Source organism: Astatotilapia calliptera, chromosome 11 (genome assembly GCF_900246225.1).
Source record: "Astatotilapia calliptera chromosome 11, fAstCal1.2, whole genome shotgun sequence".
NCBI classification, from domain to species: domain Eukaryota; kingdom Metazoa; phylum Chordata; class Actinopteri; order Cichliformes; family Cichlidae; genus Astatotilapia; species Astatotilapia calliptera.
In genome coordinates this window covers 3,525,653-3,597,741 of record NC_039312.1, presented here as the reverse complement: position 1 = coordinate 3,597,741, position 72,089 = coordinate 3,525,653, and the positions used below count along the sequence as shown (strand labels likewise).

At 44.2% G+C, this 72,089-nt stretch overlaps 2 long non-coding RNA genes across 2 annotated transcripts; both read left to right on the top strand.

Moving 5' to 3' along the window:
* Positions 1-28,102: 28,102 nt before the first annotated feature.
* On the top strand, positions 28,103-28,518 carry LOC113032580 (uncharacterized). Its single transcript, XR_003273902.1, has 2 exons — positions 28,103-28,228; positions 28,305-28,518. It is a non-coding gene; the product is annotated as an uncharacterized LOC113032580 (long non-coding RNA).
* Positions 28,519-33,016: 4,498 nt separating this feature from the next.
* Positions 33,017-33,390, top strand: LOC113032633 (uncharacterized). The gene is made up of 2 exons (XR_003273911.1): positions 33,017-33,100; positions 33,177-33,390. It is a non-coding gene; the product is annotated as an uncharacterized LOC113032633 (long non-coding RNA).
* The last annotated feature ends 38,699 nt before the right edge of the window (positions 33,391-72,089 follow it).

Here is a 72,089-nt window from a genome sequence, read left to right as displayed (position 1 = left end):
CTCTCTTTCTTTTTTCTTTAATCAGAATTGAGCACATTTTAACATGAGGATAGAATTAGAACAGAATAGAGGGCATCATTTAAAAAGAGATTATTCCTCAGTCTCATATGGAAAAGTGGATTAAAAACATGTAGTATACAGTATTTGTATTTATAATTTTATAATTTATAATTATTTATAATTACATGTCATATGCTCAAAATGCACAACTTTAAAGCACTAAAGAGCGTTATATAATTTTATATTACAACTTGGTGGTTTTGGCTTCTCTGGATAGTTTCCATGACAGGAATACAAGCATGCATGTTGACAACATTAAAGGAAACTGAGATCGTTGAGTGCTGGCAGCTGTGGCCAGTGCAGTGTCTCCTGGGGGAGCAGCATCAGCAGAGTGAGTAAACTAATCAGCTCTGATTGGCTGCAAACTGGACACATTTGACGCTGTGGTAAAGACGATGTTGTACAGCACAGACTGATTCAGCACTGCTGTTATATAATAACTCTGAACACATTTCAACCCTGCACCAACACAGCACTTAAAACAAAAAGGCAAATTATTAAGGTAGACGTCCTTTAATGTTTGTCAGTTTCCATAGATATTAGTCTGTGCCTGTGCTGTGGGGTACGAAACCTATGTAAACATGCATGTGCAAAACAAAAAACACACAAAACAAACGCAGCCAATCGTGCTTTAAATCATGCTTTTTATTTGTTCTTGTTTCTAATGTCTCTGTAAAGCACTTTGAATCACCTTGTTGTTGAATTGTGCTATACAAATAAACTTGCCTTGCCTTGCCTTGCCTTGTTGGCTTTGCAGCTGATGGCACAGTGCACCATGGAGAGATGTGCAGCCACACTCCTGCACTGTAGGGACAAAATTACTGCCACACTGCTTGATCTCTGAACTCAGATATTTTCGGTCTCATTGCCACGGTGTCGTGGTCTGGGCAGGTTCAGGGTTCTGTTTTCATTTTTTCTTTCCCAACTCTCTACCAGATCGTTTCACCTCTGTGGTAATTTGGTTCACCACATTTACCTGGATTTAAAGTTATTAACTTGTTTCTCTAACGGTTTTCTGCAAAATCTCCTCTTGGGCCACCATCCAGTTTCCTACAACCTTTTTAAACTGGTCTCAGTGTGACGTGTGTGACCTTTGTTGAATAAGACACACAGGTGTATAAAGCCTGGTCATGTAATCTGCATTTGCAAACACCTGTGGAAGGATGGCTCAGTGAGCTCAGTGAACGAGAATGTGGTAATGTAACGGGATGTCACTGTTGCAACAAGCCAGTCTGTGAAATGTCTTCCTTCCTAGATACACTGTGAGAGGAAGCGTTTAGGAACCACAGCAAGTCGGCCATGAAGTGTGCTGATGTAAAGCTACGAAGCTCATGTGCACAGTGCATAAGTCACCAGACTCTGCTGACTCAATAACTACAGAGCTCCTTGGTGTTAACATCAGCACAGCTTCAACTCAATTCAATTTTATTTATAAAGCACCAAATCACAACAGTCGCCTTGAGGTGCTTTGTATTGTAAGGTAGACCCTACAATATTGCATACAGGGAATTCCACGGGCAGATCCTGTAGGTGAGATGAGATAAACCTTTATTAGTCCACACATGGGAAATTTGTTGGGTCACAGTAAAACGTGGACAGTACAAAGTTACAAGCAGCTAAATTGTAGAAAAACAATGGAATAGAATAGAGTAAGATAAAAAAAGAATAACATACTATATAAAGTAGAATAAAATACTATGTTTTGTCAGCAAAATTACACTTAGTGTTATTGCACATGTTTGGGTTTGATCAGTTGGAGTCTTTGTTGTGGAGTCTGACAGCAGTGGGGAGGAAAGACCTGCGAAATCTCTCCGTCCCACACCGTGGGTGCCGCAGCCACTGAAGGAGCTGCTCAGTGCTGTCAGAGTCTCCTGCATGGGGTGGGAGATGTTGTCCAACAGGGATGACAGCTGAGCCGCCGTTCTCCTGTCACTCACCACCTCCACTGGGTCCAGACGGCATCCTAGAACAGAGCTGGCCCTGCGGATCAGCCTGTTCAGTCTCTTCCTGTCCCCAGCAGAGATGCTGCCACCCCAGCAGACCACACCGTAAAAAATGGCTGAGGCCACCACAGAGTCATAGAAGGTCTTCAGGAGTGGGCCTGAGTCTCCACAGCAGGTACAGCCTGCTCTGCCTTTATAATAATGTAGAGTATTATACGTTAACTTGAATCCTGACCTATATAAGGTTCATCATGTTCACTCATTTGTTGATTTTGTTGTCATTTTGTAACCAAAGTTGCTCTGAAAATTTTTTAACAGAGATGTGAGAGGGCTGACAAGCTGTCATGTAAAAACACGAGTAAAGATAAAATTATATCGAGATTAAATCCTGTTTATTTGTGAAATTGGCTGCCTGTGAATTAAGACAACTGTTCCTGTAACTTTTACAGAACTTTCCTTTGTTTCCACACAAAGCCTATGAAAACATTTACAGGCTTTAATCAGCTGTCAAAATACATTTGTAATAAACGAAAACAGAACACGTTAATTTTACTACATTTGTTTTTCAGGTATGATTATACAAATACTCAGGACGAGATTTTATTAACTGGTGTCCCTCAAAAACAATGACATTGTCAGTTTGTAGCACACAGTGTGAGCCACTGTATGACGTGTGCACAGGCAGGAACCAGAATGCTTTACAGCTGCCGTGAATTATTCAGTATCAGTGATTACTGGTATTTGATTTATCCAATAGCCCGTGGTGGGTCAACATGAGTTAGTTAAAGACAGAGAGCATGCCTGCTTTAGTCTCCAAAAACATTTAATGTAAATATATGAGGGATTATGAATATTTCATCCTGGTCTGGTAACTGTGTGGCAGAGCGCCAGCGTGCAGAACCAGCCATCTGGCATGTTTCAGACTTTGTCGTCGTCGGGCAGCGTCTCCCCGGCTCCATCATTTTCACTTTTACTCCATTACGTTCAGTGCTGTTAAATGTCACCATGAAGGAGGTTAACAGATGATGTCAGTGACACCGCTACACCGTCACATCAACAGCAAACTCAAGCTTTACTAATCATCTCAGCGCTCTCTCCCTCTGTCTCTCACCCCACTTGTAGTGTAGGATTGATATCTGATTATGTCGGGTCACTCATCCAGATGGACCCACATTCAGATGCCCAACCACCCCACCCTACACCACACCTGACCTCTGACCTCCTGTAGAGTTGCCGTGGAAACCTGTTCCATAGAGATGAGAAGGGAGGGTAAAAAGAACTCGGTAAGAGGAGGAGGAGGGGAGATATCCATGTTTCGTATTCTAGGCCCATCTCATGGGTGGTTGATCTCCATGAATACAGAGAGAGTTGGCCATGAACGTCATCCAGCACCCCCCCCCCCGCCTATATCTTTTCTGTCTCCTTGCTTAGGTTCTCCACCTCTCTTCTCCTCTTTTACTACTCTCTGTTCTCCCCTGTCTCTGTCTTTTCTCTGCTCTGGTGCCAGACAGATGGTTCAGACAACAAACATGTGATGTTCGCAGAGCCACCCTGACTACCCGAATAAATAAACAGGAGGAAACAGGAGATTTCTGTCAATAAGACATACTCTTTGTGAGCACACGTGCACTCATTCTGCTTTCATGACATTTGTACTCAGATATACATTTAAGCATTAATGAATTACAGTGTAACTGGAAAATATTCACGGTGCTCTATTTGTTCTACATCGTGTCATGTTACAGCCTTATTTATAAAAGCGATTCATTTTATTTTTCATCTCAAACACAGTACTTTTACATTCTGGGGTGGCTGTAGCTCAGGTGGTGGAGCTGGTCACTAACTGGAAGATTGCTGGTTTGAGTCTGCTCCAGTGTCCTTGGGCAAGATACAAACCCCGTGTTGCTCTCCGATGCATCTGTCAGAGTGTGAATGTGTGTGAATGTTAGATATTACTGCTGTGACTGCGCTATATAAGAACCAGTCCATTTACCAATAATGAAGAAGTAACACAAAACACAGTTTTCTTGGAAATGTATTAAAAGTAAAAAAAAACATAACATTTTGACTCTTTCCAGAGATCTGATGATGGTTGTGCATTAACACGGCATCGACCTTGAGGAACTACCAGACCCCCGTCATCAACGAGTGCCCAGTGGAGAGAGTGGACAGCTTCAAATACCTCGGAGTTCACATCACGCAGGACCTGTCATGGTCCTGTCACATCAACACCGTGGTGAAAAAGGCCCGACAGCGTCTCTACCACCTCAGACGCTTGAGAGACTTCCAACTGCCCTCCAAGGTGCTCAGGAACTTTTACTCGTGCACCATAGAGAGCATCCTGACGGGAAACATCTTAACCTGGTTCGGAAACAGCACCATGCAGGACAGACGAGCTCTACAGAGGGTTGTGCGGTCAGCTGAGCGCACCATCCGCTCCGAGCTCCCTGACCTGCACTCAATCTACAGCAGGCGGTGCTGGACCAAGGCCAGGAAGATGGTGAAGGACCTCAGCCATCCCAACAACAGACTGTTCTCTCTGCTGAGGTCAGGAAAGCGATTCCGCTCCCTGAAGAGCAACACAGAGAGACTGAGGAGGAGCTTCTTCCCGCAGGCGATACGGTCTCTCAATCACACCACCACACAGTACTGACCCACACATATGGTTCTTACACACACACTGGACTTTCTGGACTTTGGTTTTGCACAACACTGGTCACTATATTCTTCATTTCCGGTTAATACTTGTACAGCTGCTGTTATTGTGTATATATTTATTTATATTTAGATTTCTTCATACATTCTTTTTTTTCTTTTTTTTATTTAACCTTTATTTAACCAGGAATGTCCCGTTGAGATCAAAGACCTCTTTTTCAAGGGAGTCCTGGCCAAGAGGCAGCACATTTCAAGACAAATACATACGAACAAACAAAGTTAAAATTACACAAAACAATTACACATTATTGAGGCAGCCTGTAGGCCTTTGAGTTTAGTTTTAAAAACATTCTTATATAGTTCTATATTGTGTATTGTGTATTTTGTTGTACAGTTATTTTATTTTCAACTTTAATTTATATATTTATCTTTATCTTATTCTTCCCAGTTAAATTTACCCTTCATTCTAATTTGTGTTGTACAGTTATTTCATTTTTAACCTTAATTTATATTTTATTCCTTCCTAGTTAAATTTACCCTTTTTAAATTTTCATATTTATTTCCTATCTTATTCATAGCCTTTTCCTTTTTTGTTCTCTTTAGGTCATGAGCAGTTGTCCAAGCATTTCACTACATATCGTACTGTGTATGACTGTGTACGTGACAAATAAAAATTGAATTTGAAATTTTGATTTGATGGAGCTTGTGAGGGTCGAGGTGTGCCGAGCTCTAAGGGTCGTACTCAACAGGACTCGAGGCTGTAAGTGCTGGATGATCCGATATCCTCGTGTTGGTGTTGTTCCCAGACCATCATGAAAATGTTGTTCCAGGTTCAACATTGCAAGTGACCAATCACATTGTTGTGATGTTATTCTTTTGCGCGCCAAGCCATTCGTGCATTTATTAAATTCCAATGTTGCAAGGACAATATCAATTCTGCTTACTGTTTATTAAAGGGTTACGGTTAGGGTCAGGGTCAGGGTCCGTTGATCGGCAGACAGAGGCGGTTTCACGCAGCTTTAGTACAGTTTTTTGTTTTACGCCGGTTTTTCCCGAAGTCGCAAAAGTATGATGTCACAACATTCTGATTGGTCACTTGCAATGTTGATCCTGGAACAACATTTAGTATGATGATCTGGGAACAACACCAACACGAGGATATCAGATCAACCGTAAGTGCTGCAAAAAGTGCTTCAGTGAAGTTGAACAAGGCTGTGAATACAAAGCTCACAGTCATCAATTTGAATTTAAGCTGATGGTGGTCTTTAGTAAAAAAAAAAAGTCCAAGAAAAGATGGAGGCAAAAATGTCCTTGATATTTTGGGAACTTTATTCCACATCAACACGTGGCAAAACTTTTCCTCATGGGTGCCATTTTCGTTGTGGTATTACTTTTTTCTCAGGGGCGTGATGACGCAGCATACGTGCCCTTACAATGAAACAGTGCCTCCTTGTGGTGACAACTACAATACTGTATCTCTGTTAAACAACAGTAACCATAATGCAGTTAAACACACTGTACAACACGAGTACACACAATGAATATCTTAACAGGAACGTGTCTACAAGCATCATTTCAGAGAGACAGGGGTGGTCCTGTAGCAGTTTATAGGTGGCCCCTCTCTGCAAGCAAGTACTGATATTGTCATTGTTAGCTGTGTGGCAGGCACAATGTAGGAGCCAAGTGCAGGACTCGAACATAATATGGTGAACTCAAAGCAGCAGCTTTATTCTCTAGAAAAAAAACCTCTAACATCAATAAAAGTAATCTGGAAACAGAAATTCAAACTAGAAAACTGAGAACTAGGAATTACACAGAGTTTCTGTCTGATTTCTCAGACTTTTTATCTAATTTAGTTCTGAGCTCAGATAAAATAATTATTGTGGGTGATTTTAACATCCATGTAGATGCTAAAAATGACAGCCTCAACATGGCATTTAATCTGTTATTAGACTCAATTGGTTTCTCTCAAAATGTAAAAGAACCCACTCACCACTTTAATCACACTCTAGATCTTGTTTTAACATATGGCATAGAAACTGAACATTTAACAGTGTTTCCTGAAAACCCTCTCCTGTCTGATCATTTCCTGATAACATTTACATTTACAATAATTGATTACACAGCAGTGGAGAGTAGACTTTATCACAGTAGATGTCTTTCTGAAAGCGCTGTAACTCAGTTTAAGAATATAATCCACCCACTGTTATCATCTTCAATGCCCTGTACCAACATAGAGCAGAGCAGCTATCTGAACGCTGCTCCAACAGAGGTCGATTATCTTGTTAATAATTTCACCTCCTCACTACGTACGACTCTGGATACTGTAGCTCCTGTGAAAACTAAGGTCTCTAATCAGAAGTACCTGACTCCGTGGTATAATTCTCAAACACGTAGCCTAAAGCAGATGACTCGTAATCTGGAGAGGAAATGGCGTGTCACAAATTTAGAGGATCATCATTTAGCCTGGAGAAATAGTTTGCTGCTTTATAAGAAAGCCCTCCGCAAAGCCAGAACATCTTACTATTCATCACTGATTGAAGAAAATAAGAACAACCCCAGGTTTCTCTTCAGCTCTGTAGCCAGGCTGACAAACAGTCAGAGCTCTGTTGAGCCAACCATCCCTTTAACGTTAACTAGTAATGACTTCATGAACTTCTTCACAAATAAAATTCTTATCATTAGAGAAAGAATTACCAATAATCATCCCACAGATGTAATATTATCTACAGCTACTCTTAGTACCATTGATGTTAAGTTAGACTCTTTTTCTCCAATTGATCTTTCTGAGTTAACTTCAATAATTACTTCCTCCAAACCATCAACGTGTCTTTTAGACCCCATTCCTACAAAACTGCTCAAAGAAGTCCTGCCATTAATTAATTCTTCGATCTTAAATATGATCAACCTATCTCTAATGATCGGCTATGTACCACAGGCCTTCAAGATGGCTGTAGTTAAACCTTTACTCAAAAAGCATCTCTAGACCCAGCAGTCTTAGCTAATTATAGGCCAATCTCCAACCTTCCTTTATATCAAACATCCTTGAAAGAGTAGTTGTCAAACAGCTAACAGATCATCTGCAGAGGAATGGTTTATTTGAAGAGTTTCAGTCAGGTTTCAGAGCTCATCACAGCACAGAAACAGCTTTAGTGAAGGTTACAAATGATCTTACAAATGATCTTGGTCTTGCTTGCTCCTCCCCTTTGTGAGTGTGGACGCTTCATCTCTTTGCTCTTGAATGCTTTGCTTCTTATATTGATTTTTATTGATTTTTATGCTGATTTTTTCCCTTTTTTCCGTGTGAGCTTACCTGCGATAACTTCTGGACACTTGTAGATCATTAGGACTAGAGTGTTCTTAACAGAAACAGCAACATTTTATGGTTACCTTATCCTCAGCGCTCCATGTGTCTGTGGCCTAGACACAGCTGAAGCCTGATTACAGCGTCTGGGCACCGAGCAGCCTCAATAACCTGGAAAGGTGCTAACCGCTAGGCTAACTAGCAACAAGATGCCTTCCCTCTCTACAGATGACTACCACAGCCTCCTGCAGAAGATTGCAGTACTGGAGACAAAAATTCATCGCTTAGAAGTAAACGTGGAGGTAAATGGACTGTGTGGAAATGAAACAACCTTGCCTTTGATTCAAAACAATGGCGATGAGCAAGCTAGTACACAGCTAAGGAGCACAGATAACATGACCAAGAAAGTAGACTCTGTGCATTATTATAAATCCTCAAGTGATAATCCCCCCTTAGACTGTCTTGGTGCAAAACCAAGACATAAATCATGTCTCCTGGAAGGGGGAGGACGTATCACAGGCAGGGCACAGCGAGCTGAAATCTCTGAAACCGACTGGCCTTCACTTCCTACGAGACAGAGAAGCTCTTCTACCCCTGTATACGGGAGGAAACAGGACTGGACAACCGTGAATAGGAAGGTTAACAACAAACCTCCAAAACAACTGAATGTGAAACTGCAGAACAGATTTGCTCCACTATCAAAGGACCCTGGATCTATATCGGACAACCATCCATCTAAAAGCAGCGAAATAAGGTCTGAAAATCTGTTGAAAAGTGAAAGGCCACAGGGAAAGCTAAAGGCTAGGCCTGAAACTCTGATTGTGGGTGACTCTGCCATAAAGGATGTACAAAGGATGTGCGGTAAGAATACTAAAGTCCTCTGCTTTCCTAACGATATGGTCAACAACCTGAAGGAGAGAATTCTTCAAATTGCAGATGAATATCCAACTGTGACAAACATTGTTCTGCATACAGGGTCAAACGATGTGTCCAAACAACAGTCGGAGGTTCTGAAACGGGACTTTACTGGATTATTAAATACTGTAAACTCTCTGAATGCAGCTGTATTCATCAGTGGGCCTGTACCGCCGGTCAGAGGAGGAGACGAGAGATTCAGCAGGTTGTTTACACTGAATAAATGGCTTATATCAGCATGTGCTGACCACTCAGTGCACTTTATCGACAACTTTAATATTTTTTGGGAACGCAGGCATCTGTTCAAAGCAAATGGATTTAATTTTAACAAGTCAGGGGTGAAACTGTTCACCTCCAACTTGTTTTATTCCATACGTCATCCATCCGTGCTTGGTGCCAAGGCTGAGATAAACGAGGAGTTATCTCATAAAGAGGAACAAACAGTACTCCAAGAACAGACAAAGCCCAGCAGAAACCTTGAGGAGGAGCTCCATTTGCCCCCACCCGGGAAGAGCCTCAGAAAGGAGAGACATCCATGGCATCTGAGGAAGAGCCTCAGAAAGGAGAGACATCTGAGGCAAGAAGAGGGGTCCCTATTTGCCTCCAACTCTCTCAACAACACCAACGACCAGGACAAGGGACCACGACCTTCCCCAGTCCCCCAAACCCCTGACAGGCCATCACCCTCCTCCCCCTCCCTTTCTCCCTCCTCCCCACACCTGAAATTCACTGAGGAGATGATGGAGCGGGTCAATGCTGGGCTCAGATCTACCCCCCGTCCCAATCCCTTTTTGTCCCCCATAAACCCCCCACCAGAGCGGCCAAAGGTTCGCCATCGAGCCCCACCCTCAACAGAGCAATCGAAGTCACATTGCCCAGCCTCGCCCCCCTTAGTTCCTCTTCATGCCCTGTCTCCGCAGTCTGATGCGTGATGTGTGAAGGGTCCGGGCTGTGAGGATTATGGCAGTGATGACTTTTCCCAGGAGAAGCTGGGACCCTGTTTACTAGAAGGTTTTAAAATTTCTGTACTTTTAGGTGACAGGAGACATGTGGCCTGGTCAAAACACAGAGAGCTGCACTCTAAAAGATCTTTAAACATAGTAAACATACCTTGTGTGCCACAGACTGCTCCCAAACACGAGGGGACAAGTAATACCTCTAAAACACTTAAGTTGGCTTTATTAAACATTAGATCTCTAGCTGGGAAAACATTTTTAATTAATGATTTAATCACTGAGCACAGCCTTGATTTTATGTTTTTAACTGAAACTTGGTTGGACCAAAGTAACAGTGGAGCTGTTCTCATCGAGACGACCCCTTCTAACTACAGTTTTATCAGTGAGGTCAGGGTGAGCAGGAGAGGAGGAGGGGTTGCTGTCTTATTTAATGAATCATTTCAATGTAAGCAGCTATCTCCTGGAAGTTTTCAGTCTTTTGAATATGTGGCTTTACAGCTGAAGGCCCCATCCAAAGTTGTGTTTCTTAATGTTTACAGGCCTCCCAAATACTGCACAGACTTTTTTAATGACCTCAGTGAACTGCTGTCTGTGATCTGTGTTGATTTTGACTGTGTAATTATTGCTGGGGATTTTAACATTCATGTGGACAACCCTCAGGACAAAGGGACTAAAGACCTGAGTAACACTCTGGGCAACTTTGGGCTGACTCAGCATGTAACAGAGGCCACACATAATAGAGGACACACTCTTGACCTACTGATCTCCAAAGGCCTGAGCATTTCAAAGGTTACTGTGTCTGATGTGGGCCTGTCTGATCATTACTGTGTTTTCTTTGAAAGTAAAATCTCAGCCCACACAAATATATCAACAACAGTGATCACAAAACGGTGTATAACTGAACACAGTAGTGCAATTTTTAACCAGGTCTTCCCATTAACACCTGACCTGCCCAGAGGGTCAGTCAATGAGCTCGTCAATAGCTTCAATGCTAACATGTTAAATGTAATGGACACTATTGCTCCCATTAAGGTGAAGGTTATCTCTGGAAGGAAAAAGTCTCCATGGAGAAACTCCACACTGGTGAAAAATGAAAAAAGAGAGTGTAGGAAAGCTGAGCGCAGATGGAGAAAAACAAACCTCCAGGTTCATTATGACATTTATAAAGAGAAACTTCACAATTATAATTTACAACTGAGGAGTGCAAGGAGGTCCTACTTCTCTGACATCATCACTAAAAACAGCCATAATGCTCGGGTCTTATTTTCTACAGTTGACAGGCTAACAAACCCTCCTGTGCCAGTGGCAGCTGAACTTCATTCGACCATGGCCTGCAATGACTTTGCCAAATTCTTCACTGAAAAAATCCAAAAAATTAGACAAGCAATTGGTACATCAACAGCAGATCCAGGATATGTACTGTGTCCACCAAAAAACTGTTTAAACACCATGAAACAGTTTCAACCTATTAACAGCAAAGACCTGGAGGACATCTTAGGTAAACTGAACTCCTCCTCCTGCTGTTTAGATGTCCTGCCAACAAGTTTTTTCAAAAAGGTCTCAAAGACTTTAGAGTCAGACCTGTTACAGATCGTCAACTTTTCTTTATTATCAGGTGTGTTTCCAGAATCACTAAAAACTGCTGTAATCAAACCTATACTGAAAAAGGACAATCTTGACAAGACACAAATGAACAACTACAGGCCGATCTCAAATCTCCCGTTTTTAAGTAAGATCATTGAAAAAGCAGTTTCTCAACAGCTCAATTACTTCTTAAAACAGAATAATTGCTACGATGCCTTCCAGTCAGGTTTTAGACAGAACCACAGCACTGAAACCGCTCTGACCAAAGTGTTTAATGACATATGTCTGAATACAGACAGTGGAAAAATGTCAGTCCTAGTTTTACTGGATCTCAGTGCAGCATTTGATACAGTTGACCACAACATATTACTCAAACGACTGGAGAACTGGGCAGGTCTTTCAGGAACTGTACTAAACTGGTTCAAAACATACGTAGAAAACAGGAAATACTTTGTATCAATAGGTAACTTCACATCTGAGCAGACAAGTATCACATGTGGAGTTCCCCAAGGTTCCATCTTGGGACCCCTTCTGTTTAACATTTACATGCTCCCACTGGCACAGATTATAAACAACAACAAAATAAACTATCACAGCTATGCAGATGACACACAAATATATATCACAATGTCACCAGGAGACCGAGGCCCTGTACAGGCTCTTGGTAAATGCATTGAGGAAATTAATAACTGGCTGTGTCACAATTTTCTCCAGCTAAACAAAAACAAAACTGAAGTAATAGTCTTTGGCGCCAAAGAAAAACGATTACAGGTCACCAGAGAACTTCAATCTATACATCTAAAAACCACAAACCAGGCGAGAAATTTGGGTGTAGTGATGGATGCAGACCTAAACTTAGAAAAACACATTAAGACAATAACAAAGTCAGCTTACTATCACCTCAAGAATATATCAAGAATAAAAGATCTGATGTCTCAACAGGACCTGGAAAAACTAGTCCATGCATTCATCTTTAGTAGGCTTGATTACTGTAACAGCATCTTTACAGGTCTACCTAAAAAATCAGTCAGACAACTACAGCTCATTCAGAACTCTGCTGCTCGAGTCCTCACTAAGACCAAAAAAGTGGACCACATCAGTCCAGCTCTGAGGTCTTTACACTGGCTGCCTGTCCGTCAGAGGATAGACTTTAAAGTTCTGATGCTGGTCTATAAAGCTCTGAATGGTTTAGGACCAAAATACATCAGTGACCTCCTGACCCAGTATGAACCTTCCAGATCCCTCAGGTCATCTGGATCCGGTCTTTTATCAGTTCCCAGAGTCAGAACCAGACACGGAGAAGCTGCATTCAGCTTTTATGCTCCTTATATCTGGAACAAACTCCCAGAAAGCCTCAGATCAGCTGAAACACTCAGTTTATTTAAATCCAGGTTGAAGACTCACCTGTTCTCAGCTGCATTTGAATAAAGCACCAAATCCACACTTTAAGCTTAAATTTCAAAACTTACATTTAACTACTGATTTTATCTACTGTTCTGATTTTATCTGTTTTGATTTTATATACTGTTGTTTGTTTGTTTGTTTGTTTGTTAATTAGTTAGTTAGTTTATTTGCTTGTTTTATTCAATTTTAAATCATGCTTTTTATTTGTTCTTGTTTCTAATGTCTCTGTAAAGCACTTTGAATCACCTTGTTGTTGAATTGTGCTATACAAATAAACTTGCCTTGCCTTGCCTTGCCTTCTTATGGCCTCTGACAGTGGACTCATCTCTGTGCTTGTCCTGCTAGACCTCAGTGCAGCGTTCGATACTGTCGACCATAATATCCTATTAGAGCGATTAGAACATGCTGTAGGTATTACAGGTACTGCACTGCAGTGGTTTGTATCATATCTATCTAATAGACTCCAGTTTGTGCATGTAAATGGAGAGTCCTCTTCACACACTGAGGTTAATTATGGAGTTCCACAGGGTTCAGTGCTATGACCAATTCTGTTTACACTATACATGCTTCCCTTAGGCAGCATCATTAGAAGACATAGCATACATTTACACTGCTATGCAGATGACACCCAGCTCTATCTGTCCATGAAGCCAGATAACACACACCAATGAGTTAAACTGCAGGAATGTCTTAAAGACATAAAGACCTGGATGGCCGCTAACTTTCTGCTTCTTAATTCAGATCAAACTGAGGTTATTGTACTCGGCCCTGAAAAGCCTAGAAATATGGTATCTAAGCAGATTCTTACTCTGGATGGCATTACCTTAGCCTCCAGTAACACTGTGAGGAACCTTGGAGTCATTTTGACCAGGACATGTCCTTCAACGCACATATTAAACAAATATGTAAGACTGCGTTCTTCCATTTGTGCAACATCTCTAAAGTTAGAAATATCCTGTCTCAGAGTGACGCTGAAAAACTAGTTCATGCATTTATTACTTCCAGGCTGGACGACTGTAATTCATTATTATCAGGATGTCCAAAAAATTCGCTGAAAAGCCTTCAGCTAATCCAAAATGCTGCAGCAAGAGTCCTGACAAGGACTAGAAAGAGAGAGCAGATTTCTCCTGTTTTGGCTTCCCTTCATTGGCTTCCTGTTAAATCCAGAATTCAAAATCCTGCTCCTCACATACAAGCTCTTAAATAATCAGGCCCCATCTTATCTTAATGACCTTGTAGTACCATATCACCCTATTAGAGCACTTCGCTCTCGCTCTGCAGGCCTACTTGTTGTTCCTAGAGTATTTAAAAGTAGAATGGGAGGGAGAGCCTTCAGTTTTCAGGCCCCTCTTCTGTGGAACCAGCTTCCAGTTTGGATTCAGGAGACAGACACTATCTCTACTTTCAAGATTAGGCTTCAAACTTTCCTTTTTGCTAAAGCATATAGTTAGGGCTGGACCAGGTGACCCTGAATCCTCCCTTAGTTATGCTGCAATAGGTGCAGGCTGCCGGGGATTCCCATGATGCATTGAGTTTTTCCTTTCCAGTCACCTTTCTCACTCCCTATGTGTTAACAGACCTCTCTGCATTGAATCATATCTGTTATTAACCTCTGTCTCTCTTCCACAGCATGTCTTTATCCTGTCTTCCTTCTCTCACCCCAACCAATCACAGCAGATGGCCCGCCCCTCCCTGAGCCTGGTTCTGCTGGAGGTTTCTTCCTGTTAAAAGGGAGTTTTTCCTTCCCACTGTCGCCAAAGTGCTGCTCATAGGGGGTCATATGATTGTTTGGTTTTTCTCTGTATGTATTATTGTAGGGTCTACTGTACAGTATAAAGCGCCTTGAGGCGACTGTTGTTGTGATTTGGCGCTGTGTAAATAAAATTGAATTGAATTGAGTTGACATAATAAGACAGGGGAGCAAAACTCAAAACACTGAACACAGGACAAGAGACTCCCAAGGTAAGACAGGAAACACAAGACAGACACGGAGACACAGACTTGACCACAGCTAACAGGGAAGACACAGGAGCTGCACAAACACAGAGACCGAGGAAACTAGAAACTTATAACACAGGAGAGGCAAAGAAACAAAGAGGGGAGCGGAGAGAAACACTGATAATGCTGCTGGATTATCAATTCAATTAAATTTTATTTACACAGCGCCAAATCACAACAGTCACCTCAAGGCGCTTTATATTGTACAGTAGATCCTACAATAATACATACAGAGACAAACCCAACAATCATACCTCTATATAATGGAATATAAACAGGAATAACATAAGAGCATGTGGCTCTGCGTCCTCATACATTTTGTTACACAGGCAGCTGAAGGAACAGTTCCCTACAGGGAAACCACACAGGAAACAAGAAACTACTAATTTTGTGGTATCGGGCCCTAAAAACAGGTTTACTCCATCTTGTGGGTTAAAACAGGAACTGAGTAACTGACTGATTGTTGAGCAGATGAAAAGTGCAGCTCTGTGAGCAGTTTGGAATAACAGCTACAGAATAGAAAGTTCAAAAGGGAGACAGAAATCTAGAAAACAGCATATGAGGGAACAAACAGGTGGTGTGATAAGAGTACATATACACAGAGCTGAATGTAAAACAAGACACAGTTGGGAACAACCAGGGAGTCAGATGGCACACAAAGCAGTATGATGTTCTTTTACAGTACTATGCTGAGGATTACAGTGCTAGGGTGGGCTATAGAGTTCAGGGTTCATCAGGGTTAGCAGACATCAATTTAAGGTGATGATTCACTCACAGAATTCTTTATATTAGCTTTATAATGTCAGGGGGGTTGGAAATTAGCTGTATAGTCTATTAAAATCTGCATGTATCTCATTAAATGTAGCTGGCCGAATCTACAAAGGACAGTGTACGTTGGAGTAGCAGAACAGGTCAGCTGATATTAGGGAATCTTAAAGGTCCTCCACCTGCCTCATAATTAACTTTAATGTTCACAGATTTACTTGTTTTGTTTTTTGTTCTAGTAACTGAATGTTGTTTTGCACAGTTGCTAACTTTTAATCTGCCAGCACCTGAACTGTGCGAGGGTATGTGCAGACTGGCTTTGTGTTTGTTTTGTTTGTTCTTCTCTGCAGGCTGCTGTGCTCGGGGAGGCTCTGCTGCAGGTCAGATGCTTATCCACCTTTCTCACTCACTATGTGTTAACAGACCTCTCTGCACTGAATCATATCTGTTTTTAACCTCTGTCTCTCTTCCACAGCATGTCTTTATCCTGTCTTCCTTCTCTCACCCCAACCAATCACAGCAGATTAACCGATTAAGACCTGTTATAGTTAGAAAACCACAAAACCTTCTATTCTTAATCTCCGAGCTTTGTTTTATTGTATGTTCACATGTCATCGATCGACCATCAGGGCTCCACTGAGAGGCCTGCTCTTTATGCATGTGCTTTTTGCATGAAGGAGAAAGATGGCTCTCAGATGTGGGCGAGTTGCTCCAGTTTCTGTGGGATGCACAAACACAGTTGAATATAAGGCCAGAAACTGCTTATCATATGATATCAATTACTCCCTAACTCCCCACGCCTAAAAACACCCACCCATATTTAAAGTTGCATGGTTGGCTTTACCACAGCAGGATAAAGTCTCTGTAAAGATGAAGCTACATTACTAATATTTCAACACAAAAGAAATGAAGCTGTTTAAATATTTATTGTCTTTCTCCCACACACACACACACACACACACACACACACACACACACACACACACACACACACACACACACACACACACACACACACACACACACACACACAGGCTAACAGTAACAGAGAAGTGTTGACAGCAGCCTCCTCAGTAAATATTGGATTTAGCCAAGCAGGCTCAGTCTAATCTCCCAGCATGCACTCGGCTGACGCTCAGTTCTCCAGATGAACGGCTTTGCTGGGAGTTATTTGGTAAACAGCTCTCATATGTTCTGCTATGTTGCAATCCAGACAGATACATGTATAACTCAGCCAAAGACTGAAGCCAGCAACTTCCACTTTCTCCAGCCCAGAAAATATTATACAGCATGTTATGTTTAGTAACACTAGAGTTGACTAAACTGATATCTTATCAATGCGATGTAGCCAGAAATGTTCTGCACATGGCAGGATTACTGCCGACTAACATGACGGCAGCCTGAAAGTCTGAATACGCAGGACGTAAATCCCTCTGCAGCGTGAGGACAGCCTGAAGGGGCATCTTTATACCAACTTTCTCTAAAATACAAGCCACAGTCACTCATTTGTTCTGCTTAATTTTATGCTTGCAGATGCAATTTGATGTTCAGTATCTAAAGGAAGGACATTTTCTTACAACATATATTTCATTTCATTCATTCATTCATTTATTTCACACTTGGTTCAACAGTTTATCCTTTCATACACACAAGCCGTGATCTGATACAACACTGCACCGATGAGTACAGTGTTGTATACGACGAAAAGGAAACCTGACATTTTACATTTTAAATTGAACGATACTTGAAAATAATGTGAAAACATGCAAAGCTCTGTGAATTAGATGAGCACAGAAAAACTCATCTGCAAAACTGGTCACAGTCTCTTATGTCTGTTAGTGAAACCTGTCTTTGTCACATGACTTTATAACTACGTGTTATCATGGCCTGATAACTACACGCATCTCATGCAGCAGTGGCTGCAGCTTTCCTGACATGCTCACTTGGTATTTGATTAGTGCTAATTCCTTTAATAAGAAAAAACAGTTCAGTGCATGAGAAGAAGAGAAAGAAACAACAGTTTGAATGAAATAAAACGTAGTAATTGTTTGTTTTCTCACACCATCTTTCATAACTGTGCTTGCTCAGGATTGAGAGAAAAGCAGGTTTGTTCAGCAGCTGAAGCTCTGTGTAGTGCCTCATCCCTGCCAAGGTTGAAATCTCCATTGCTAATATGAACTTTGCATAAGTGCTTATAATGGTAGCGTTGATTCAGCCTGGTTATTGTTTTTCCACTAAAGTAAAGCAAAGCTGAGAAAATTCCTGAGTAAATATAGACTTTGCTTAAGTACTTATATGGCTGTTTTCTCTCTCCCATATGGCGGCCAAAGGAACAAAGCCTCAGGGGGAATACCAAGCAGCTCTGCTAAGCCTGCATCCCAATCCACGAGACAAAGAGACAACTCTTCAAAGAAACGCTGGGCCTTTAAACAGTTAACAGCAGCAAGCGCTTTAAACGTGACAGTGTTTGGGAATACTTTGCACAACTAACCCTTGAAGAACTCCCACACTCCAAATCACAGTCCTCAAACCAGAAAATTGACAAGATGAACTCTTTATCATGGTCGCCGACTATGTTGATGTTTCTGCCTTAAACCTGTGCACTTCTTCCTTCATGTCAGTGACACAGATTGTTGTACTTTTCATAAAATGTGAAGAAAATAAGCATTTTTAATGGAAACAAATGGAAACACCCTACAGTTTAATGCCAGGAGTGACAGAACCATAACACATTTCAAATACAAATTGAAGTTGTTACTCAAAAAATGTGGTTATCACACATTACTTGTTACTTTTCTCAAAAGTATTGCAGTGCGTTACTTAAAAGAGTAATTTGTTTCACTAATCATTACATTGATTTCTGGTTACTTCATAAAACGAGCTGAAAGCTGACTCATAATTACCAGTTAACAGTACAGATCTGACCCACACACTAACACATCCCAGTGACGACACGCTGTGTTTAGTTTTACATATGAACACAAAGAGACTTCAAATCCATCTGCACAGTGATTCTGTTGTACAACAACAAGCATAACTCTGCATCACTGTTATCTGTTCAAGTTCAGGCTCTGGCTGTGACGAGCGTTCAGCTTTTCACTAGCTTTGTGTTAGCGTGCTGTCTGTGCAGATGTTTGTGAGGAGCAGGAGTTGCAGTAGTTCACAGTATAATGCAGTTGTTAGTACCCTGGACTTTCATGCTCCCACACATGAACTAAATTCAGTTGATTGCTACACTCGGTGTGCAGATCACTGAAGACGTTCTGTAATGCAAACACCAACGTGATTTTGACTGTAATGTAAATAATGGATGCTGTCACACATGGATGTGACTGGCAGGTGACCAACCAGCTGCAGTGTGGGATCATGCTGTGAAAGAGGACATCATACGTCATGTTTGCTTTGAGAATGTTGATGGAAAAATGCAGCGAGGGTCAAAAGTGTCTTTGTTAGTGATGGGTGCTAAGAGAGGAACTGTGGTGTCGTGTTGAAGTCAGGAGCGGCAGAGAAGTATGTGAGGCCGGTGCAGGACATCTGTGAGGACATGTGTGAGGACAGGGACACAGGGGTGAGGTGTGCAGTAGGAGAGACAGATGGGTTTGAGGGATAACATCAGGGATCTGCTCTGATCCCTACTTGTTTGCAGCAGTAAAGGACAGGTTGACAGAGGAGGTCAGGCAGTAATCTCCATGCACTATGACGTTTGCAGAGGACATCGTGATGTGTAGTGAGAGTATGGAGCAGCTGGAAGAGAGAGATCTGCTCTGGGGAGAAGAGGCATGAAAGTCAGTAGAAGTAAGACAGAATACATGTGTGAGAGGGACACAGGTGTGACAGAGTGCAGTCAGGGTGGGGCAGGTGAGCATCAGGGTCATTTATGACAGCAGCAAGAGTGAAAGGTAAGAACTACTGTGACATACGGTGTGGAGACACTGCCACTAACAGAAAGACAGGAGGCCAAACTAAAGATGCTGGCATTTGGTATGCTTGTTATGTAGTGCTTTTACACTCCATACAACATGCCTTATTCACCCATTCATACAAGCACTTTATTCCTAAACATGAGTCTTTTCTATCTAACATTCATACTCTGATAAACACATCAGTTCAACTCAGTTTTATTTGTACAGCCAAATTACAACAAGTCCTGAAGGGAGGAGGAGGATAAAGACAATGACTATACTGAAAATGTGGTGATGTTATTTTAATCTTTTTTTTTGCACTAGTTTCATTTCAGATTAAAGTGACAGTAATTAGGCTGCCCTTGACTCTATTCACATAAACCTAAGAGGAGGTGAATCTGCTGATGTGGACGTGGGGTTTCAGTGGGAGGAGCCTTTTGTGACTTCTTCAGTCTCAGCTGACTGCAGGTTCCTCCAATCTTACAACAGTTCTTTTGCATAATGACTGAAACCAGCTCTGCTGATCAACAACGGGCTGTGAGGTCAGTTTCATGATCAAAGTGTCACGACCATGATCAATGGCCATGAGTCCCATTCACAGAGAGCTGAGGAATGGCTGCAGTCACAGCATTGTACAGTAAGATGGTGACAGATGGCCTCTTAGGCCCCTCCTCCTGTTGGGGATCTCCCAGCGTTTTAGTTTTTATATATTTTGATGGTTTGTGTTTAAGTTCATTTAGTTATCTTAAGCTCAGTTATAGTTCCATGTTTATTAGATTCCCCTTGTGTCTCCGCCCCCTGAGTTTAAGTCTCCCTCGCCCTTCATGTGATTCGGTGATGTCATTGTCTCCTCCTCTTGTTTACATGTTGCCCCATTGTGACCAGTTCCATCTGTCACGTGTCGCAGTCATCATGTCTCATCTCTGGCCACCTTTTCCCTCTGTGTAGCCGCAGAGTGTGTTCCTCGTCTGTCCGTCACGTCCACGTGTCTTAGTCTGTCATGTGTTTCATGTCTGCGTGTCCTATGTTGTCAAGCTCGCGCTGTCATGTCTGCGTCCCGTTATGTATCCTGTTTTATTGCGAAGAGTCCCGTGTTTCCATGTTCAGTGTGTTTAGTTTCACTTCCCATGTGACGTCATTATCAGCTGTTTCCCCAGGTGTTTCCACTTCCCCTGATCCCCCCTGTGTGTACTTAGCCTCGGAGTTTTCAGTCTTTCCTTGTCCAATCGTGCTCCTGCCATGTTTTCAAGATCGTCATGTCCTCAAGTCTTCACGTTTCCAGTTTTTCATGCCAGGTTTCCATGTTCATGGTCACGTTTAGGGTTTTTTATCTTCACCCAGTTTAGGTTATTGTTTCGTTTCGGCTTTGTGCTTTTGTTTTGTGCTATTAACCAGCTGTAAATAAACGGCTCGTTTTCTGTTCAGAGTTTAAGTGTTGTTTTCTGCCTGTCAGCACTTGGGTCTTGTGTTGTTTGCCATTCAACTAGGGACCGTCTTTGGCCCGAGGACAACACAGGGGAACTACAGAAGTAGTAGCCTTCAACTTAAGCAGTAGCATAAAATACTTCAACATGCATTCATCATGTGCAGCACACATTTACTGTCTTTAGGCGATCCTCTGCTATAACTCCAATTGGATTTCATGCTGAATCTGGTATTAATGGAAAGTCAAGAGGAAGACAAAGTCTAGTGTGTGTGTGTGTGGCTCATGGAGGCTACAGACGTTGCTGTTTGCAGAAACTCGTAATGAGCAGCAGTGACATTTAAGCCCCCCTGCTGTACGTCTTCAGTGGTACAGAGCGTATGCAGTACAGTGAAGTGTGAAGTGTTATCATTGGTAATGTGATTAACGCCTTCTCTACAAGGGCACAAAGGCCAGCACTTTGTGTGATTGTGTGTGTAAAACAGCAAAAGCTGTGTGGCGGGTTGGAAACGGGGATTACTCTCGCCCCAGCCTGTCATGTCCAATAATGGTGGTGTGTTGCACTTGTTGCAGTTGCTACCTCTTCCACAGCACTACAATTACCTTGTTAATATAATAGCAACCTCTGTGATCTAATCCCATCGCAGAGCCCACGATTGATCCTTGTGCAAGCAGCCCAGCATTAAGCACTTTGAACAAAGAGACGCTCAATAGCACATCCACAATTAGCTCTCTCACAGCTTAATTGGCTAAAATACGCCAAACATTTTGGTTTCCTTCTCAACAGTCGGATCAATGGCAGGAATGAGGCTTGAATTCAGATGACTTTCTTAACAAGTCCCCTCCCCCCGAGCTGCACCCTTCCTTTGTTATGCATTTATCAAATATTAGTCTGTGCACATTTACAGAGACAGGAATGACAGGGTGCAATTACGCGATCTTTTACACAGCTGTCTTTTACCTACATGTTTGCACTGCATTGAAGTTTAAATAGCAATTTGCTTTTTTAGCACAAATCAGTTTTGGCTTGATTTAGAGATGATTGTGTCCTGGACGTATGCAAAACCATTACAATAAAGTCTGAAAGCAGCTGCTGAGTATGGCAGTGAGAGATCTCCTGGTTTTATGATGGATGCAGAGTTTCTGAAACATTTTTGTTGCATGAAGTCTTTACCCCCGAGTTACCATGTTGGTTGTTCCTACAGTAAAATATATGCTGTTACTCCAGAACCATAATTGTGACTGACTAATCACGTTGTGTTTACATCATAGCTTTACAACATGGGGAAAAGAACGAAGAGGAAGAAGTAACACATGGTTACCATTATTAACTGTTTTCACCAAAACCATCATCTTTGACTTTTGTAGCCTGAAAACTGGAACAGAAAATAATAACAACACATGCTAAACAAATATACTTTCAGAAGCTACAAGGTGGAAGTTCTGCTCCTTTATATAGATTGGGCACTAGTTTACAATAACCAACATTAACAGTGCGGGCTGAGTCTTGATTTGAAGGGTAATATATGAAATTTCTGAAACTAGGCTTGTTTGGTTTGAATAAACCTAACAGTCTTCCTTAGTGGTTCACCAGGCAAACTGCGTTTGAGTCACCACATCAGGGACAAACACGTGAAGCTGTGACGAGCTGCATTAATATTTTCATAGGATGTCACAGGAGTTCACCTCAGGCTCCACACTGTGGAATCCGCTCACTTAACAAAGCCGACTGTCAGCTGAACTGTTTATGACTAAGGTGTAGGTAATGTAGGCATCAGGATATGAAGAGGGTTATCAAGTCAAATCACTTTTATTGTCACATCGAATTAATGCTACACTGGCACACGTGAGTGAAAGTCTTGTGTGCGAGCTTCACAAGCAACAGTGGTGCAAAATACAAGAACAGGAACATGAGAATTAGAAGAATAAATATATGTACAAATATAAGAATGTATGCACATACTAAATATGTATACATATAAATACATATATAAATAAATATACAGAGTCAGCAGCATGAATATTGTGCAAAAGAAAGGTCATATATGTACAGTATGGAGTGCATAAGTGTCGGAAAGTGAGGTGTCTATGGAGTGTTAGTTAGCAGTTCAGCCACTGTTAAACAAATTCTTAATAATATTAATGATTAATTCTTAATATCTTTTGATATTTTTATTTATCGACTTATTTCTGTCTATGATTTGACAATAAAAGTATATATAAATACGTCTCCTCTAGATCTGCTTGCACTCCTCCCAGTGTGTGAAGGTCCTGGTCTCGGTTCCTGTCTGTGTGCCTGGGTCCATCTGTTTGTCCACTTCCCTCTGAGCCTATCTAAAGGCCAGCTGGTGGCTGACAGCAGCTGAGGACCATAAATCAGATGTGTAGGCAGAATTCCTTACGCCACATTGGCATTCAATTTGTCAGCCATGAAATAAAGATGTAGCGGAACAGGAGGTCACAGCACACAGAGTACACTCCAGGCAGCAGCATCCTAGCAGCCACACTTTATCCTGCTTCTGTGACTTTCTCTCCACAGGTAGCTGCTCTCGTCACCTCTTCCTTTGTGTGGTCTGCTGTGCGCGGCCATAACTTCTGATTGATTATGACTGTTAATGGTTTTCTGACGCACACAATGTAGCAAAATTCCTGCCAGCATTATTTGACAATTGCACCCTTTTTCCAATAAATTTATAACACTGAGTGTAAATATTAGTTATTTCTTTGAACTTGATGTCTAACAGTTTTTCTTCTCCTCTGTCTGTTCAAACACAGAAGGTTGAATTCTGTTAGAAATCTCAATCTATGAATTTACTACATACAAAACAAATTTCTTTAGTGTGTTGAAGATGTTATGAGTTTTACCTTTGCTTACACTATTTATAGTGTAACAATAATTCATGTTCATGTTTTAGAAGAAACAAATAAATGAGCGTCTCTGCCGAGCACACTTTGTTTTTCTGCAAGGAGTGAAATGAAATCACGCTAACTTGTCTACAGCCCTTAAAGGCATGTACACATTATAAATGTAACTTCTATTACCTTACAGCATGTATGAGCATTTTTCAGCATGCTGCTGTTACTGGTTGAGGACTGTGCTCCCCCTGCTCAGTTCGCTGTGCTCATCGTGTACCAAACAGCAGACAGTGTAGAGACACGTCTTCTCTGTAATGATGGGAACACAACCTGTTTTTGTAAGGGGAGCTTGCAGGGCACTCAGACCCACATACTTACTGCTTTTTTCTATCATACAAATAGTAATTGATAAAATTCAGTGGTTTTCATATATACATATTATCAGAGTGTAGCCTGGCATCAGTCTGCCTGTTCGTAGCGATGAGTGTTTGATTGTAACAACAGTCAGTTATTTCTACACTTTGATAGTTGCAGCAGTGTTTCCTGGACACTTGGATTTAGAGCTAACTTCAGCCACTAACAGCATTATTTGGTTCCATTGAGGGCGCACATACATGCATTTGCTGCTCTCACTTCTACATGTGAAAGCGCTCATTGTTATAGCACACCTGTCCTGTCTCCATCACGACTGCAGCAACATAATGGAATCCCAGGCAGGATTGTTGCTAATCCGTGTCCTGCTTGTTCCTGCATTAGTCTGCGTGTCATGGTGACATGTAGCCCTGCTTCTGCCATGCCAGGAGGATTGTGTTCACCCAGCATGTAGGAATGAACAACTGAGCAAGGGAAAGGTGACACAATGATGCAGAGGTCAAAGGTCTCGTGTGTCCAGTTACACCTATTTTGTGTTTACAGCCTCCAGCGAGATATTTCTGAACTAGCTCACCAGTAATAACAATCACCCATATTAAGTATCGCTGTAAGAAAAACGCATAGAACAACCAGCTGGAAACATTAACGAAACAAAACGTTATAGGTAGAAATGAGAAAACTTTAAAGGTATTGACACGATTTTTTTCAGGTACTGAAATTTTCTCCAATGGGAAACCAGACGTTTAAAAATTATAAAGATATTAGTAGTAGTAGATCGAGTCTACATGATTAAATGCACGTTCTAACACACCGGCTTAGCTCAGCGCGTTGAGTGTACGACCACATGCTGTACGGCTGAGAGCGGCTGTCCCGGGTTCGAGTCCGACCCACAGCCCTTTGCCACGTGCCCCCCCTGTCCTTTCCTTCCTGTGTCTGTCAAAAAAATATATATATTTACATTCCAATAAAACTGTTTATTATTTCATGTGAAACTTGTTTTCATGTAACTGGTGCAAAAATGGATTTTCATGTTGGAAATAGTGATAATATATTTCATACCACACACAATGATGACAGGAGGAGCTTCACAACAGCACAGAAGCTGTTACAGCCGCTGCAGAGCATCATTTATTTATGCCACATTTATCTAAATTCCAAAACAATGACTTTATACTCTAACACAGCTATATATTGTAACATTTGGATACTATAAAAATATTTCTAAAGGTTTCATGCAAATAATATATGTGATATATTTTTATTTATCTTTGGGAGCTATTAAACATTAAATAAATCACTTTGTTGTTCCTGTAACTCTTGTCTGTATAACAAACTAATTACTCTCTAAATGGGCTCAAATACATTAACATGAAGTGGCTCATATTTGATTTCTGCCATTTTGAGAGTTATTGTCTTTTCCCACTGTTTGCTCTTTAAGCCCCACTGCACCTTTATAGAATAGAATAGAATAGAATAGAATAGAATAGCCGTTTGTTGTCATTGTGGGTGCTCCACACCAACTGGAATAAAATGTGAAGAGCAGACAGCAGGAAAAAAGTAAACAGGAGAAAAAAATATGAGTAAGGCACAAAATTAACATAAGCATAAACTTTATTGTTTTAGATTTGAAGAGTTCCCAAAGTATTCCTATTCCTAGGAATCCATCCTTTCTCAGTTTCAGTGGTCAGCGTGGTGGTTTAGGCTCTAGGGCCAGGGTCAAAGGTTAAAATGATAGGTCCATGTTTACTCACTTTTATTGTCGTGGCCTTGGTCTGTCCGACCTCCAGTGTGGTGTGTTCAGACAAGGAAACTGGGAGAAATTATGTGTGTGTGTGTGTGTGTGTGTGTGTGTGTGTGTGTGTGTGTGTGTGTGTGTGTGTGTGTGTGTGTGTGTGTGTGTGTGTGTGAGAGAGAGAGAGAGAGAGACTGTCTAAATCATGCATCAAAGGCACAACCCAAGAAAGCTGCAGAAACAGTGCAGTGAAATACAGACGCTGCTCAGGACTCTTCCTCTGGAAGGTTCACTCTGGTCATAAATCCTCGGATGGATATTTTCCTTTCGAGGATCCTTTGAAGAGAAACAAAGGGCTGAGCCTGTTGTGGAGATTATCCTGTTAAGCGATGTCCGCCTCGCCCACCCAGGATTGCTGCAGACTGTACAGAGCTGTCCCATTACAGCCAGTGGACAACTTGTGCTGGTTTGCCAACTAGGAGACACTGAAGAATCACTCAGCACATCAAGAGTGTGTACAAACGCTGCGTGGTTCTCACATGGCCACATGTGAAACTAATAGTCTGGTTCACTGCTAATTCAATTCAACATTTATTTGTATGACACATTTAAAAACAACAGAGTCGACCAAAGTGCTTCACAATCAGTTAAAAACAAGAGAACACAATAGAGAAACAAATAGAGATAAATGAGAAGATAGTGGATTAACAATAAAAACATAAAACGGGCCTGTTAACTGGCTGTTAATTCAAGTTGAATTAACAGCCAGTAAAAGTAAAAATGTGAGTTTTAAGACGCGATTTAAAAGACTGAAGTACGGATCTCCTCTGGCAGATTATTCCAAAGCCAAAGGCTCGATCTCCTCTATGCTTCGATCGAGACCTTGGTTGTGCTAAGAGCATCTGGTCAGACGATCTCAGTGCTCTTTGGGGTCATACATGTTGAGGAGTTCGTTTAAATAACCGGGCGCAATATTATTTATAACTTTAAAAGTAAGTAAAAGAATCTTAAAATCAATACGATATTATACAGGGAGCCAGTGTAAGTTTGGAGTGATGTGTTCATACACTCTAACACCTGTTAAAAGGCGTGCAGCTGCATTTTGGACTAACTGCAAACGATGGCGAGATGAGTGTTGGAGACCCAAATAGAGGGAATTGCAGTAGTCCAGTCTAAAGGTGATAAAGACATGAATAAGTGTTTCTAGGTCTCTTGGAGGAAGACAAGGCTGAGCTGTGGCAATTTCACATAACTGATAAAAACTTGTTTTCACAACTGTGGACACCTGCTTCTCTAATATAAAGGAGCTACTAACACTCAGAGATTGGCAGATTATTCCACGGTGGCAGACTGTCTGAAGCAGTTAGAACAAGACAAGGCTATTGACCAGGCCTCATACCGAAAATACATAAACAGGGTGCACCTTTAAGACCAATTGTCTGCATGATCAACTCTGTCACCTATAACATCTCCAAGTTTCTGGCTTCGATCCTCAACCCGCTGGTGGGCAGCTCTGAACACCACATCCAGAACACCCTGGATTTTGTTGAGAAGGTGAGAGATGTCATCATGGAGGCAGATGAAACAAAGGTCTCGTACGATGTTACATCTCTCTTCACTTGCATCCCAGTCACAGAAGCGTTGGAGGTAGTTCATGAGAGATTACAGGATGACCCCAACCTCAGCAACAGGACCGCTCTCAGCATCGACCAAGTGTGTTTGAACTGTGTCTTCATTCCACCTACTTCACATACAAGGGTCAGTTCTACAGGCAGAAACATGGGTGTGCCATGGGCTCCCCAGTTTCACCCATCGAGGCCAATTTGTACATGGAAGAAGTGGAAAAGAGGGCTTTGCTATCCTACCCTGGAACACCACCAAGCCATTGGTTCAGGTATGTGGATGACACCTGGGTGAAAATCAAATCTCAGGACGTTCCACATTTCATGGATTACATTAACTCGGTGGACCGACACATCAAATTCACCAGGGAGGATATGAAAAGTGGCAGGTTAGCCTTCTTAGACTGTCAGATTTCCATCAGTAATGGGGGACATCTAAAAGCTGACGTGTACCGTAAACCTACACATATGGATCAGTATCTAAGGTTTGACTCTCATCATCCACTGGAGCACAAACTGTCATGGTCCCTGTGCCTCCCCGGCCAGCCCAGTGTGGCCACAAGTGTTTGTTGTTTTTCTCTCACTCTGTCTCTCCTACCTGTCTGCCTGGGCGGAGCTCTGATTGGGCTCCTGCCCTTGGCCCACGCACCTGCAGCTGATCTCGAGCGGATTGCAGTTCTCTGGCTCTTAAGGCTGGGGCTCTGAGCTGTTCGTCGCTGGAATATTGAGTAACTCTCGTTAGTATTGCCTGGCTTCCTTGCGATTCTACTGTTCCCGTGTTTGCCTTCGACTTACCCTCGTCTGTGTAAACAGGTTTACCTGGATCAGCCCTTTTGTGACCCCTGGACCCCGTGAGTAGGAGAGTGAGCTGAGCTGCTTGTGTGGAGACTGTTTGGACGAGGAGCAGAGCGAGTGCGAAGAAGTGTGTCTCCCCAGCCAAGTGATCCCCGGGACCCTGGTGTTTCCCCCCCCTTCACGTGTATATAGTGCACCAGTGTGATTAATAAAGTGTCGTTGAACTGTGCTACCTCAGTCTGCGCCTGAGTCCGTTCCACTCCCGTGACAGAATATTCCAGCCACCATGGACTCAGCAGATTCAGCTTCCTCCCCGTCTCCCTCCGCCCCGGTCACACTGGAAGCGATCTTACAACGCCACGAGCGAATGCTTGTTCACCTCAGCGAGAATGTCGCTGCCTTAACACTAGCAGCTGCTCAGCGCACTCCATTGCCGGAACCCTCGCCTACCAGCGAACCCGCCCAGGCGTCATCAAGCTCCGCAGTAAGTGCTGCCTCACCGGTTCCGGTCCCGGCTGTGTGTGAGTTTCATCTCCCCACACCTGAGCTGTTTTCAGGGGATGTAGGGAAGTGTGCGGGTTTCCTTATGCAGTGCGCTCTCCAGTTTCGCCAGCGGCCTCATGCCTTCTCTAATGACGGGAGTAAGATCTCATATTTTGTTCAGTTGCTACGAGATCGTGCGCTGACCTGGGCACAAGCCGTGCTGAGCGCTAGTCCCGAAATTACTTATGATGATTTTTTGTCTCTGTTCCGGAGTGTTTTTGATAAAGGCTCCACTGCTGCGGCGGCTGGGCTCCGCCTCATGAACCTGAAGCAAGGTAAGCGGAGCATGGCAGATTTTTCAGTTGACTTTTGGACACTAGCGACGCAAGCGGGGTGGGGGCAGGAAGCATTAAAGACGGCACTGCTAAACAATGTGAGTGAGGAGATTAAAGATGAACTAATGGTGCGTGAGTTACCCTCCTCTTTAGGTGCGATCATGTCCCTATGCATCCGAATAGACGATCGCCTGCGTGCACGGCGAAGCACGCAACGTCGCTTCGCTCAGCCTCGGCCACCGCGGGACGCCTCACCGGGGCCTGGAGCGGCACTCGAGCACGGCGAGGTTGAGGAGGAGGAGCAGCCCATGCAACTTGGACGTTCGCAGCTCTCACCCGCAGAACGTCAACGGCGTATGGCTGCCGGTGAGTGTCTATATTGCGGCCGTCAGGGCCATTTTGCCTCTTCATGCCGCGCACGGGCAAAAGGGCGCGCTCGCCAGTAGTTGAGAGAATACTGGTGGGCGATATAACTACTAAAAGTTCTCTCCCCCGGCTTATGTTGCCTGCAAAACTCACCATTAAGAATGTTACCCACTCTCTTCAAGCTCTAGTGGATTCAGGTGCTGAGCAGAGTTTCATTGACGCAGCTCTGGCAAAAAAGCTAAACATCACACTACACGCCCTACCCGATCCGCTTGCTGTCACAGCCCTGTCTGGGCAACGCTTGTCGGACATAACCCAAATCACGGAACCCCTGTCTCTTACTCTCTCGGGTAACCACTCAGAGCGCATCGAGCTTTTCGTGTTTCAAGCACCGCGCACCCCCCTTGTATTGGGTTATCCATGGCTGCTCCAACACAATCCGCACATCGATTGGAAGAAAGAGAGAGTAACCGGGTGGAGCATCGAATGCTACATGAACTGTCTCCAAGCTGCACCCGCTCCTACCACATCTCCAGGGCCTGACCAGCCGGTCGAGCCTCCGGAATTGACCTCGGTCCCGCGTGTTTATCATGATTTGGCTGAAGTGTTTAGTAAAGATGGGGCGCGTTCACTCCCCCTCATAGACCGTATGACTGTGCGATTGATCTCCTGCCTGGGGCTCCGCTTCCCTCTGGTCGTTTGTACAGCATTTCTCAGCCAGAGAGGGAGTCTATGGAGAATTACATTGCTGACTCTCTCGCTGCAGGCATCATTCGGCCGTCGTCCTCCCCGGTGGGAGCGGGGTTTTTCTTTGTTGCTAAGAAAGACAAGACCCTTCGCCCCTGTATCGACTATCGCGGGCTTAACAAAATCACTGTTCGTAACAAGTATCCTCTGCCCCTTCTTTCTTCTGCTTTTGAGTTACTTCAGGGTGCCACGATCTTCAGTAAGTTGGACCTGCGCAACGCCTACCATCTGGTGAGAATCCGTGAAGGGGATGAGTGGAAAACGGCCTTCAATACTCACCTAGGCCATTTCGAGTACCTTGTGATGCCTTTCGGCCTGACCAACGCCCCAGCCGTGTTCCAGGCTCTTGTTAACGATGTTCTCAGAGACTTTATTAACCGATGTGCTTTTGTCTACTTAGATGACATTCTCATCTTCTCCAAATCTAAAGCGGAACATGAGGTCCACGTAAGGCAGATCCTGCAGCGCCTGCTGGAGAACAGGCTCTTTGTTAAAGGAGAGAAATGTGACTTCCACATGGATTCAGTGGCGTTTCTGGGCTACATCATCACCAGAGGGGACTTGAAACCTGACCCGGCAAAAGTTCAGGCAGTGTTGGACTGGCCCAGACCACCCGATCGCCGGCAGCTTCAGCGCTTTCTGGGGTTTGCTAACTTCTACAGGCGTTTCATCAGGGATTTTAGTAAAATTGCTCTGCCTCTCTCTAGGTTAACATCACCCAAGGTGCCATTCCACTGGGACCTGCTGGCTCAGGAAGCCTTCTCTCGCCTCAAGGAACGGTTCGCCACCGCCCCGATCCTTCGCCAGCCTGACCTCACCCTGCAGTTCGTTGTGGAGGTGGATGCATCGGAGTCTGGAGTAGGGGCCGTGCTCTCCCAACGGTTCGAGGGTAAGCTCCACCCCTGTGCTTTTTTCTCTCGTCGTCTTTCCCCAGCTGAGAGGAATTATGACATCGGAGACCGCGAACTTCTGGCCGTAAAGCTGGCTCTGGAGCAGTGGAGGCACTGGCTGGAGGGAGCTGCACAGCCGTTCATTGTCTGGACCGATCATAAAAATCTCGAATACATCCGCTCGGCGAAACGGCTCAACTCACGGCAGGCCAGGTGGGCTTTGTTTTTCACCCGGTTTCATTTCACCATCACGTACAGGCCAGGCTCCCGTAATGTTAAGCCAGACGCTCTTTCCCGGCAATACGCCGCAGTCGGGGAGGAGTCCGACCCTGGATCTGTTCTGCCCACTTCCTGCGTTATTGGAGCAGTTACGTGGGAGATCGAAGAGCTCATCCGGGAGGCACAAGAAACCGACCCTGATCCTGGCACGGGCCCCCCTGATCGACTCTTTGTTCCGGCGGCTGTCCGGTCCCGGGTGCTCCAGTGGGCTCACACGGCCCGTTTTTCCTGCCATCCAGGAGTTAACCGCACCACTGCATTCCTGCGCAGGTATTTCTGGTGGCCCGCCCTCATTAAAGACTCACGGGAGTACGTCACCGCCTGCACCACTTGTGCTCGAAATAAGCACTCCAATCAACATCCGTCTGGATGTCTGCAGCCACTCTCCACACCCAGCCGACCCTGGTCCCACATCTCTCTGGATTTCGTCACTGGTCTGCCACCATCTGCAGGTAACACTACAATATTGACCGTCGTTGACCGTTTCTCCAAAGCTGCCCATTTCGTTGCGCTTCCTAAGCTCCCCACAGCCTTGGACACTGCCCGACTCCTCACCACGCACGTTTTTCGGCTCCATGGCATCCCTGAGTACGTTGTCTCGGACCGGGGCCCTCAGTTCACGTCGCGGGTGTGGAGGGAGTTCTGCTCTGCCATAGGTGCCAAGGTGAGCCTCTCCTCTGGCTTCCACCCACAAAGCAACGGCCAAACGGAGCGCATCAACCAGGAGTTGGAGGCCGCCCTCCGCTGTGTCGCCTCCCATAACCAGGCCATCTGGAGTGAACACCTGCCGTGGATAGAGTATGCTCACAACAGTCACACGTCCTCTGCTACCGGTGTGTCACCCTTTGAGGCGTCTCTGGGATACCAACCGCCTCTGTTTCCCATGGTTGAAGGTGAGCATACTGTTCCGTCTGTCCAACATCACCTCCGCAGGTGTCGCAGGGCCTGGCGGGCCACTCGGGCGGCTTTACTCCGGACGAAGGAACGGAATAAGGCACTCGCGGATCGCCACCGGACGGCCGCCCCTGAGTATGTGGTGGGGCAGAAGGTATGGCTCTCCACTCGCTTCGTGCCCTTACGTGCCAAATCCAGGAAGCTCTCCCCCAACTTCATCGGCCCGTTTGATGTCTGTGCTGTGATCAACCCTGCATCCGTCCGCTTGGCGCTGCCACGCAACATGCGTATTCATGATGTGTTCCATGTCTCTCAGGTCAAGCCGGTGGTCTCCAGCCCGTTGTGCCCTCCTTCCAGGCCCACGCCGCCGCCCCGGCTCGTGGGTGGCCAGCTGGTTTACGCCGTCTCGCGCATCTTGGACTCCCGCCGCCGGGGTCGGGGTTTTCAGTACCTGGTTGACTGGGAGGGCTACGGGCCAGAGGAACGTTCCTGGGTGCCCCGGTCGGCTATCGTGGGTAGGGACCTGCTCCGTGACTTCCACCGCCTGCACCCGGGTAAGCCTGGTGGGTCGCCGGGGGGCTCCCGTTGAGGGGGGGGTACTGTCATGGTCCCTGTGCCTCCCCGGCCAGCCCAGTGTGGCCACAAGTGTTTGTTGTTTTTCTCTCACTCTGTCTCTCCTACCTGTCTGCCTGGGCGGAGCTCTGATTGGGCTCCTGCCCTTGGCCCACACACCTGCAGCTGATCTCGAGCGGATTGCAGTTCTCTGGCTCTTAAGGCTGGGGCTCTGAGCTGTTCGTCGCTGGAATATTGAGTAACTCTCGTTAGTATTGCCTGGCTTCCTTGCGATTCTACTGTTCCCGTGTTTGCCTTCGACTTACCCTCGTCTGTGTAAACAGGTTTACCTGGATCAGCCCTTTTGTGACCCCTGGACCCCGTGAGTAGGAGAGTGAGCTGAGCTGCTTGTGTGGAGACTGTTTGGACGAGGAGCAGAGCGAGTGCGAAGAAGTGTGTCTCCCCAGCCAAGTGATCCCCGGGACCCTGGTGTTTCCCCCCCCTTCACGTGTATATAGTGCACCAGTGTGATTAATAAAGTGTCGTTGAACTGTGCTACCTCAGTCTGCGCCTGAGTCCGTTCCACTCCCGTGACACAAACTGGGTGTCAGGATGCTGCAACACAGAGCAAACACCATCCCCACTGACACAGCAGCCAGGGAGGAACGCTGGTTTGAGGGCGGAGTCAAGGAGGCCATTTACGTGAAAAGGGAAAGACCATCTCTGAATGGAGGAGGGGCCTAAGGGTACACCTGTCACCATCTTACTGTACAATGCTGTGATTGCAGCCATTTCCCAACTGTGTGAATGGAACTCATGGTCAATGATCAGTGGTTGTTGATCAATGGTCATGAGAATTTGCATAATTATGATGAAGGAACTGACCTCCCAGCCCATTGTTCCTTCAGTGGGCTGGTTTCAGTCATTGTGCAAATGTACTGTTTATAAGATTGAGACCTGCAGTCAGCTGAGACTGAAGACGTCACCTGTATGGATGATGAAATGTTTCTCCCTCTGAAAACGTCCAGATGAACAGAATCTACTTTTGGAGACTCCGAGATTCGTTAGAGCGTGAGAAAGATGAGAAGCAAGAGGACCGAGGGTAACAGTTCACTCGTTTAAAGGGGCATGAGTTCCAAAAACCATAACTTCAGTCTTATTTTCATTTAGTGTAATAAAATTGTGTTAGTCTTTAACATCATGTAAACAGTTAAGCGAAGGCTGCAGTGGGACAGAGACGTCCAGTTTCGGGGGCAAGTAAATTTGGATGTCATCAGCATAACAATGAAAGGGAATGTTGTATTTCATAAAAATAGATCCCAAAGGCAGCATGTATAAGGAGGAACAGAGTTGGACCTAAAACAGACCCCTGTGGCACACCACGACACATCGGGGCAGAGGAAGAGGAGTACTGCCCAATTTTAACAGAAAAAGGCCTCATAAATATGATTTAAACCATGATCAAACTAATGATGGTGTTGTGTCTCCTCATGTTTTACAAAGCAGCTTGTTAACCTAGAATTACTTAAGAACAACTGTGGAAAATATCCTGATCAGCTTTTTGACCTGATGTGACTTAGATGATGACTTTAAACCTTTTGAGTAGTTTATGAGATAAATGATCATCCATCACACCGACAGGTCATCAACCAGTATTCCCACTGAAAATGCTTAATTAAGAAAGGATCATTAGCCCCAGCTGCTGTCTGTTTGTGGGTTTTTCAGCATTTCCTGTTTAATAACTGAAAGCATGCAGTGCTGGGTTGAGATCAGGCAGTTGACTTGGTAAATAAAAATATCTCATTTGTTTACCAGGAGAAACTGTCAGGATCTGACGGCGCCCTGACCGGTCGACCTGCCAGTGTGTATATCTGTGTGCGTGTGTATGTGTGTCTCCTATCGCCCTGTCTTCCCCTCCGGCTCCGCTGTGATGTGTTAGGAGGTAACCTAGCAACAGGCTACCTCCGACCCGGAAGTGCTGTCGCCCGGAGCTGCCGCACCTGCAGTCAATCCACCAGCTGCTGCCAATCAACTACCATCTTCAGCAGGGCTACTTAATGGTGTGGCTGAGCGACAGACAGCGCTGGAGTATTGCACTAAGCCTGGTAGTGTTTTCGAGTCGCTAACGTTATTGAACTACTGTCTAATCTTCGTACTCATTTTGCTGTCGTGTGTGTGTTCACCCAGGGATTGACGGAGGATTTACGGACACTAAGGAAGCACTTGGAGGAGAGACGGGCACTCACTACCACGCACGGGCTTACACGGAAGGAGGGACGCACTATCACCATTGTTGCACATTTGAACTGTTGTCACCTTGCTGCACTGTAAATAAATGCACTGTCTTTATTTCTGAGCTCCGCGCCTGAGTCCACTCTTTAACAACCATGACAGAATACTCCAGCCAGCCATGGACTCAGCGGACTCAGCGGACTCAAACCCAGTTCAGCGAGAGCTCTCTGTTCAGGGCGAAGTTTTGGACCGCCATGAGAGCATGATGAAACACATCATGACGGAACAAACGGCGATGCGACAGGTGCTTGCAAACATTCAAGGTATGTTACTCACCGCGCCCGGCACCTCAGCTAAGAATCCACAACCCACTCCATCAGTAAGTGTGGCTGCAGCTTGCCCACTACCCCCTTCGCCTCCACCACCTCTACCTAGGCGAGAACATACATTACCGGTTCTGGAGAAGTTTGATGGAGATATAACAAAGAGTCGAGGCTTTCTGATGCAGTGTTCATTAATTTTCAGACAACAGACACAGGCTTACGGCTCAGATTATGCGAAGATCACGCTTATGGTGGAATTAATGACTGGCCGGGTGCTGCAATGGGCACAAGCCGTTTTAAATCTTCAACCGAATATCTCCTACAAAGATTTTCTGAGCAAGTTCCGCTATGTGTTTGATAAAGGAACAGATGCAGATGGCGCTGCTAATCGTTTGTTTACCCTAAAGCAGGGACGTAAGAGTGTCACGGATTTCTCCATTGACTTTTGGATCCTGGCTGAGGAGACGGGCTGGGTAGAAAACGCACTCCGGGGAGCCTTCCTGAACTGCCTAAACGAAGAGATCAAACATGAGTTAGCTACGAAAGAGCTACCTAAATCCCTTAGCGCTTTGATTAATATGTGCATTCAACTGGATAATCATATGAGAGAGTTTGGGAGACGGGCAGGTGAAGGACGACGGCTGGCAGGGGGCGCCAATGCGCCTACCGGGTTGCTTCCTTCTCACTGGCGAGAGGAAGAAGAAGACCCAGCGGAGGATGAGGAACAGCCGATGCAGCTTGGCCGGGCTCGGTTCGGTGCTTCCCATCGGAGGAGACGACAGCGCACGGGTGAGTGCTTCGTGTGTGGGAAAAAGGGACATTGGGTTGATACCTGTCCGAAGCGAGTAAAAGACTCCGCCCGCCAGTAGCTGTGGGAATACTGGCGGGTGCTACAGCTAACTCTGTTCCCCATCTCAGTTGTCCGGCCAAGCTGATTTTTCATTCCCTTACTCACCCGTGTAGTGCGCTAATTGACTCTGGAGCTGAGCAGAGTTTTTTGGATGAATCACTAGCTCATAAATTAGCCATACCCATTGTTCCTCTCCCTGAACCTCTCTGGGTTTCGGCTCTTGACGGCAGCCCACTGACTACGGTCACTCACCGCACTCGGACCATCACACTCACCCTCTCTGGCAATCACTCGGAGCAGCTCAGTTTGTTTCTTTTTAAATCTCCTGATGCTCCCCTTGTATTGGGCTATCCCTGGCTGCAACAACATAATCCACAGATCGACTGGGCCGCGGGCCGTATTTCGGGGTGGAGCGGTCAGTGTCACGCTTTGTGCTTACGCTCCGCAACTTTTAGTGCGACGGTCGCTGGCTCCGCGGAGCCTGTTGCACCTCCTGATTTGTCTGGTGTTCCGCCTGAGTATCACGACCTGGCCCAGGTTTTTTGCAAAGACAAAGCCTCCTCGCTTCCGCCCCATCGCCCGTACGACTGTGGCATTGATTTGTTTCCCGGCGCTCCCTTGCCCACCAGTCGGCTTTATAACATCTCCAAGCCCGAGCGGGAGTCGATGGAATGGTACATCAATGACTCCTTGGCAGCCGGCATCATTCGACCCTCCACTTCCCCTTTGGGCGCGGGATTTTTCTTTGTGGCAAAGAAGGACAGGTTGCTCCAACCGTGTATCGATTTCCGGGGTTTGAATAAGATCACGATCAAGAACAAGTACCCCTTGCCCTTGCTGGCGTCCGCCTTTGAGCTCCTCCAGGGCGCCACGGTTTTTTCCAAATTGGACCTCCGCAATGCTTACCACCTGGTGCGGATTCGTGAAGGGGATGAATGGAAGACAGCGTTCAACACTCACCTTGGACATTTTGAATACCTGGTGATGCCTTTTGGGCTCACCAATGCCCCTGCTGTTTTCCAGGCTATGATTAATGATGTGCTGCGTGATCTCATTAACCACTGTGTTTTTGTCTACCTAGACGACATCCTTGTGTTTTCCCGGAGCCCGGCGGAACATGTGGAGCATGTGAGGCTCGTACTGCAGCGCCTATTGGAGAATCACCTGTTTGTGAAGGCTGAGAAATGTGAGTTCCATGTTCCAACTGTGTCTTTCCTGGGCTTTATGGTGGAACAGGGGCGGCTGCGTGCGGACCCAGCTAAGGTCAAGGCGGTGGTTGAGTGGCCAGAGCCCAAGACTCGCAGGGAGTTGCAAAAATTTCTGGGATTTGCCAACTTCTACAGATGCTTCATTCGCAACTTTAGCAGGATTGCCTTACCTCTGACTAACCTTACCTCTCCCAAGTTGTTGTTTCAGTGGTCTCTGGACGCTCAGCGGGCTTTCGCTCAACTGAAGGCTCTGTTTTCATCTGCGCCTGTGCTGGTACAAGCTGACCTGGAGCTCCCATTCTTTGTGGAGGTGGATGCTTCCGACTCCGGGGTGGGGGCCGTCCTCTCGCAGCGGGTGGCCGGTAAGATGCATCCCTGTGCCTTCTTTTCTCGCCGGTTGTCGCCCGCAAAGCAGAATTACGATGTTGGTGACTGGGAGCTTCTCACTGTTAAAATGGCCCTGGAGGAATGGCGACACTGGCTGGAGGGGAGCAAGTATCCAGTGGCGGTGTGGACAGACCACAGAAATTTGGCGTACCTCCAGGCTGCGAAGCGCCTTAACGCCCGACAGGCCAGGTGGGCCCTGTTCTTCACTCGCTTTGACCTTACCATCACTTACAGACCCGGGTCTTGCAACGCCAAGGCTGATGCGCTGTCTCGCCAGTTTACGCCTGAGGTCGGGGGCGATGAGAAGGACTTGCCCATCTTGCCTCCATCTTGTTTCGTCGGCGCTTTGACCTGGGAGATTGAGCGGGTTGTGCGGGACGCCCAGCGACAGGAGCCGGATCCTGGTGGCGTGGTGGCTTGTCCTGTGTGTGCTAAGAACAAGATGCCGACCTCGCTGCCTGCTGGCCTCCTATGCCCTTTGCCTGTTCCCATGCGTCCCTGGTCGCATGTTGCTCTGGACTTTGTTACGGGACTGCCTCCGTCCTCAGGTAACACTGCTGTACTCACTATTGTTGACCGGTTTTCCAAGGCTGCCCACTTTATAGCCCTGCCACAGCTTCCTTCTGCTCTGGAAACGGCTCGCTTTCTCACCCAGCATGTTTTTCGGCTCCATGGCATTCCTCGGGACATCGTGTCTGATCATGGTCCCCAGTTCACGTCCCGGGTGTGGAGGGAGTTCTCTATGGAACTGGGGGCTCAGGTCAGCCTGTCCTCGGGTTTCCATCCCCAGACCAACGGCCAGACGGAACGGGCTAATCAGGCGCTGGAGGCTATGCTGCGCTGTGTCATCTCCTCCAACCAATCGACGTGGAGCAAGCAGCTCGCATGGGTGGAATATGCGTACAACTCCAGTACGTCAGCGGCCACCGGAGTGTCCCCGTTCGAGGCATCCTTGGGCTATCAACCCCCGCTTCTTTCCATCTCTGAGGAAGAATTGGCCGTTCCATCTGTCCAGCTCCACATGCGGTGCTGTCGGAGAGCGTGGCGCGCCGCCAGAGCAGCCCTCTTGAGAACAGCAGCCCAGAACAAGAGACTGGCCGATCGCCGCTGCGCCCCGGCACCGGACTACCAGGTGGGCCAGCAGGTGTGGCTCTCGACCAAGCATGTTTCTCTCAGAACTGAATCTAAGAAGCTGGCTCCTCAGTTCATTGGCCCGTTTCCTGTCCAAGCTGTGTTGAATCCAGTGACGGTTCAGTTGAGCCTGCCTCGTAACATGCGAACTCACAATGTTTTTCATGTCTCACAGGTGAGGCCTGTTCAGACCAGCCCGCTGTGCCCGCCTCCCAGGGCCCCGCCACCCGCCCGGATTATCGACGGCGCCCCGGCGTACTCCATCACCCGCATTATGGATGCCCGGCGCCGCGGTAGGGGCTTTCAGTTTTTGGTGGATTGGGACTGGTATGAAGAGCGTCCCTGGGTGCTGGGGTCGAAAATTCTTGATGACGCCAAATCAAATCAAATCAAAATCAAATCGCTTTTATTGTCACATCACATGTGCAGGCACACTGGCACAGCACATGCGAGTGAAATTCTTGTGTGCGAGCCCCACAAGCAACAGAGATGTGCAAACACAATAACACAAACGAGCAAAATACAAGAATGGCCAACCTGAAACTAATAAATATATGTACAATATATAATAGTATATGCATTTCTGGATGTGTATACTAAATATTTTCCTACGTGTGTGTGTGTGTGTGTGTGTGTGTGTGTGTGTATACACATTTTTACAAATTAAATAGTAAAAAAAAATTAATAATAATAATAATAATAATAATAATAATAATAATAATAATAATAAAATATATAAAATATACAGAGTTGAATATGTGCAAAACAAGTGGCATTTATATACAGTGTGGAGTGCATAATGTTGAAGTTCCAGTAGTGAAGCTGAGGTGTCTATGACGTGTTCAGCAGTCTGATGGCCTGATGGAAAAAGCTGTCTCTCAGTCTGCTGGTACGGGACCGGATGCTGCAGAACCTCCTTCCTGATGGAAGCAGTCTGAATAGTTTATGGCTGGGGTGACTGGAGTCCTTGATGATCCTCCCCGCTTTCCTCAGGCAGCGCTTCCTGTAGATGTCTTGGAGGGAGGGAAGCTCACCTCCAATTATCCGTTCAGAGCACCGCACTACTCGCTGGAGAGCTTTGCAGTTGTAGGCGGTGCTGTTGCCATACCAGGTGGTGATGCATCCAGTGAGGATGCTCTCAATGGCACAGTGATAGAAGGTCCATGGTGAGAGAATTCCGCCGCCGGCACCCTGACAAGTTTGGTAGGTCGCCGGGAGGCTCCCATTAGAGGGGGGGTACTGTCAGGATCTGACGGCGCCCTGACCGGTCGACCTGCCAGTGTGTATATCTGTGTGCGTGTGTATGTGTGTCTCCTATCGCCCTGTCTTCCCCTCCGGCTCCGCTGTGATGTGTTAGGAGGTAACCTAGCAACAGGCTACCTCCGACCCGGAAGTGCTGTCGCCCGGAGCTGCCGCACCTGCAGTCAATCCACCAGCTGCTGCCAATCAACTACCATCTTCAGCAGGGCTACTTAATGGTGTGGCTGAGCGACAGACAGCGCTGGAGTATTGCACTAAGCCTGGTAGTGTTTTCGAGTCGCTAACGTTATTGAACTACTGTCTAATCTTCGTACTCATTTTGCTGTCGTGTGTGTGTTCACCCAGGGATTGACGGAGGATTTACGGGCACTAAGGAAGCACTTGGAGGAGAGACGGGCACTCACTACCACGCACGGGCTTACACGGAAGGAGGGACGCACTATCACCATTGTTGCACATTTGAACTGTTGTCACCTTGCTGCACTGTAAATAAATGCACTGTCTTTATTTCTGAGCTCCGCGCCTGAGTCCACTCTTTAACAACCGTGACAGAAACTCTGCGTTTGCTTTTGCAGTATGTTTTGGGTCATTATGGATTTGCACTGTGAAGCTCAGTCCTTTCAGTTTTGCAGCCTTTGGGTGAAATTAAGCAGAGTCGTGTACAATTAGTACTAATTACTACTACTTCTATGTGCAGTCACAAACACTGGTGTCCTGGTTCTACTGGCATCCATGCATACCTGTGACATAACACGCCCTCCTTCCCCAGATACTGTGGTATACTTTGGATCATGAGCTTTTTCTCCTCCCATCAATTTAACCTCGGTTTCCTCTGCATTTCATCAAGATGTTTTGTTTACAGCAGTGCGGGCTCTTTTCTATAAAACCATCCAAAAACTTCTAAACATCATGTCCTCCTGGCCTTTTGGCATTGCTGAGCAGTTTTTCAGCCTAATGATTTCCTGCCTCACGTGCACTTACATCTCTTTGGGCTTCATATTTAAAATTAGATTAAATTACAGTGAAAAGTTATAAAATTCAAGTTCAACACTTTGACTCAACATCAGATATTATGTCTGGTTTATATGAGGAGAAGGGCTCACCTGACCATCAAAGTGCTTGTCAGTGCTTCCACTGAGTGTGAACTTCTGAAAATGGGGTATGTATGTATAAATGTTTATAAATGTATAAACTGCTGTACTGAGGCAAAGCTTTTAGTAAAACCCTTAAAACCGCACCGCAGCAATTTCCTAATGTTGTAAACCTGCTCAACATTTGGCAATAAAACCCTTTCTGATTCTGATTCTGATTCTGAAAAGCTGAAAGCATGATGTGTTTGTGTCCACCGTGTTAGTGTACAGAGGCAAAACTACAAAACTTGCCAGACATTATCGAGGGCACAGTTTGTGTTACGGGATACAATTTGTATACAATTTAGCAGCAGTGTGCAAGCTGACCAGATGAGAATTTGTCCATATTGCTGTCAATCTCATGGAAATTTAAGACGTGTAGAAATATCCTGAATGGGGAATGTAGATGATAAAATGTCAGTGACACTTTTATTGAGATCTGGGAGCATCCTTAGCAAAGACATCAGTCAGCCTGACTTGACAGACTCTCACAGCTGCCGTTATTTAGACAACAAATCACAACCAGCACAGTGCCAGGGAGAGTCATGCCAGAGAGTTTGTGCATGGCGGGTCGGGGGTGTCGGTGAACATAAATAACTGAGTGTAATGAGGCCCATGATTCTTGATATCTCCAGGTTTTAAATGTCACATACAGAGAGGAATCATCTTATTCTGATTGTGATTAAGACTGCTAGCTGTCTGTCAGATGATGTTGATGAGATGGATTAGTACCTGTCATACTGACAACACGCTGCTAAGAAGCTGTATACAAGAATGGGATGAGATCCTTTTATGTGTGCAATGCAGTGCTGCAGATTTTCTATCTCTCACTTGTGGAAAGTGTAGCATACTATGTTTCAGCTACTATAAATAAAGAAATAATTTCCCAAATGTGGGACAAATTTAATATTTCTTTCTGATGGATGAGTTACACACAGACAGTAAGACTCTTTGCAATTTAATTTAACTAATTATCAGTATGTTAAATAGAAAACGCTAAAAATAACTCATTTTTAGTTATTATACTAATAAATATGAAACCTTCTGTTGTATCGGAGGCTCATCATTTGATAAATGTCTTCAAGTGATGGCTCATGCTATTGAGTATCAGCTGCAGTTAACTGTGTGAAGCTTACCTACTGCTCACCTCTGATAGACACTTGATGCTAAAAACCACTATTAGCTTGTGACAGCTCACCTCACACAGAGCTGAATTCTGTCTGCGTAACTGGCACCAGTGTTGGGAAAAATAAAATCAAAAGATTGTCACTGATTTATTTTTTTAAAAAGATTCGTGTGTTACTTCACAGTTTCAAAGAAGCCATCCAATAAAATAAGTGTACATGCAAACCACAGGCTCTCACATTTATTCTAACTTACTCAGATGCAGTGATAAGCTCTCAGTAGCTATGGTCATAAGCAGTTCATGTAATAATAATAATAATGGATTGCATTTATATAGCACTTTTCGAGACCCCCAAAGCGCTTTACAATTCCACTATTCATTCACTCTCACATTCACACACTGGTGGAGGCAGCTACAGGTGTAGCCACAGCTGCCCTGGGGCAGACTGACAGAAGCCAGGCTGCCATATCGCGCCATCGGCCCCTCTGGCCATCACCAGTAGGTGGTAGGTGAAGTGTCTTGCCCAAGGACACAACAACCAGGACAGAGAGCTGGGGATTGAACCAGCAACCCTCCGATTACAAGGCGAACTGCCAACTCTTTGAGCCACGATCGCTACGATCGCCCCATGTAGTGCTTTCGAAGTTGTAAAAGGGTTTTTAAAATGATTCTAAATGTCACTGCAATCCTGTGAAGGGAAGGAGAATAGGTGTGATATGTGAGCACACCTATATGTGATGTAGCAGCATTACTGCTGTATTCTGCAGCAGCTGGAGACAGGCCATGGAGAACTGAGAGATGCACATGAAGATGAGTTACAATCATCAAGGCAGGAAAATTAAAGTCTGTAGTAAAAGTTCCAGATGGTTGTAAAGGTTTATTTTCTTTGCAATATTTCTCAGATTAAAGAAACAAAATTTGATGAGCTTAAAAATTCAGATGTTGGTCAAATGATGGTACCAAGGTTTTTAAGATGTTTTGATGTTGTTGGCAGTGTACTGACCTCCTTAGAAAAACAGTAAGGGCCAAACAAAGGACCTCACTTTTACCAGGATTGAGATGGAGAAATACTAGAAAACTACATCAGTGCATCATCTGCATAGAAATGGTTGAAAATTCTTTTGAAACTATTTAGTAGATGATGGTGGTGTAATATATTTATATAAAGAAAACACAACTGGTCAGAGAACTGAGGCCTGGCGGTCTCCATATATAAGGGGTGCAGATGAGGACATATCGTTCTTATGAACTCTGAAGTATCTGTCGGAGAAGTTTGATGAGTAGTGTGAGTGTGATGGCAAACCAGCTTTGTCATCTGTCAATAAGAAGGGCATGATCAGTGCTATCAAAGGCTGCAGATATGTCTCACAGGACTGAGTTCACCTTTGTCCAGGATATAAGAATATTATTAATTTGAAATAATTCTGTTTCATTGCTGTGATTTCGTTGGTAACTAGATTGGAATTTATCAAAAACATTGTTTCCCTCAACCGGATGAAAGAATCTACAAATGACAAGGATTTTTGAGAAAGAGATAAAAACACTGGCAATTTTAAAGTCATCTGTGATGACAGTTAGAAGAACATTAATAAATTTAGGCATACTGTCAACTGGACAGGAAGAAGTGTGCTTGTGTGAGACAATATCAGGAAGATCTGTCATGGAAATCATTTTAAACTCAGACAGTAGAACTGTGTGACAAACTGGGACCAGTTGAAAGGGAGTAGTCTTGAACTGTGACCTGATACTGCTGATCTCGCCACCCATGCAGTGATCTTTGTTACTCCAAAAACAAATTAGGCCTGGCAGTTAAGATCATTACTATTAAGGAAGCTGCACATCCTGATCAGACCTCACATAAGTTTATGCAAAACAGATCATGTCAAAATAAGCAGAGAGATTCTCCTTGGAGGAGAAATGCAGTCTGGGCCTAGAATAGACAGAGAGCACCACTAAATCAGTGTCTGCTTTCTCCACCTGACACACACCAAATGCGTCAGTCTCCTCACGCTCTGGCATCTACTGCCCGCTGGTAATCTTATGCCAGGGAGAAATAAGCAGGCTTCAGAGTGAAATATCAGCTTTCACTTCCCATTCCAACAGGACAAATATGACAACCAGACATTTTTTGCCTCAACAGAATGCCAATCAATCAGAAACTGAACTCCAGGGAAGCTTAAATTTCATGTAAGAAAACCAAATAAGATGGAGGTTTCCAAACAGCAAAAGGTGCAGCCTGAGGAAGGGCTGTGATTGATACAGCAGGGCCACAGACTTGATGACATGGGTTTGTCTGAGAGAACAAATAGTAAAGTGTAAATTTGACTACATGGGTTCATATTTTGAATCTGCATTATTGATTTTGCAATGATGTTGCTTACTAAGCCTGACTACTAAAGACTTATTTATAAATATTGAAAATTCAAAATGTTTAACATATTTACTTTTCATACATGACATTCATAAAGAGCTAAAGGTTTTCCTAAAACATCCTCTTGGATTGCAAATGTTAAATCTTTTATTGAGCTGTAATGTTTTGTAAATGACATTTATTGAATACATTTTTAAAATCAAGACTGTGTTTCAGAACTAAATACAAGTTGCTGTCCTCATGTGTCATGTTGTGTATAGTGCTTCGAGTTCTTTGGGAGAGTAGAAAAGTGCTATATAAGAATCAGTCCATTTACCATCACCTGTGGCTGTGTGCTCTGCCTGTTTCTCAGTTAAACTAAACTTACTTTAGCTTCCCTAACCCTAGCCCATCATGGTTTTTGTATTTCCGGATCCTAGCAATAAAGCTGCTTTTGAGAGACATGAGTGACGAGGCCCCACAGCCTCAGGCAAAATGGTGCTAAAGAGGAACCCACTAGCTCGAGCTCTGGCTCTTCCGGGGCCACTGGAGACTTCTCTAAGGATGCTAGAGGCTCGGGACTCTGTGGCTGGGGCTGCTCTGCAGACTCTGGAGCCTGTGCAGAAGCAGTCACGGATGTCCAGGACTGCAGGGAAACCCAGGTATCTGGAGCAGGAGTGGTGACTCTGTAGACTGGGGGAGTGCAAGAAGCTCAGGAGAAGGCTCAGATTGCAATGGGTGGAGCTTGGCAGTCGACGTAGGGAGCCTACTCTGTAAAGCTGATCTTGGAAATTCCGCCACAGGGTTCAGCATCTCCATTTGTTCTGGCAGCAAGGGCAGAAGTCCAAGCTGACTCCTAGATGACTGGGGCTGCTCTGCAGAATATGCAGTGGTTCGACTAACAGACAAACTCTCCTTTCCAGCAGCCTGGCACAGACTTTCCCAGGGGAGTGTGATCCCCCTATAGTTGGAACACACCCTCCATTCCCCATTCTTAAAGATTGGAACTGCCACCCCGGTCTACCAATCCAGGGGTACTGCCCCTGATCTCCACGCAACATTGTAGAGGCGTGTCGACCAAGACAGCCCTACAACATCCAGAGCCTGCAGACCTCGTCCACCACAGGGGCTCTACCACCAAGGAGTTGTTTAACTGCCCCAGTGACCTCACCCCCAGAGATAGATGAGTAGTCCCCCTCGTCCCAGACTCTGCTTCCTCCAGGGAAGACGTGCCAGAGGGATTCTCGAAATATTCCTTCCACCGCCGGATAATTTTCTCAGTCAAAGTCAGCAGCGCTCCACCAGCTCTATACACAGTGCAGGTAGAGCACCGCTTTCCCCTCCTGAGTCCTGACAGTTTGCCAGAATCTCTTCGAGGCAGTCTGAAAGTCTTTTTCCATGGCCTCTCCGAACTCCTCCCACACCCGATTTAGCCACTGCCCGAGCCGCATTCTGCTTGGCCTGTCGGTACCTGTCAGCTGCCTCCGAAGTCCCACAGCCTAACCAAGCCCGAGAGGACTCCTTCTTCAGCCTGGTGGCTCCCTTCACCTCTGGTGTCCACCATTTGGTTCGAGGATTACCACCACGACAGGCACCAACCACCTTGTGGCTGCAGCTCAGTGCAGCGACTTCAGCAATGTAGGTGCTGAACATGGTCCATTCGGACTGAATGTCCTCAGTCTCGCTCAGAATGCTGTTGAAGCTCTTGCGGACCGGGGCCTCTGCCAGGTGTTCCCCGCGTACCCTCACTAAATGTTTAGGTGTGCATGGTCTGTCCAGCATCCTCCCCCGCCACTTGATCAAACTCACTATCAGGTGGTGATCAGTTGACAGCTCAGCCCCTCTCTTTACCCGGGTGTCCAGAATATATGGCCTTAGGCCTTAACCTGCAACCTAGAGCGTCCTGGTGCCACGTGCACTTATGGACACTTTTCTGTTCAAACATGGTGTTCGTTATGGACATGAACTGTGATTTGCACCCTGCCGCCTCTCACCAGGGGCAACTCCAGACTAAGACAAAGTCCAGCCCCTCTCCAGGAGGCTGGTTCCAGAGCCCAAGCCATGCGTTGAGGTGAGCCTGACTATATCCAGCCGGTACCTCTCAACCTCAGGCTCCTTCCCCACCAGAGAGGTGACATTCCATGTCCCAATTGCCAGTCTTGGTAGCCGGGGATCGGTTCGCCAGGGCCGCCGCTCCTGGCTGCCTCCCGACACACATTGCGGGAGGCAGTCATTCCGGCGACCTTCACTTCGCTCTCGACAGATCTTCTCCACGCCTGTTTGCGTCTCCCCACTTTCCTTTTTCCTTGTGGGTTCCAGTCCAGTGCTTGCCTTGTGACACTGTCGAATGGTGTGTGGCCTATCCAGCCCCATTTTCTCTTCTTGATGTCTTGACCGACCGGGTTCTGTCTAGAGACATAAACAACAGGGAACTTATAGAGATCAGTAAAATTCACAAGGAAACCAAAGTTTAATTAATCAAATCTAGAAACAAAACCCACTTCTCAAAATAAGATAATAATGAATTAACTAGTCCCACAAACACTGGGTCAGACTTCCAGACTCATTTTTAATCTTTTAATAGAATAGAATAGAATAGAATAGAATAGAATAGAATAGAATAGAATAGAATAGAATAGAATAGCCTTTATTGTCATTGTACAGAGTACAACGAAATTGGAGTGCCACTCCCTTGGTGCAAGTTTCAATGATAAATATAAATGTAAAATATAAAAAGTACAAAAAAAAAACAATCGTAAGTACTCAAACAATAGTATGTACAATATATACAGGATAGCAGCATTAATATGATGACAGTGACGGTATGGAATAGGTTCAATTGTTTTTGTGCTTATTTACTACGGTGATAGCTCTGGGAAAGAAGCTATCCCTGAATCTGTTTGTCCTGGTTTTATGTGACCTGTACCGTCGGCCTGACGGTAATAGTTCAAACAGTTGGTTGCTGGGGTGAGAGTGGTCCTTGATGATATTGCCAGCTCTGCTGAGGTACCAAGAGTTTGCAGTGACCTCCAGGCTGGGCAGAGAGCAGCCAGTGATCTTCTGGGCTGTGTTGATGACCCTCTGCAGTACTTTCCTGTCTGCAGCTGAGCACCCTGCATACCATGTTGTTATGCCGTACGTTAGGATGCTCTCTATGGTGGCTCTGTAAAATGTCACCAGCAGCCTCTCCTCCAGGTTGTTCCTCCTAAGCACTCTCAGAAAGTGGAGACGCTGCTGGGCCTTTTTAACCACCGCCGTGGTATTTGCAGTCCAGGAGAGGTCATCAGATATCTGCACGCCCAGAAACCTCATGGAGTGCACCCTCTCCACACAGCTCCCGTGGATGTAAAGTGGGGCGGGTCTGCTCTGCCCTTCCTGAAGTCCAAGATGAGTTCTTTAGTTTTCGTGGTGTTCAGTTGGAGGTTGTTAACCGAACACCACTCAGTCAGTCTGTTGATCTCATCTCTGTAGTCCGACTCATCCCCCCTTGAGATGAGTCCAACCACTGTGGTGTCATCCGCGAACTTTATGATGGTGTTTGAGAGATGGGTAGGGGAGCAGTCGGATGTGTAGAGCGTAAACAGGAGGGGACTCAAAACACATCCTTGTGGAGACCCGGTGCTGAGTGTGATGGTGCTGGACCGGTGGGGGCCGAGTCTGACAGACTGTGGTCTATTTGTCAGGAAGTCCTTGATCCAGAGGCAGATGGGGGTGGAGAGTCCCAGGTGAGACAGTTTCTGGACCAGGATCTCCGGGATGATATGATTGAATGCTGAGCTGAAGTCCAGAAAGAGCATTCTCACATAGCTTCCTCGGTGCTCCAGGTGACTCAGCGCAGTGTGGAGCGCTATGGTGATAGCGTCCTCGGTGGAACGATTTGTCCTGTAGGCAAATTGGTGGGGGTCCAGAGTGGGAGGCAGACCGGCCCTGATGTGCTGACAGACCAGTCTCTCAAAGCACTTCATCACTACAGGCGTAAGTGCAACAGGCCTGTAGTCATTTGGGCTGGCCACAGCTGTCTTCTTGGCGATGGGGATGATGGTGGAGGTTTTGAGGCAGGGCGGGACGGTGTTTGATGACAAGGAAAGGTTGAAGATTTTAGTGAAGACTCCGGTCAGTTCGTCAGCACATGCTCTGAGAACCTTTCCATGTATTCCATCAGGACCTGCCGCCTTCCTGGGATTCACTGACCTTAGAACACACATCACTTGGTGCTCCCTAAGTGTTAGTGTGCCAGTGCTGGGGGCGGGTGGAAGTGGTGTGGCAGCTGAGGGCTTGGTCGTCTCAAAGCGGGCGAAGAAACGGTTTAGATCCTCAGCCAGTGAGGCATCAGTCCTAGATGTTGCCTGGTTATTGCTTCTGTAGTTGGTAATGTGATTGATCCCCTGCCACATTTTTCTGGGGTCGTTGTCAGCAAAGTGATCTTCAATCCTCCTCCTATAGGCAGCCTTAGCTTTCCTGATGCCTCTACTCAGGTCTGCCCTGGCCGCCCTATACGCAGCCCTGTCCCCTGACTTGAAGGCAGTGTTGCGGCTTTTTAGGAGGGATTGCACTTCGCTATTCATCCAGGGTTTTTGATTTGGAAACACCCTGACCCTTTTGTTGACGGTGACATTGTCAACACAGTTCCTGATGTACGAGAGTACAGTGTCCGTGTACTCCTGGAGGTTGTGGCTGGAGAATAAATCCCATACAGTTGTTGAGAAGCAGTCCTGCAGTTGAGAAAGGGCTCCTTCAGGCCAGGTTTTTATTGTCTTTGTCTGGGGCTTTGTTTTTCTCAGCAGGGGGGTGTAGGTGGGGGTGAGGGACATGCAGAGGTGGTCAGATCCAGCCAGGTGGGGGAGGGGTGTCGCTCTGAAAGCATGCCTGATGTTTGAATAGACATGGTCCAAAGTGTGTTCTCCTCTCGTAGCAAAGTCCACGAACTGGACAAATTTAGGAAGCACAGTCTTTAGGCACGCTTTGTTAAAGTCGCCGGCGACAATAAAAACCCCATCGGGGTGGGCAAGCTGTTGTTTGTTTATGGTGTTGAGCAAGAGGCTGAGAGCCGTGCTAACGTTAGGATCCGGCGGTATATAAACAGCTATCACAATAACTACTGTAAACTCCCTCAGGATGTAAAAAGATCTGCACGAGACTGCCAGAACCTCCAAATCAGGAGAACAGTGTGTGTGAATGATCCTGCTGTTACAACACCACTCGTTATGCACGTAAACACATAGCCCCCCTCCTCTGCTTTTACCTGAGTTGCTGTTTCTGTCGTGCCGGTGTAGCGTGCGGCCTGCTAACTCGACTGCAGCGTCGGGAATCAGCGGGTGAAGCCACGTCTCCGTAATAAGAATAATGCTGCAGTTACGTGCAAAGCTTGTGTTGGCTATCTGTAGCTCCAATTCGTCAAGTTTGTGGGTGATGGATCTAGCGTTCGATAGGAAAAGGCTCGGAAGTGCTGGCCGGTGTGGATGTTTGCGTAGCCTAGCGTCTGAGCCCGACCGGCATCCCCTCTTCTGCTTTCTTTCCCTCCGTCGCCTTCTACGCTTGCTGGGCGGGCAGACCATCCACGGTGACCCTGGCGGTCTCGCTATCTCCACCAGGATGTTGTGTGTTCGCTGATAGTCGCCAGAAACAGACAAACTATATTTAAAACCTAGATCAATTAGGTTCTGGCGACTGTAAGAGATGGCGGCGTTGCAAACATTCAAAAATATCCACATTAAAAGTAAAAACGAGCACCAAACTGGAGAGCTAAGAGCCGCTGCACCCGTGCGCGCCGCCATCTTGAAACAAGATGTGTGAGAGGAGACGTGTTGCATGTGTGTTTTGGTGATTGTGACGAGCAGTCGAGGTAGGCATGGTCCTTCATCAGTGAGAAGTCTAGTAGAAGGATTATATCATCATTATTATACGAGAAATCTTTATTGATCTAGTTACGTTCATTAAGGGTTGTCCATCAGTGAAAGGTTTGTTGATGGATGGACAGATACTGCATGTGCATTTGTTTGCTGTCTTTTTGTTTAGAGTCGGGTATTTTCTGGTATTCATGTATTTCCTGTGGGGAACTATTCATCGAGTCCAGAGTTGAGTTGGAATTTGGTCACAATTGCTCTGGCGCGAATGGTCAGTGGGTGAGAGAAAAAGAGAAGAGAGCAGATATGACAAAAGACACGATCGGATAGAGCCAGAGTTTAATAATTATTGATAATTAAATGCAGCATTAGTACACTGAAAACTCACAAAGAGTGAGACGAGGTGAAGAAGATCGTTTATTATGTGAGAAGAAAGCTCGCTCACGTAGGCAGTTAGCTCACTACATCCTTTTTTCTTTTTATGCTGGTCTTGATGCTGCAGATGTCACAAATGTAGAGGTCACGGTACTCCAGCACGAACTATCTCTGCTGAAGAAGAGAAAACAGGAATATCTTTCTTATCAGCTCTGACCTCACCAACTTCAAAACTAAAGGAACTAAACATAAAAGACGTTTTGCTAAGTTTTAGATTTAAAGATCTCTATTACAGCATTACAGCAAAACAGTGAAACTACAGCCCCACTTTATTCTGTTCTTCATTTGTTCTGTTCTCTGCAATAAAATACAATTTGCACGACAGAAACACATCTCTTTGTTGCATTTGCACTTTTCTTTTTCACTATGAACATGCAACACTTGCAGTGTGACCTGTGAGACTGATAAACCTAAAGACAATGGTTAATGTAAAAGAAAAAAGAAAGACTGTGTGTGGGAGTTTTACAGGCTATGCAGTGGCTGTGCCCTGGAGACTGCTACAGGTCTTGTTAGCACAATGAGCAGTAGGGACAGTGTTTGTGCAGGTGGTGATGTCAGAGTGCACATAAATCTGTCAGATGAGGGAGTCCATGTGTAACCTGCACCTCTGCCGGGACATATTTCACTGCCACAGAATAGCTACTGACCGCACTGCATCTGAGTTCTTAGATAAGTATTTAAACTATTGAAATGTCAGCTCAACCTGCTGTTCAGTAAACCTTCTCCACTTCCCTTTTAAGTCTTACACTATAAAATGAAGCACAGAGGCAAACAGATGAACATAAAACGTTTCCCAAGTATGTTTTCACACAGTGCATTTTTAATACATACGTGCTGTTGTCATTAGAATGTGACGATGACCAGTATGCTTAAGAAATGATTTAGACCACAAGAAAACAAGAAACATAAATATTTTAGAAATGTCTCAAAATCTGTTTTCCAACTAAAAACATTTTTTCTTTGTTTGGCAGTTAACAAACTGACCTAGTTGTGTCTGCAGGATTCTTCTCTTCTCTGCTGTTTCATCTGTTCAACATTTTCTTTTTCAGTGTAAAGCACCTTCAGGCAACTGTGGTTGTGACTTGGCCCTGCGAATAAAGCTGAACTGATTAGAGACAAATCACACATGCGGGGTGGGCAGTGACACGCATCACCTCTGAACCTCTGATGTGTGTGAAGAGTTGTTAATTAACAAAGGTATTGGAGGCTGAAACCACATCTCCAGTTGTTTAGCCTTTTGTTTTCTGGTACGTCTTAGAGTGTTTTCTATTGGTGAAATTCCCATTGTGGAATTGTGGGACTTCCCAAAGACTTCTCGACAGCATAACTTTTTATTTTGTCTAAAATTCAGACACTTTTGCTTTGTCAGATAACCTGTAGCTGTTGTGCCTTGCTGCAGTGGGATTTCATACATAATGCCACTAAATGACGTGGGGTCGTTTGGGGAGCGGCATAAGTGACAGATTGTCACTGTGGTCGTTTTTGTTTTGCACTTTGTTTTCACTCACTTTACTTGCTGACTTTCACTTGTGCTGACTGGTTAAGTTTAGGTACTAAAAACTCTCAATGTTGGGACTGATGGACTCTTCTCACTCAACAGCAGCTTTGACCAAACAGCATTATTTGCTGCCTGAGAGCAGCTTTCTGTCAGAGCACAGGCAGCTACGTCTATTTGTACTACTTGAGTTCTTTATGGCGAGAGCAGTAACCACTGAAGTAACAATACTAACAGTACTCATGGACTGTCATGACTTCACTGCTTGATGAAAACAGACACGACCTTGTTTCCTTTGTTTCACCAAACAACTAAAAGCAATGAAAACAAAGAGAAGCTTTGTCATTTCACATAATTTCCCAAACTAATTATGAGGAGAAGTGCCACAATATGTGTGTTCATTCTCGTGTCTATTTCTGTGTTCTTGTGTGATTGACACAGCAGCAAATAAGGCTCATATTACTCTACAATTGCAGAGCAGTTACAGGAAAATGACACTTTCCACAGCTCATCTAGTCTGGAGATGCTGCTGTGATTGTTTTCTCTCTGCTAAGTGGCCCTGACAAGCATTCATGCATGCTGATGACTAGGTGGTTGCAAAGAGTCCCATTTATTTGTTTTTTAGGTAACCTTCTCTTGAAAATTACATGATTGAATACAAAAGCAATTACTTCATATCCAAAGATATCGTTTTACCATGACAATGGGGTTTTCAGAACTGGCTTAAAAATGCAGGACCATGCAGGTCTCCAATAAATAATAATGATGGATTGCATTTATATATTTGAGGCCCTCAAAGTGCTTTACAATTCATTCACTCTCACATTCACACACTGGTGGAGGCAGCTACAGTTGCAGCCACAGCTGCCCTGAGGCAGACTGACAGATGTGAGATGTACTCCAAGCAGGTACAGAGGATGGCTTTATCAATGCTTAAAAATGGGTCCCATCCTCTACGGGGTGAATTTCAGCTTCTTCCCTCAGGACGGAGGTTTCTATTTCCGAGATGCAGGACAAAGCGTTATAAAAACAGCTTTGTCCCCGTTGCTGTCACTGAATTAAATAAGAACTGATTTGGATTCGAAACATTAAATTACTATATATGTGCCACAGTGAGGTTTATATCTTTACTAGGTATGTGTGTTTTTGAAGGGATGCCAAATGCTGTCATTTTTCTGTAAAGCATATTTACCTTGCCTATGGGTATACATAAAGTTACCTTGACCTTGAGAAATCACCAATTAAATTTAAATGAACCTTTATTTAACCAGGAAGATCCCAATGAGATTAAAAACCTCTTTTTCAAGGGAGACCTGGCCAATGTAGGCAGCAGCAGGTGTCTCACAGTTACAGAAATCACTCAATTAAACACAGGCAGCAACAACAACATGCAAACATAAATGCAAAAATTTAAAAAAGATCAAATAAAATTCAATAAAATTCAAATAAAAATTAAAAATCAGTTAAAATTACACTCAATCTAATCGAAACAGTTGCATGTTATGGACTTGGCCTCAAGGACTCGTAGTTTAGATTTAAAAGCACTTAATGAAATGAATTCAGTCATTTTCCTTCTGCAGTTTGTTCCAAGCTGAGGGTGCTAAATGGACAAAAGCTCTTTTACCAAGTTCAGTTCGGGCAAATGGAACAGAAAGCAACAGGTAACCATGAATACCGACCAGCACGTTTCACTGCACGCAGGGAACATAGATAAGAAGGCAGCAACCCCAGTATTGCCTTCTATATAAAACTGTATAGATGAGAGTTCCCCTGACTTTCCAAAGCAGGCCGTCCTACCTGAGAGTATAACTCACAGTGGTGAGTCTGAGATTGACAGTTAGTGATGACCCTCAGAGAAGCATGATACACAGTATCAACCATTCGAAGACACTGAGCAGAAGCCTTCATATGTAGAATATCTCCATAATCCAGCACAGGTAAAATGTTGCAGCAACCAGCTGCTTCTTTGTATTAAAAGAGAAACACAACTTCCTTTGAAAATAAAACCAATAATGTCCTGATTGTGTCTTAGAGCCGTTCAATCACTCACGGTTGCAGACAGTGAAGGCTGGGATTTTTCTTGACCCTTTTTGTGCGCACCGCAGTGAGCTTGAGTGGCGATGGTCACTGAAGGTTTCCTTCTATATATTTTTGCTCCAGTTGGGTTAAAGTGTAGGTCGCTGTGTATTCAACATGTGACACATGCTGGGGGCTTTGAAGCACTTATCCTGTCTTCCTCGTACTAACTGTTATAGTTTTTAATGTATTTAATAAAGTAGATCGTGTGCTGCTGTTACATGGATAGAATAATAGTTTCGTATTAGCATTAAACCTCGTGAACTGACTGTATGCCCATGGCTCCTACTGAAATGGTCCCTCCCACTGGGCGCGTACATAAGAGTTACCGACTTCAGTAAAGTGGCCATGGGCTTGGCCATCACACATAGATTACATAAACAGTATGACAATAACAGCATGATAACATAATTAAAAGCAGAATACGCCATCGTTTGAGTCAAAAAGCGGTAAGAATGGCAACATGTTTCCCCCTGTTCTTCCTGAAAGGTCGCGAAGCAGAACAACAGCATTCAGCAGAAACTGTTGTGTGTGTGAATCCTTAAAACCCTCCCAGACTATATACTATACTATACTATACTATACTATACTATACTATACTATACTATACTATACTATACTATACTATACTATACTATACTATACTATACTATACTATACTATAGCTGTAACACATTCAGGAATCCACTCATCAAACAATGGATGTAAATAGTAAACGGACTGGTTCTTATGTAGCAGTTTCTACTGTACTTAGACTTTAAAGCGCTTCGTACAACACGCCCGGGAGAAACGCTTGAGTGCTTTCTAACATTCACAGTCTGATGAACACATCGGAGCAAACTGGGGTTCAGTATCTTGTTTAAGGATACTTTGGCATGCAGACTTGAGCAGCCAGGGATTGAACCACCCAGCTTAACAAAACAGTAAGGCGTAGTCACACTTGTGCATTTTTAACTGTACATCTAAAACATCTTCCTGTGACTTTAGGCTGCTTTTCAGCTTCGCTGTGTGTCAGTTTTTCACATTAAAAGTCTTAGAACAGGGACTGCTGCCCAAGGTTTCTATTAACAGGTAATGACGAGTCTATCTCAGGCCCTGCTTTGGAATAATACAAAATAATGTAATAAGTAGTCTGACTACTGTGTCATTATTAACTCAACATGTTACTTTTTAAAATGAACAAATAATGTGCAATTAGTTTTGAAGATTCTACTTTATCTCAGTAGATGAAAGTAATTATGTAGAACCACATCTTTTTCAGTCCCACGTGTAGAATCGGCCAACAGTAAATGACTGGTTTAGCATAAAAACATCTTTCCTGACCAAACGTACTACTTTTACTAACTCTGGGGCTAATGTTGCAGTTTGGTAGCAGCAGGCTTGTTAACTTAATGTGTCCTGTGTTGTCGAACATCTGAAAGAACAAAGCAGAGAGCAGCACCACTGAATGGGCTCTCAGCCATCTGTCTTCTGTTGACTGTGTAACAGTGCCGTACCACAGCAACTTGTGTGAGAACATCATACAAAGCAAAGGAAATGCTTTTGTGCTCGTCCCTTTTTCTGACCTCCACACTAACCCTTTGTCACTCTTGGCCTTCTCCCTGATCTGCACTGTTAGTAAAACATTTAGAATCAGCATCTCACCCCATGTATATCTAATAAAATGGCACACTGTTAGAACCCCATGATTCACAGCACAGCAGATTGCTGCTGAAGGAGGCCACACATGTCCCAACCTTAATGTTTAACTACGACTGGCTCTTTCTACCTCCAGCATCCTTCTTTAACATACAAATTGGCTGTTTTGTGAAGCTGAATTGGAGATTAATTGCACACACCATTTGGTGGTGCTTGTTCAAAAAGACCACTGCCTTTTTTCCACAGTGTCTGTGAATACGGTTAGAGATTAGGCGATGGAGATTACTCCACTCTGCTTTCTTTGTGACTGTGTTCGAGAGGCCGGCTGGATTACACTTTAACATCGACTGAAGCAGATGGTTCTCATGAGTACAAGGCAAGCAACCACTTTGTCTTCTTGTGGTACATCAGCAGCATACAATAGCCACACAAATCTATGAGTTCATGTACATATTTCACCGATTTTATCCTCTTTGTATAATCATGGCATTGACACGAATGCAATTCTTAATGTCTTATCTCTAAAATTCAAAGAAAGATTCCCACAAACAGATTAAAGACACGCTACACTCTGTCTACATGTACACTGTATTACAGCCTGAGCACTGCTTGTGCTCAGGCTGTAAGGATTGAGGATTGATGGTGCCTTTCATGAAAGTCTTGGTTTGTATGTAGTGCTGGAGGCTGTTTCCTCACAGAGGAAAATAGCATTTTTCTTCATCAATTACAGTTTGTGCAGAGCCGTTCCAGATGTGAGGCCAGCTGTATGTCCTGCACCAAAACCTATTATATGTAAAGAAACAAGAGGGTGGGAAGTGAGAAAAGTGAGGGTTGGAGTGATTAACAGAAATGAATTGCTCAGCTGCAGCCCATCTACTCTGCAGTATCAGCGGCATGGATATGACTAGAAGGATTATATGCACATGAATATTGCACAAATTGCACAAAAACATCTTCCAAGTCTAAAGTCTTGTTTTTAAGCATTCCTTGTACCTTGAAGTACCCTTTACACCAAATGTCAATAATTCAACAAGGTGTTTTTCAGACAGGCCACAAAGTAAAGGTCACATGATAGAGTACACTAATGTGGTGTTGGAGGATCAACCCCAATGACTGGACTGATAAGACGATACTTGCCGGCTCACAACCGCAAGACACTTTGCAACCCACCTCCTCCCCAGCAACTTAACAGTGTCAGCTCTCGCCAAGTTTTGCTGTGTTGCTGCTCGCTGTATGGTCATGGCCCTGTTCTGATGGTCATGACCATACATGGAGACGTGCGGAGGTCCAAGAAATCACCCCAGATGGAAACAACAGCCGAACATGCGGCATGAACCGGTCAGTATCCGTTGCCTAATTCATGGTTCCCGATCACCTGGTCATTCTTAGAGCTGTGAGTCATTCCAGCAGATACCAAATGAAATCTACCGCCCTGTTCCTGCTCCAGTGTAAACATGTCTTGCTGACCGCAGTAACACAGTTGGCATGTCCAGAGCACACTGGCAGTCTTGCCCCCGAGCCTCATAAAGATGGAGCCCACACTCTGGGATGGGCTTTTGATGTCTCTCTCCATCTTTAGCCTGACTTTGATGAGGAGAAGCTGAGATGAAGCCGTCTTTGCCTGAAGAACACAGAGACACGCATGCAGCAGGAAGGAGGACGAGTGAAGGTGTTATGTTTCAGGATTCACAGGAATTAGTGGTAAAAGGTTGTGAAAATAACACCGAGGCCAAAGCTGTGCGTGAAATTGTGAACAGAGGGATTAATGAGACCGTAAAATGAGTATCAGAGCCCACCCCCACTACTAAACCACTTCACAGAGGTATGTCTGTGTGGGACAACACATTGCTCATACCGTCTCATACCCTGTGTGGTAGTCTACATGCTTCTGTAAAGCTGTTTCTACTCAGAAATGGTGAGAAGAGAAAAGTTATGTTTAAAATTTCTTTTCGGACAGTTTGACCAGTTTTAATGACTTTTTATACTAAAATGTAGCAAATAAAATAGTTGTGTTTGTTTTTCTTCATATTTGTAACAATGTTTCAGATCATCAAAAACAAAGTTAGACAAAGAGAACCTGAATAGCTTTTTTTTGCATTAAATAAGGGAAAAATCCGTCTGTATGAGAAACTTTCCCCTAAACTGGTTGTTGACGTTTGGCAGCAAACAACTGAGCATTTACAATAACCAGCAATGAGCCTTTTACATTGCTGTGATGGAATTTTGGCAGAACAGTTTTTATTCAGCCACACATGGAGATTTTCGAGCCTCTGTGGCCTTTTGAAGGTCATGCCAAAGCATCTTGCTTGGATTTAATTCCGGACTTTGACTACAAAATCATCATTTTCTTATTGTTGAACCATTCAGCGGTGGACTTGGTAGTGTGTTTCAGATCGTAATTCAAGTGCACTTGAGCGTCAGCGCATGAACTGATGCTTGATATTCTCCACCAGAATGTGCTGGAAGGTTCCATCAGTTAGTTATCCAGGGCACCTCCAGGCAGCTTGGGTCCTGCCAGCTGTGGTAGACTCCTCCATCTATGGATCTGCAGTTTGGGGCACGTTCTTGTGATCCTACGGAGAAGCTGTTTCAGCCTTTTTCCTGCCACTGTTAGGACTTTTTAATTTCAGCCAACTTCCTGTATCTGTCGATAGAACATCCCATGCAGTCTTGGTCACAGATGATAGTTCCTCCATCTATCTGATGTAGATGCTTTGTGGCTCTGACTATCCCCATTCCTGCTCTTCCTTTGTTCATGGTTCACAGAGCCTGAAGGTGCTGGACCTCCAACCACTGTGAGGCGCGTTCATGTCTTGAAATCGGTGGCAGCTTTGATCACTTCCAGCTGGCCCCTGTTCTCCTGTCTCGGAGGTTTTTATCTGTGGCTGACCTTCATGAATCCTTATCATGATTCCCATTGGCCTTTGAGATTTCCAGCCACTTATAGCTCTTGTATTTGTCCTGTTCTGCCTTTCTAGGATTTTATTTCTAAACTCCCTGAGAAAACTGTCTTCAGCTCTTTCAGCTCATTGAAGGAAACGATATCTTCTGGCCAAAGTGGCCATGTCATAATTTAGGCCCTGGAACATGTAGTTAGATAATACATATTATTTAATGATAATACATATTATCTAACTAGGCTTTAGCTTTGCATTATTGTAAAGAGAGGAACAAATGAGGAAGCAGACACCACATGAAGAGTGAAAAGGCCACATGTCTGCTCAGCCAGATGCTGAGTTGGATCTTTTGTCAGCGCTTAAACCTTCTTGTGTCTGTGTACACCTGGAGCTCAGCTGTGGAAAGAGCAGCATGTCTGACGTATTGATCCCTGGAAGGCAGACAACAGACTTCACTGTTAGTTTTTGGGATTATCCTGATTTTCGTTCAATCCTTGATATTCCCATCCTAATTGAGATGTGTGGCCATATGTTCAAATGTCAGAGAATGTCACTGCAATCAAAACAGTAGAGCCTGATATCCCTGCAGGGGAAAAAAGGTTAAACAACACAATCAGTGCAATGTTGACCAGACTGCAATACCTCGGAAGAGATATTGCATTCTGCAAAGGTACACACTGTATCTGAAGGTTGTGTAATTCAATTCAATTCAGTTTTATTTATACAGCGCCAAATCACAACAGTCAGTTCAAGGTGCTTTATATTTAACCCCACAATAATACAGAGAAAAGCCCAACAATCACACAATGCCCTATGAGCACTGGCAACGGTGAGAAGGAAAAGTTCCCTTTATTCATAAAAATGGGAAGGAAAACATGGAAGATTGGAGATTATTGTGTAATTATCTCAGACTGCTGGATCAGCTGATAGCTTTGTCAAACTTGCCACCTTAACAGCCTGTGCTGGTGACAGAGGAGATAGGGCGAGCATTTAAAATCAAAGCATTAATCAGTGGTCGGACTTCAGTGAACCGTCTTGTAGGAATGAGCATGTTGATGGTAATGGCTCAAATTTTATTTGTGGTGAAATTCATGAAGTTATCAGATAGGGTTAAAACAATGTTTGGCTCAACAGAGCTCCGACTCTGTGGTCACCCTGACGGCTCGATTATTGAACAACAAACTCGTTTTTTCAGGCTAAATGAAGATCTTCTCGATTAGTGAGACTCCATAAAGGCATGTATTTGAGAGTTATAGCAGCAGTTCAGGTACTTCTGATCTGAGACTTTCACTTCAGAAGAGCCGCAGGATCCAGTGTGTAGTGACTCCAAACACATCAGGAAACTACTGCTGCAATCAAACGTCTGAAGAAAAGAACGAATGTGTTACGCTGGCCCAGACCTCAACCTGAGCAAAGTGCTGTGGTGGGAAAGCTGTGCACTAAACTGAATGCCCACAGACCTTAGTGAACTGAAGCAAGAGTGGGCTAACATCCTCAATTATGTGAAAGACTGATAAATACAGAATCTGATTACTTCAAATTATTTCTGTTGGAGTTCTACAAGCATGTTTGTTTTTAATGTCCTGATATTTACCTTAGTACTTTATTACTTTATTATTACCTTAGTACTTAATGTAATAACTCCAAGTTCATTAGGTTATATGCTATTGAAGTCCATCAACAGGCTATGTGAAGAACTTTCTAATGTCAGGTATTAACACATTTAAGCTGATTACCTGAAAAATGACACTGCTTCTTGACATGAGTTAACCTGAGGTCCCCAGAGTTCATGGCACAACTACCTGTGCGTCACCCCCACTGCCCTGTTTCCTCTAATCAAAGCCTGCTGAGGAGTGTGCGCGCGCGTGCGTGTGTGTGTATTGGCATTTTAAGGCATTATGCTCATTTTCCTGCATTTACTGAGCTGAGCTGCTGTTGCATGCTTGAAGTCTGCTGAGTGGAAAAGCATCTGTGAATGATTTGTCCGTGAGATGTCCAGATTATACGACATGATCAGGGAGCAACAGAGAAAAGCAAAACAAATGAGTGCAACAGTCAGTCCCATGGGCCTCTATTAGACATGCCCTGCTACCTCTCTAACTGCAGGCGGGGGGAGGGGGTGGACCTCTGTCACAGTCAGGAAACTCAAACAAGTTCATCCAATTAGAAAATCCAGTTGTTATCAGCACAGATTTCTCAGACACAGACTCCAAATGAACTAACCTGTCGAGTCAACTAAGCTTTGTGTTGTAAGACTTCAACATAACGTTGGGATTATCTGGATGGCAGACCGTTGTTATGATCTGCGTTTTGTTTTTGGAATACAGACATTATCAGCATGGAATAATATTACTGTCTACAAGCATGCTCTCTCTGTCTGTTTTTGTTTGTTTCTAACAGAAACAAATCAGAGCTTCAATAAAATCAGTACTTTGCATTTTCTAAAGATGCTGTTTGTACAACATTTGCCAGTTCTTCTATTTCTTTATGTAGTTCTGAGAGTTTGTGCTTTGCCGTCATTAACGTGGCTTCACTCCACATCAGCCGCTTTGCTAAAACACCGGTGTCGGCACATAAGGACGCGTCATAGCCTGTCAACCATGTTGATTAGCTGCGTATATACGAATGTAAATCACATCATTGGCTGGACTATGGGATAAGGCGGCATCGTTCTAATGCCATACGGGAGCAGCCAGTCACTGACTGACTAACACTGCAAAACAGGATTGTTAAAGTATTAATTTTAATTTCAATTCAGGTTAGATTTTTTTTTTTTGTGCGCAACACAGAGACCATGCCAACAGTGCGCAGCTTAGAGGGAACATTGCCCCCAACCCCCGGGCCGCGGGACGGTACTGGGCCTTGAGAGTTGAGGCTCGGGTGTGAAATTGATGGTTTTCATGGTTTTTAATCGTTTTTACCATTAACTAAGTTTCCCTTGGTCTTTTCCTGTGTGTTATGAATAAATCTTCTTTTCTTTTTTGTAGCGGTACTGGTTTTAGTTTGTTGTATTTATCCACGATCCCTTAAAGGCTGGTCTGTGAAAATATTGTCGGACATAAACCGGTCTGTAGCACAGAAAGGGTTGGGGACCGCTGGTCTAAGTAGTCTAAGGTCTGTAAATGCCCATTTTCCCATCAATCTTTATTTTTCCAATTACATCCCTACTGGAAGTCGACATTCTGGCAAATGTAGTCCAGTGTCTACAGCTACTGCTCGGACTCTACGGACCTCAGCTGTCACATGTTGCAGCTCTTGACAGCACAGTTAGAAAGTGACTGAACAAGTATGGAAGTTTTCGAAGGTATATGAGGAGAAACCCTCTTCTTTCTAAAATGATTTGTGAAACAACAATAAAAAAAGTGGAAATTTTGGCCATAATGCAACATTAGGTGAAATTCAAACACTCCATGTCAGCACAAATGCTTCACACTAAATATCAAGCACAACGGTGGAAAGCTCGTCATTTGCACTTGTTTCGTAGCCACGGGATCTGGGCTTTATATAGTCGCTGAGTTGCATACCAAAGCATTGTACAGTGAAATGTGAGGCCATTTATCTTATTGAAACTGGGTATTGGAACAGGACAATGGTCCTCGGCACTAATCTACCACAGAATGGCTGAAAAGGAAAAGAATCAACGTGTTGCAAAGGTCCAGTACAGATTCAGACCTCAGCCTGATTAAAACGCTGCGATGGGTGAAGTCTAGTCTAATTCTGAGAAACTGTTAAACCAAATAAACATTACAGTTGTGAAGAACAGTGACAGAACCAGACTGGATATTATACAGTCGGTATAGATGTAGCTGGATAACCACTCTTCTTTACAGAACTGGTCCATAGGAGTCAATTTAAATTGGCTGGATTACTATTGACCCAGTTCTTTTCTTTTTTCTTTCTTTCTTTCTTTCTTTCTTTCTTTCTTTCTTTCTTTCTTTCTTTCTTTCTTTCTTTCTTTCTTTCTTTCTTTCTTTCTTTCTTTCTTTCTTTCTTTTTTTAAACATAGTCCACAAATTTTCATTAGGGTCCCGGTCGGGGCTTTGGGAAGACTATTTCAGAAAATGAATGTTAGCCTGCTTTGTCGCTTCCAAAACTAGTTTTGAGTTGTGCTTGGGATCATTGTCCTGTTGGAATAGCCAGCTGTTTCCATGTTTCAGCTGTCTAGTTGTTGAATAAGCTGAATAATTCCTTCTTTAATATTTCATCCTTTATGTACAATAATCCAGTAGCACAGGCCCAGAGCATGATGCTATCACCACAATGCTTGACAGTCGGTTCAGTGTTCTTAGGCTTGAAAGCCTCCCCTTTATTCCTACTAACACACCTCATGTCACTGTGCAAATATTTATATTGAAAAAAGAAAACAACACAGTACTTGCACTTACCAAAATACAATTAGCCTTTCTTCATTTTCCTAAGTAAATATATGAAAAAAACAACAAAACAAAAACACTCTAAAACAAAGAACCCCCCAAGTCCCACACGGATCAACACAACCATCAAACATATTACAAGAATAAAACAGTAATAGAAGTACATTTAAACAGGCCTCTAGACTTAGTAAAATAAGAAATAAAGGGTTGCCACTTGTGGAAAAATTTGGCAGTGCAACCTCTCAACTAGGGATGGGTGCCAGTATCCGGTGCCATTATGTTCTGACATAAACGGTAGTAACCAGACCGAAAAGCAGCGCACATTTCGGTGCTTTGGATTCCAGCCAATCATTTTACGTTTCCAAGGATAGTAGGCGGGCCCAGGTACGTACGTTCTTTTAGAGCAGAGTTACTGATTAAAAACGCCCAAGGCGAAACGGTCAAAGTCTGGCTGTACTTCACAGCAAAAGATGCAAACTCAGCAGCCAGCAACAAGTGCTTTAAGCTGATACTGTGATGCTGTGCAAAGGAGGTAACTCCTCAAATCTGATGAAAGACCTGGCGATGTATAGCGAGAAATGCGCCATATTTGATAGCTTGATGCGAGACCTCACACTGAGCACATCTACTGCGGGTGTGGTCCCTGTAATCGGACCCAGAGTTAGCAACATCCCCCAAGAACCCGAAGAGGAGAGTCCTGGCCCCTAGCCCTGCCAGTGTAGCAGAAATGATGAGGATGATGATGCAGCAGCAGCCGTTCTTCTCTGCGTGAGTAGCTTAATGTTGTTCGTGTGTCATTTACGTTGAGTAGGCTAACCACGTTATTACATTAATGCATGTAAGGTGAACTAGCAAACACCGTCGTAGTTACATGCGGCTGTCTTCTTGTTTGATGGCAGATACTCCCTTCACCCTGGCCAAAAAGGCTAAAATGACCAAAGAAAAAGTGGGAAACAGTTAAACATGAGAGGTTTTTGGACAAAGTTTGTGTTCAAGGTTCTTTATTTGTCACATGCATAGTTATACAAGTATAACACACAGTGAAATGTAGCCTGACACGCTCCTCGACATGTGCAAAAAAATTGGGGGGGGGGGGGGGGGGGGGGTGTAGAGGAAAAACATTATATATATATATATATACATACAGTGGGGCAAAAAAGTATTTAGTCAGCCACCGATTGTGCAAGTTCCCCCACTTAAAATGATGACAGAGGTCAGTAATTTGCACCAGAGGTACACTTCAACTGTGAGAGACAGGATGTGAAAAAAAAAATCCATGAATCCACATGGTAGGATTTGTAAAGAATTTATTGGTAAATCAGGGTGGAAAATAAGTATTTGGTCAATAACAAAAATACAACTCAATACTTTGTAACATAACCTTTGTTGGCAATAACAGAGGTCAAACGTTTACTATAGGTCTTTACCAGGTTTGCACACACAGTAGCTGGTATTTTGGCCCATTCCTCCATGCAGATCTTCTCGAGAGCAGTGATGTTTTGGGGCTGTCGCCGAGCAACACGGACTTCCAACTCCCGCCACAGATTTTCTATGGGGTTGAGGTCTGGAGACTGGCTAGGCCACTCCAGGACTTTCAAATGCTTCTTACGGAGCCACTCCTTTGTTGCCCGAGCGGTGTGTTTTGGATCATTGTCATGTTGGAAGACCCAGCCTCGTTTCATCTTCAAAGTTCTCACTGATGGAAGGAGGTTTTGGCTCAAAATCTCACGATACATGGCCCCATTCATTCTGTCCTTAACACGGATCAGTCGTCCTGTCCCCTTGGCAGAAAAACAGCCCCATAGCATGATGTTTCCACCCCCATGCTTCACAGTAGGTATGGTGTTCTTGGGATGCAACTCAGTATTCTTCTTCCTCCAAACACGACGAGTTGAGTTTATACCAAAAAGTTCTACTTTGGTTTCATCTGACCACATGACATTCTCCCAATCCTCTGCTGTATCATCCATGTGCTCTCTGGCAAACTTCAGACGGGCCTGGACATGCACTGGCTTCAGCAGCGGAACACGTCTGGCACTGCGGGATTTGATTCCCTGCCGTTGTAGTGTGTTACTGATGGTGACCTTTGTTACTTTGGTCCCAGCTCTCTGCAGGTCATTCACCAGGTCCCCCCGTGTGGTTCTGGGATCTTTGCTCACCGTTCTCATGATCATTTTGACCCCACGGGATGAGATCTTGCGTGGAGCCCCAGATCGAGGGAGATTATCAGTGGTCTTGTATGTCTTCCATTTTCTGATGATTGCTCCCACAGTTGATTTTTTCACACCAAGCTGCTTGCCTATTGTAGATTCACTCTTCCCAGTCTGGTGCAGGTCTACAATACTTTTCCTGGTGTCCTTCGAAAGCTCTTTGGTCTTGGCCATGGCGGAGTTTGGAGTCTGACTGTTTGAGGCTGTGGACAGGTGTCTTTTATACAGATGATGAGTTCAAACAGGTGCCATTCATACAGGTAACGAGTGGGGGACAGAAAAGCTTCTTACAGAAGACGTTACAGGTCTGTGAGAGCCAGAGATTTTCCATGTTTGAGGTGACCAAATACTTATTTTCCACCCTAATTTACGAATAAATTCTTTACAAATCCTACCATGTGGATTCATGGATTTTTTTTTCACATTCTGTCTCTCACAGTTGAAGTGTACCTCTGGTGCAAATTACTGACCTCTGTCATCATTTTAAGTGGGGGAACTTGCACAATCGGTGGCTGACTAAATACTTTTTTGCCCCACTGTATATATATATGTAGTATATACATTGGGTGAATGTGCAGTAGTAGCACATTCTTTAAGCACCAGTTCGAGCACCGTTTAAGCACCGGCACCGTTTCAAATGTAACGGTTTGGCACTGGTATTGGATAAAACCTAAACGATACCCATCCCTACTCTCAACATATATTTCATTTTTTGAAGTTTAAAAAAAAACATGAAATCTTTAAGCCACTGGGAAACAGTAGGATACTTAACAGACTTCCAATGGAACAATATTAGACGTCTTGCTAATAGGGATGTGAAAACTATGATATCCGTTTGTGTAGAATCAAGTGTAAGTGGGCGATCAGGAATCCTGAATACAGCAATCAGGGGACAGGAATGAAGAGTTACCCCAAGAACAGCTGACATAATAGCAAAATACCCTGTCCAGAAACCTTCCAGCTCAGGACACACAAAAAACATGTGGCTAAGGTGACAAGGAGAGCCGTGGCATTTATCACATTTGTTTTCCACTTCTGGATACAATTCAGAAAGTCTAGAGTCAGAGAAATGCGCCCTGTGTATGACCTTAAATTGAATAAGTCCAAGACGAGCACAGGAGGTGGAAGATCGTACCCTCGCTGTAGCCTGTTCTCAAGACTCCTCATGTATTTGAATTCCTAGTTCTCCTTCCCATGGACACTTAAGCTTAACACTAGAGTGGTTACTAAAAGACGGGATAGTATAATAGAGTTTTGAAATGGTTCCTCTGTGATGAGGAATAAATGATAGCGTAGTTTCCCACTGCTGTTCTGGAGGTAAAGAGGGGAAATTTGGGAACAAAATGTTGAATTTGAAAATAGCGAAACAAATGGGTGATAGGCAGACCATCACGAGAAGACAAATCGGGAAAACTATCCAAGACACCATCCACATATAAATGTTTGAACTGTTTTATACTCTTGTCACACCACACTGAGAACGTAGAGTCCAAGAGTGAAGGGGGAAACAAATGGTTGTCGCATAGAGGAGCCGAGGAAGACGGCATTACAAAATTAAAGTGCCGTCTAAATGAGTGTGTTAAGAAGCGACCCAGTAGTAGGCTAAAAAATGCGATAATGCAAGTCCTCCACTAAATCTGCATCTCTGCAGTGAAGTTTTAGAAACCCTGGGCGGCTTCCCTCCCCAAACGAAAGAACCAATCAGCAAAAATAAGGGAATGGACTGAAATAAAAACAAAAATTTTGGTAAGATGTTCATTTTAACAGCATTAATCTTACAGATTAAAGAAAGGGGGAGATTACCCCATCTTTGAATATCAGATGTGATCCTTGATAAGAGGAGACAAATTAGCTGATTTAAGGCCAGATAGAGAACGAATCACGTTAATCCCTAAGTACTTAAACCCAGATGGACTGAGACGAAAGGGTAGATCAGACTGTTGAAGTTGACGTGCTGCCGTATTAACAGGAAAACACTCACTTTTCCCTAAATTTAATTTATAACCTGAAAATGAACTGAAGCTGTCCAGAATACCTAAAACAGCAGGGGTGGAGCATGTGGGGTCAGTCATATATAATAACAAGTCATCCGCATACAATGATACTTTATGTGTAATTCCATTACGGATGATTCCCCTGAATACAGAAGAAGATCTCAATGTGATAGACAGAGGCTCGATGGCAATGGCAAAGAGTAAAGGTGACAGAGGGCAACCTTGACAACAACCACGACCCAGTGCAAAATAATCAAAGTAAACATCATTAGTATGAACACTGGCTTTAGGGGACAAATAAAGAAGCCGAATCCAGGAAATAAATTTATCACCAAAACCAAATTTCTCTAAAACTGCAAACAAGTACTCCCACTCCACCCTATAGAAAGCCTTTTCAGCTTCTAAAGAAATCACAAGTTTGGGAAATTCAGATAGACACTTTGAGTAAATAACATTAAAGAGTGTACAGGTATTAAAAAACAGTTGCCGTCCCTTTATGAAGCCATTCTGCTCTTCAGATATAATACGAGGAAGCACATCCTCAAGGCGAAATGCAATTACTTTAGCCAATACCTTTGCATCGGCATTAAGAGATAATGGCCTGTAGGATCCACAGGAGGTTGGGTCCTTGTCATTTTTGAGAACGATCGCTATGGTTGCTTGTGTGAAAGTAGGTGGTGATGAACCCGTTTCCAAGGATTCATTAAACAAAGACAAAAGCAACGGTGCCAATTTACCAATAAATGTTTTATAAAATTAAATTGGAAACCCATCTGGGCCCGGGGCTTTATTAGACTGCATAGCTGTAATAGCTTTTAATACTTCTTCAACAGATAATGGGGAGTCCCATTGCCCGGCAATATTAGTCTTGGAATAAGAATGATGGACCTGGGAGCAAAAGGAAAATGTTTTGATTGAAGGGTTGCGAAATCTCCATGGATCAACAAGATCATTCTGTTTCATAAAATCTGAGAATGTTTTAGACATGATGGATTCAAATTATGAGGACTAGATCGATCCAAGGTTGGATCAAAAACACAATTCAGGTTTCCACCAAGGATCAGCAAATGAGTGTTCAGAAAGGGGATGTTACTCAGCAATCTATTCGTGAATTCAGCATCATCGGGGCACATACATTTACCAACAAAACCTTTTTCTGCATTAGGGTACCAGCAACAATGATGTATCTACCGTTCCTATCAGCGATAACATTGGTAGAAGAGAACTGAACTTTCTTATTAATGAGAATGGCCACTCCTCTAGCCTTCGAATTAAAATTTGAGTGAAAGACCTGACCCACCCAAGGGCAATATAACCTATAATGATCCTTAATGCGAAGATGAGTCTCCTGTAAAAATGCTAAGTCAGAATTTAGACGTTTCAAGTGAGTGAAAACCTCTCTTAACAGGGTTACCCATACCTCTGATATTCCAACTAATGAAGCTAAGAGGCATGCCTGACCCAGCAGTGCTGGGGTCTATATTGCCATTAACCATTCATAAAGAAGAAGAAAAAACAAAACAAAACAACAAAACAACAACAACCAAAATGCCAGTGTCCGTAAAGAGACGCCCCAAAGTAACCCTGAACACAAATACACCCCAAGTCTCCACCAAACAGAACAAAGGACACAGCAGTGAACCCCAAAGTAGCAAAAAGGTTCAAGGTTCAAGGTTCAAGGTTCTTTATTTGTCACATGCATAGTTATACAAGTATAACACACAGTGAAATGTAGCCTGACAAAAATGATTCACCAACGTGACTGGATTAACTGGAGCCCGAATAGAAATAAGAGCGAGAGAGAAAAAACCCTCTCGCCAACTTCCCTACTGTATAGCAGCGTGCACGTAACAATAAAATCTCACAGTACAAAATATTGTTTCCTCAGAAGGTGAACATTTCAACAAAACACCAAAAGTGCATAAAATAAAGTTTTAAAAACCCCAAAAAGCACCAAATAAAAAACCCCAGTCCTGTGCAAATAAATGCAGTAAGCTTAGAGAAGATTGTGCTGGACTGATCCGAAGTACAAGAGTTTATTATATGATTCAGTCTCAGTATATAACAATGAAAATAACAGGAACCAGCATACCAACAGTACAATAACTAGCACAACGGCCTAAGAAAACAATGCACAGGTAGTGTCGAGGGCGTAGATGTGGTTTTGGTGGGGACGGATGATGCACTGAATCCTGCCCTGTTTCTTTTTTTTTCCTTTTTGTCTTTGCTTCTTGATAAAAAAGGAGAATATACTTCCCTGCATATGCTATTCTATATCTATAGTGTTTTTCATCTCAGCGATATCATCAGAGCCCACAGTGAGTGCGTGCTCCATCTCCCTGACTGTACCTTTTAGCTCAAACATGGTAGCGTCGTTGGCAGCTTTATCGATCGCCAGCTGCATCTTCACCGCTTGCAGGTCGAACTTGGTGGTAGACAAAGCATCACCCAGAGTGTCCAGAAGTTCGTTTTTAAAGATATCAGCGATATCTTTCCTCAGCGAAGCCAGCAACTCGACCTTGAGAGCTTCAATATCAGGATTAGCTTGGCACGAGGGGGGCTTTGCAGGAGATGACCGCTCACTCGAGGGTGTGGTTGCGGTTTGCAAACTAGGCATCAGTTGTGTTTGAATAGTGCTGTGGGTTTTAATATTTTTTGCTGCCATTTTACGCAGGCCCGAGTAAAACTTCTCAACACAACAAACTGTAGACTAAAACAGGACTGGAATTATGGCCTAAAAACGCGAATGAATAACAATTTAACTGAAATCGGGGGGAGCTCCCAGACTCACGTCCTACTCCATCAAAGCTCAACCAGAAGTCCACCTCAAGTCATTGTGGCCAAATAGTTCAATCCTTGTCTCATCTGTGCATAAAAAGTCTTTCTAGAAGGTATTTAGTTGACTGTTCCAGCAGTTTCTACATCATCCAAGGCTTGAGTCTTAGCTGTTTTTGGTTTGTTCTTGAACACTCAGCATGAACACTGTCAGACCCTAGCAGAGTGGTGATACATCCAAAAAACGTGTACTGACATTTAACTGTTTGAACTGATGCTTTTCTAACCAGCTGTTTAGAGACGGCTCTGAGAGACCTTCTCAGCCTGTGTGAATCTAACGCTTTTTTATGCTACCAAAGGGAAACTGTTGTAATCAGTCATGATCATGAATGAGAAGTTAAGCCTTGGCTTTGTCAAGTTCAAAAATACTGTAGAACCTTCAGCACGCCTTACTGAAAATTTTAAGTGAGTATTTGCAAATATTTATGCCTGTGTGTATAATCTTGACCCTTTTAAATTTGTAGACCAAGTTCTTCTTGTTGTTTGTTTGTTTCTTTGAAGTGTGGGGAAAGGAACCAATTCAGTGTTATTCATACAGCGCTAACAGCAGTCGCGTCAAGGTGCTTTATACTGTAAGGTAGACCCTACGAGAAAAACCCAACAATCATATGACCCCCTATGAGCAAGCACTTTGGCGACAGTGGGAAGGAAAAACTCCCTTTTAACAGGAAGAAACCTCCGGCAGAACCAGGCTCAGGGAGGGGCGGGGCCATCTGCTGTGATTGGTTGGGGAGAGGGAAGGAAGACAGGATAACCTTCCCAAGAAATCACTAAAAGGCCCAAATTACTGCTCACGCCCACGATGAGTTGATATAAACTTATGATTAAGATTAAAATCTGGCTCAGCCTCAGAGCCCTGCTCAGCCTTGTACTGACACTGCCTCTTGTGCCCTTGCTGGTTTCTTAGCAACATGTAATAGGTAGTTTTTTTCAGGCGTGGTGTCAGTGAGTGAATAACCTAAAGTGACAGAAGCAGCTAAAAGAGAGTCTAAAGTAAGGAACGACTGGCTGAATGAAAGGCTTCTAATATGACTGTAATGATGAGGCACCAGCCTGGGAGAGTCAGATGAGATGATAAAGCAAACAGTAAAGAAAGAGAGCCAGGCTTTATCTCTGACCTCCACACACGCAAAAACCTGCAGGCTTAATTGGAGATCTTGCTGTACTGATTTCCATCAGAGTTCTTTATTTGCTAGTGCAGTCACACATAACCTGTGCCAATCTTGGTATGCTAATGACCAGAAACACACATCTGAATGTCATCAAGCAGAGCGTTAACCAGAGGGTCTGGAACGGAAATGCATGCAGCTACAGCAAGTTTACTTCTTAAATCGCAGCTTAAAAACCATCAGTCATATAATGACAGTCAGCGATGGGAACAACGGCGTTACTTTGTTCAGTAACGAGTAATTAGTTACTGTTACTAACAAGAAAATGCGGTCGCGTTACTATTTTTTCAACAAA